General features: G+C 35.4%; 3 protein-coding genes and 2 long non-coding RNA genes across 5 annotated transcripts; 4 read left to right on the top strand and 1 right to left on the bottom strand.

Annotated features, from left to right (window-relative positions):
• The first annotated feature begins 18,456 nt into the window (after positions 1-18,456).
• On the top strand, positions 18,457-19,299 carry LOC113735720 (uncharacterized). The gene has a single exon (XM_027262715.1). It carries the CDS (start codon positions 18,457-18,459, stop codon positions 19,297-19,299), a length of 843 nt encoding a protein of 280 aa, XP_027118516.1.
• Positions 19,300-28,887: 9,588 nt separating this feature from the next.
• On the top strand, positions 28,888-32,148 carry LOC113734836 (calcium-transporting ATPase 12, plasma membrane-type-like). Its single transcript, XM_027261578.2, has one exon. It carries the CDS (start codon positions 29,034-29,036, stop codon positions 32,034-32,036), a length of 3,003 nt encoding a protein of 1,000 aa, XP_027117379.1. The 5' UTR covers positions 28,888-29,033; the 3' UTR covers positions 32,037-32,148.
• Positions 32,149-39,173: 7,025 nt separating this feature from the next.
• Positions 39,174-39,874, bottom strand: LOC113734837 (uncharacterized). Its single transcript, XR_011841890.1, has 3 exons — positions 39,794-39,874; positions 39,361-39,480; positions 39,174-39,275 (listed from the first exon to the last, which is right to left on the bottom strand). It is a non-coding gene; the product is annotated as an uncharacterized lncRNA (long non-coding RNA).
• A 6,851-nt stretch (positions 39,875-46,725) lies between these two features.
• LOC113735719 (uncharacterized) lies at positions 46,726-48,390 on the top strand. Its single transcript, XM_027262714.1, has 3 exons — positions 46,726-47,349; positions 47,444-47,678; positions 48,053-48,390. Exons 1-3 carry the CDS (start codon positions 46,726-46,728, stop codon positions 48,388-48,390), a joined length of 1,197 nt encoding a protein of 398 aa, XP_027118515.1.
• Positions 48,391-48,633: 243 nt separating this feature from the next.
• LOC140038078 (uncharacterized) lies at positions 48,634-49,289 on the top strand. The gene is made up of 4 exons (XR_011841889.1): positions 48,634-48,756; positions 48,843-48,899; positions 48,980-49,060; positions 49,155-49,289. It is a non-coding gene; the product is annotated as an uncharacterized lncRNA (long non-coding RNA).
• The last annotated feature ends 11,659 nt before the right edge of the window (positions 49,290-60,948 follow it).

Raw genomic sequence — 60,948 nt, 5'->3', positions numbered from 1 at the left:
AAGGATTTCGCAAAAAACGTGAGAGGCCTAAAGAAATCTGGGCAGACATATGAAGCAACCACTAAAACTACTATTCGCAATAACAAGACCAAAAAGGCCAATATCTATAGAGCAACAACAGCGAAACCCGCGTAAAGGGTAAAATTGGAATAAGGCCACCAAAATTCAGAACTTATGGTTGACAAACATGAAATAGAGATGACCCCACAATGAGTTCCATCACACCTAAAAAGACAAATGAGGACAAAATCAACAATCAAATTACAATGAAGCCAGCAAAACCACTATTCCCAGCTCACATTGTAGTAGCATTTTGGACGTCTGTGCTACCGTCAATTTTTGTTAGACACTAGGTCATACAAATGTTTTGACTTCACGACGGCCAGGTGTACTTTGGGCTTTTAAAATTGGGCCGTCTCTCTGAGGTTGCACGACGTCGCTTTGGGCTTTTAAAAAAAAATTCCAGTGACCCGTCGTGGCAGGACGGACATAAATTAAGCAAATCACTCCAACCATCAATTACTTGACGGATTTTTTTTAATAAATGGCTATATTCTAAGGAATTGCCCTCGAAATGGAAGCTTCACCTTGCAAATTCTTTAACATCTGAGCTATTCTCTGAGAAGTGAGTGAGGGCATCCTAATTAGGAACAGCTATATGTAATATGGGAAATCATGCGCTCAAATTTAAATTTAAACATTTTCTTAAATTATAATTATAAAAATTATAAAATTAAAATATTATATATATATATATATATATATATATATATATATATATATATATATATAGGGCAGCCAAATGACCCAGTGGTCCCCACCCAGAGAAGCCTTCTCCAGAAGTAGATTAATATTCGAGCGTTTTGATTTCTCGGTGAAGTTGGGGTGTGAGCATGTGAAATTCAGCTCAGGCTTCCACTTCCCTTGTCTATTGGTCCTGTTTGGCAAATAAGTTTTAATCAAATTAGTCTGCTACATTTTTTTTTTAGCAATTTTAACTATAATAATCTCAAAAGTTATCCAAAATTTTAAATTATACCCTAAGCGTTGGGCACCACGCAACACGCAACATGCAAAACAGCTCAATAGTAATGCTACCGAATTTATGAGAACAGCTATGCATCCCAAGACTTAGCAACAAAAAGATATCGAGATACTGCTAAAATGGCAGCACGTACAATGGTTCGAACAATCACTTACATTTTAATGCTTAAAAAAAGGTGTTGTCTTCATCATCAATCATCAGTAAGGTGAACGAAGATGAAGTGCTATATACGTGTCCATAGCCATGGCATCAAAATAGTTTAGTTGGGCACTCTATTTACATGGAACAAGGTATATAACCCGTCCAATCCAATGTTTTAAAACTCGGACCGGTCAATGAACCGGAGAGGTGGTCGGTTCGTGGTCCGATTGGCAGGTTCACAGGTTCACTATTTTTTTTTTTTTTTTAGTGTTAAGTACTAAGCAGGTTTCATTCTATACTTGAACTTTACCAACATAACTTAATTTAAGTTATGATAATAATAAATTTCCTAAAAGTTATACATAAAACATGGAATGATAAATATAATTAAAATATTATAATTCACCACAAGTTTTCATAAATTCATTATAAACATCAATAGATACAATCCAAATGTTCACCAATTATCACAAATTAAAACACAAAAAATAAATAAATTAAATATTGAAATTCTTTTACAACCCTTAAAAAAATCCATAAAAGAGTTCAAGTTAAGACAAACCATTTGAATAACAAACTTTTATTAGTGGCATGATAAGCAACCACACCACCTTCACAATTTCATCAACTTAAGCTGAAAAAGTTAAAATTTTATTATAAAAATATAAATCTAATTGCTCAAACTAAAAAAAAACTAAAAATTTTTGAAAAACAAATATACAGTTAAACACATAAAAAATTAATTGCTACTAAACATTACTAATTAACATGTTATATTAAATTCAATGATCCTAAATCATTAATTATTTTAAATTCAATTATCAATAGCTTCGATTATGTGCCAACTACCATATTTTTGACCAGCCCAATGTTATTATTTGTAATTCCTACATGGATGTGCACTACTTTTGCAAAAATTTCATCCTTAATTAATCAAATAAAATAAAACAAAAATGAGGGAAACATATGAAAATTGAGGGGAAAAAGAAGAAAATGCAAAAAAATCAACTAAAGGTAATAATATAGAAAAAAAACCTTGAAAAGAAAAAAATTAAACTTACCAAGATGTTGGAAAACAAGAAAAGTTGAAATTTTCAACCTGTTTACAATCTGCTAAAGATAATAACCTGATAATAATGGTGAAGACTTGAGAAAATATTGTTGTGGATATTTGGGTTAAAAATGGTTAAGAAGAAAAAATTGAAAAAAAAATAAGAGAAGAACTTGATGTTTTAATATATTTTTCAGTCAAGTACAATTCTCAACAAACTTAACTACAGTCTAGCGGTAAGATTGTCATATGCAAACTTGGAGATCCAGGTTCGAATAATAGCTACACCATTCTTGATATTTTGTTGAAAAATTTAAAAAACTGCCGGTTCACGGTTCTTAATGGTTCGTTCGGGTTTCAACGGTTCTCCATGAACTTCCGACTTTAGCATTAGACCGGACCGGTGACATGGCCGGTTCGCAGTCCAATCGGTCGAACCGGCCGGTCCGGTCCGGTTCTGAAAACATTGGTCCAATCATTTAGGCAGTACTGCTACCACTACTATTGTGAATTATCAATTTCGCAGCACTGTTTTGTTATCTGCTACTAGTGTAGAAGACAGCCTGTTTTTAAGATTTGCAACTTGAAATCATGTGAGATCTGGGCCACGGCAATTGTACAGAATTCAGAAAAATTGACTTTCAGTTCATACACCAGGTTTCTTTTCTCCAACTAAAGTCTGGGTGTGAATTTCTTTCAAAACTTTATGATAATGGGCAGCTATATTAACATGAACAATATAAATCTATTTGATATTGTCGCATCTCATACTTAAGCAAGCCAAACAATGTGCGACATTTCTTACCTTAATTTGGACCCCAAAAAAAACAGATAACTAGATAAGGCATTTCGTGGACCAATTTTGTCGTCCTTTCCAGTCTAATCATAACAGACAGTAGTGTTTGTCACGCCCCAGTTTTTTGAAAAATAAAATTATGGGTTTATAAAATGAATTTTGATTAATTTTGATTGAAAAATGAGTTTTTGATTTGTTAGAGAATAAGGGCCTAAAATGGGACTCAAAAAGTGCGACAATTTTGGTCCAAAATAATAGTTTAAAAAGGGTTTTTAATAATAAATAAAAGTCGCCACTTGGTATCGAGTTAAGGTATACCAAGTCACCTAAAATGAATTTTAAATAAAAAGTAGAGAAAACCCTTTTTAAACAACTTCAAGTCTTCAAAAATGAGAGAAAATTGTTCGCAAGTCACGTTTGAAGAAAGGAAAGGCAATGATAAAATCCAAAACACCCTTTCAACCTAACCAGAGTTAGTTGCATGATTTAGTCGGAAAATTTTCTTAGTTTAGCCTATAAAACTTATCACATTTGGATGTTACTATATGAATGCAAACTTAGACCTAATGGCTATCGAAAGGGTCAATATGTCTATTCAAATTTTAATTGGTGCAAATCGCATAATTGCAATGCCCAAAAGTGATTCTTTGAAGAGGTTACGAATGTGCAACATGAGACTTAAAAAAATAGAAAAATTATAATGTTCAAATATATGTGAGCTAAAAGAGAGGGATGCAACATAACGGGTACGGGGACTAAGATTCGTAACTCAATTTTTTCTTTTATAGAGGGAATATGAGCGTGCTAAGGTTAGAAAGTCATACTCGTCCATATCCCATATTCAAGGGGTATTTTCCTAATTTAATCAAGCAAATGCACTAATTTACTCCTAATTTCCTTAAATGGAATGAAAGTTTAAAATGTCATATTTTGCACATAGGGATAGGGGATATACATATAGAGAAAATATCATGCAAAAATGATAAGGATCCTAAAAAGTAGAAAAAATGTAGTGATTTGTCACACAAGTATGATCTAGTGCGTGGGCGGTTCCTAAGGGTCTAGTATTGGACTAACCCATGTCTATCATTTCTCACTAGCATTGGACTAGCGAGAAATCGAGGAAATTGACCACAACTAGCGTTGGACTAGTGTGGTGACATCATGCATTCATTATAATCAAATAAATCATATAAAACATAATAAAAGCAAGTAAACACATAAATCACATAGAGCACATAGCACATAAGCATGGTATCTGGATGCAAAGACCCTAAGAAAGCGAGTAAACATGTAAATACACAAGCATGCAAGCACACAAAATAAAAGCGAATAGAGATTTAACTATTACATTCGGGGATCCTAACTACAATTTAAAGGGGTAAAGAATGAAATGAAATAAAATGAAATAAAATAATAATCTAACTATTACAATTTAGCATTTAATTGCCTCTCAAATAATAAAAAATTAAATTAAAATAAATATACAAAATTAAAATAAATAAAGTGAATAAATAAATAAATGAAATAAAATAAAAAAAAATATTCAAAAAACATGCAATTACACACATAAAATCACATAGGAGCACATAGGATTTTTAACCAATAAAAGAAAATACCTCCTCTTGAAGTAGTAGCTAATTGGGTTTAGATTTACCCTATTTAAAGCTCCAAAAATCAACAAAGTAGTCAATGTACCATTTTAATTAACAAATATGAGCAATAATATGTAAAGAAGTGGAAATGGTCATGAAATTGAACAATTAAAGCATTTAAATGAAAGTAAACAACCTATATTTAAGAAATTAAAACAAGCAAGGACCTAATTGAAATAATTATAAAAGTTTTAAGCATCAAATTAGTATTATTGCTAAGATTAGAAGTCAAAAATAAAGCTTTAAAAATTAATGGAGTTCTACTAATTATCTCCTAAAACCAGAAAATAAACTTACTTAAAACATGGTTAAATCATGAGAAGATGATTGAATTTCAAAAACGGTAAAATTGATTAATTTTCCATATTTTTGGGCTATAGTAGAATTAAGCAACAACCCGGGGGTCAAAACACAATATTTTATGATTTTCCCATGCAAGTATCGAAGAGGAGTTTCTGCAACTCCTGATGCTTTGGAACTTCAGCAACCTTATGCGGCAAAAAAATTTTAACAACAACAAGGATCCAACCCTCAAGTTCTCATTAAGTTCCATAAGCTCATCATCAAGATACCATGTTATGCATACAAGAGAAAGGAAAATCTAGAATGAGGAAAAGCTTGCAAATTACAGGTTTATTCAAAAAACTTTCCACCAGTTTCTGGTTTCATGTCAAACAGAGGAAACCAACATCCAAGCAAGCATCAAACTTTCAAGCCAAGACAACACATTGCACAAACTCGAATCCTATACTTTACATTCCTAAGAGTTCTCAGACGCAGATTACACACATAAACATGGACCAAAAGTACAACCTTTAGTTCATTAACTATACAGATTACATATACACAAGAGGTGAGATGATTACGTATACGGATTACTAAACACAAGAGGTGTTCATGGCTTCTAAATTGCATTCATAGTTTTAGATACACGTTAAATGAACAAAGGGACCAGCTTCAAGCTCATCAACAGCACAACAACGGCACCAAGTCTAACCACAGTCATCAACCATTGGCAACGACAAAACTTAGAAAAGAAAAAAAAAATCATGCACAAGGGGCTCAAATCTCTTTTAAATTTGTCTTAAATCTACATTGAGAAGAATCCATGATTACCTGAGAGCACTAGAACCGCTAAACGAACTTGAGATGCTTCAAGAAACCGAGCTGTTATGGAAAACGAAACCCAAGAACTTATGTTACAGAAGGTTTCAGTGATGATGAAGTCGCTATTTTGAGCCTCGATCTGACCAACTTATAGCTGTTTGTTCCAAGAGATTTGTAATGAAACTTCTTATGTTGTCTCCCAAGAAAGCTTAGAAGCCAAAAGATCGATCAAAAATCCACAATCGAAGAAGAAATTTGGCTCCAAATCAGGCTAGTTCGTCAGCCTGATGACGAAAACTTCTGCTGCAACTTTTTTCGTTTCTTCTCACTCGATCTCCCCTCTCCCCCAGATTCTTCCTTCCTCTCTTTCTTTTCCTCTTTTTCTTTTCTCTTCTTTTTTTCTCTCTTTTCCCAAAACCCTCTTCCTCTCTTTTTCTGGGTTTTCCTTTTTCTAGTTTCTCTCTCGTTCTGGTTTTTTGCTCTCCACAGTCTCTCTCTCTCTCCCTCTCTTCCTCTTCTCCCCTAGATCCTCCTCTTGCCCGAAGTCTCTTTTTCCTTCGTTTCTTTCTTGCTTTTGTTTCTTGCCTGCAACTCTCCCTTTTTCCTTGCTTGTTCTAGATTTTTCCTCATCTTCCTACACCTGTCTTGTCACGTAGCCTCTTGCATGTGTTGTGCAAAATGCCAAAACCACACGGCTAATGCTCACCTATCCCACTTAGTTACTATGCATGCCTTCCATCTCTCTTGTTTTTCCTTTTTATTTTTTGTTTTTCAAAACAAATTTAGGGTAAATAAAGTGTTAATTCCTTATTGAGATTGCCTTTCAAAAATTTCATTTTATTTGGAAGAAATTGAGTTTGAAAAGATTAAAAATAAATTTTTTGTTGAGAATTTTCTTTTTCAGAAATTTAATGCAAAAATAATTTTTAAAAAAGAAAAATGATGAATCTAATTTACTAAAATAAATAAAAATAAACACTAATTATCATTTTGCAAACTTAGTCAACTAAAATAAAATAAAATAAAAACAAGAATAAATAATAAAAAAAATAAAAGATAAAATTAAATTAAATAAAATTGAAATTTTGATGTCTACAACTTGCTCCTCTTTGTCTGTATTTCGAAAAAACTTGAGACAAAAACGTAGATACCAAATATTTATCTGTAGTTATTTTGCCATGAACTGAAACAAGCAAACATGTAAAGATCAGTGGGATAAATCTCAAACCTGTCGTAACAATTGGTCAGTGGGATAAAACTCGAACCTGCCATAAAATTAGTTAGTGGGATAAAATTCGAGCCTCTCGAAAATTGGTCAGTGGATAAAACCCAAATCTGCCATAAAATTGATCAGTGGGATAAAACATGAACCTACTGTAGAAATTGGTCAGTGGGATAAAATCCGAACCTACCATAAAACTAGTCAGTAGGATAAAACCCGAGCCCGTCGAAAAATTGGTTAGTGGGATAAAATCTGAACCTGTCATAAAATTGTTATAGAATCCCTTTTGTAGAACTTCGAAAATTTTGATGGAGACAGATGACTTCTTCTATAAAGATTTGTCCCAATGTGATACTATTGGACCTTTGGACCTGCAAAGGAGGAATAATGATAATAACAAAATAATGCCACTACCATCTGATTAACCTCACTTTCGAGAAATGTGTAAACATGAGTATTTGAACGTTATTCTCCGCTGTAGCAAAAACTCAACTTTGCTCTGCGAACTACATCAAATTTTCTTAACTTCCAATGTTAATCAAGTATGTCATTTGGTATCCAGATACTTTCAATAAATCACAGGGATTGCCATTTGATAAACCCAAAGAAATAAATGAGACCATGAAACACAAGAAAATGTGAGGACTCGAATTTTTCTTACTTTTAATTCTATTTTACTGGTTTATTTAATTATTTATTCACCCATTTCTCTGAATAATTTATTTCAATCATTTTGAATCTGTTTGCATGGAACAATGTCTTATATTTTTAAAACATCCCGTTAGTAATTAATTTTCTGCGACTCGTTTGGTAAGGAATAGCGAACACACATTTTTCGAGATAATATTCGATTTGAGAGTGCAATAATCTTGGAAAATTAAGAATGATTAATAGTATACTAAGAAAGGTTAATTAAGGGATTAGATGTGAGTGAATTAAAATTAAGCTTTTATAGCGTTCGCGTCAAAAGTTTCTTGTAAGTCATGCCGGACCGATTTATTGGTGAATTGAGAAATTTGTATTAGACTCGTAAGTATGAGTAATTACAGTATTAAAGGAATTATATTGGAGAATTAGTGCATGAGTGTATCAAAACCGAGAGAAAGTAGTGGTATGAAACACTAGCGCGATACTATTGAGAGTTGACTTTGGTGCACTCTTTATGGCTACCCTTTTCATTCTTCCCTTCCAAGCTCATTGTTTCAGCCTACCAAGAAGAAAAGAAAAGGGAAGAAAGAAACTTCATCTCCTAACTTCAATTTCACTTGCAAATCTTCATCCAACTGCATAGATTCTTGGGTTTTCATTCCATCTAGAAGAAAGGAGCAATCTTGTGGATTTTCTTGGAGAAACTTTAGTGAAAAAATCTGGTCTTCATCAAGGGTTTAAAGGGTAATCACTTCATCTCTTTAATCGTTCCAATTATCCAAAGTTTAACGGTTAATCTTCATGGGTTTGAAACCCTAATCGTGTTTATATGCTAGCGGACTTGAGGAACCATTTATTTCGCTTTAAATTATAGGCTAGCTGTCTTGATAAGACCTCTAGGCAGCTGACTTGAGGCTTGATTGTTTGGTTATGGTTGTTTATGTGATAAATGAGATGATTATGGTTAGAAAGTGGAGAGAAATCGAAGGAAAGTTGCGAAAGGAAGCTGGCTGAAATTCTGGTCATGTTGTTCTGCTTTAGTTTCGAAATTTTGATGCTTGGTTGATTGTTAAATTGATGGATATATGTTGTATATATGTATAGAAAGTGCCTTTCAAATATCGTGTCGAATGGTTGCACAAAACTTGAGTTTTGGGAAAAGTTTCAAATCTGGAAATTGCTAGCAAGGTAATTGGACAGTGGTCCTTTGCTTGAACATAACTTTTTGTGCAAAATTCAAAATTGAGTGCCGTCATGGGCATTCAAAACTAGACATTCAGACTTTCCAACGGTATAAAAATCCCCAAATATTTCATTTTGAGTGATCCGTAGCGAATCAGCTGTTCTGTTTTGACTGTCTATTCGAATAAAACTGGAAAGCTGCACCTCGTGGCTCGATTTTGTCCCACTTGTGAAAAGATTTTCAAACAATGTCTTCTGATAAATTGTAGCATTTTGAACCTAGTTTCCAACGCCATAAACCATTCTCAATTTGGACTTGTATAGAGTTAGATATGGTTTGATTTCGAAACTGCGACAAAGCTGGAAACTAAAAAATTTTCTCTTCCTTGTTGACCAAATGGCCAAGTCTGTTTTGGGATGTTATATTTCAAAACTTTTAGTGTTATTTAACCATCAATTTCTAATTAAATGTTTCTAAAATCATGGTTTCAAAAATGGAACGAATTGGGGCTGATTTCGTTGGACAAAATTTTGAAAAAAGAAAGAGAAATAGGATGGCAGATTTGCTTTGAAAGATTTCACAAATTTTGATCGTTTTGTTAGCTGCCTTCCCGTGCGAGTTTTTATCTAAATTTTGATAGAGAGGTAGTCCATATATGGAAGTTTAAGTGCACCAAATTTGGTGTAATTGCAATACCATTTCGAGGCCTAAATAATGCCCCAAACATTGCTCCTCAAATCTGGAAATCCTTTAGTCAGGTTGTGAAAATCCACCGACTTCAAACTGCTATATCTTGTTTCTCAAAACTCCGAATTTAGTTCCTCTAACTGTGTTTGAAACTTTATTTGGAACTCTTATTGTTTAATAAATTTCAAAGGCTGATTCACTTTCTGTGAATTTTGCCGAATTTCCAAACATCGCTGAAAACCAAAGCTGGTTCTGTCTTATCTTCTTGAATCTGCAACTTTGAGTTGAAATTTGAATGCTTTCGAGTTGGAATCTTGGAAAATTGTTTTTTGGGAACTTTTAGTAATTTTAATTTAATTTTCAACAGTGTAAAGTTTCCCATTTTTTGACATACCAAACACAAGATCTAATTTTTCAAGTTTTGTCGCGTAAAGCGGAAAATTTTCGATTTCGTAGGAAATGAGCTTTTAAGAACTTTTCATTTCCTTTCGATATTAATAGACCATTTTAAACTTGATTTCATGGATGATTCAAGTTTCACTTCAGATTTTAAATTCTCATTTTTGAATCTCAATTTTTAAGAGACTAAAGTTCTCTTTTTAAGACATTATCCTATGTCTAAACAAATACATTTTCTTTCTCGAATGATAAGTAGTTGTGAGTATATGTGAGTGATGGTTGGTCACTATTTCTTCCGGTGCTCAAAAGGATATTGAAGGAAACCTCGGAGCAAATCACTAAAGACTTTATTTGCTCACTTATATTTGAATTGGTGAGTGTCAAGTGCATGAATTGTTGCTATATACTGAATTGTTCCTTATTAATTGAGTATTTTGAAATTGTCGAAACGAGCGTGTACTTTATCGCACTCGTTCTCTTTTAAGTGAATTTATGATTGAATTGTGTGAAATGAAAATTATATTTGTGTTGAATCGATATCGATTGGAGTGAATCTCATCGACTTATACTTATAATAGTGGGGGACGCCCAAACTCATAGGTTAACCTTGTAACTCGAGCCGACATGGGATTGATCGAAAAGGTTGGTGAACCATGGGATAGATTTTAATGCCATTTTCCTGTCTACAATCGAAGCGGAATATGTTGCTGCTGGTGCTTGTTGTGCTCAATTATTGTGGATGAAAAACACATTGAATGATTTTGGATTGATGTATGATTGTGTGCCTATGTATTGTGATAACACTAGTGCAATAAATTTGATAAAAAATCCCATCCAACATTTTGGGACAAAGCACATAGACATAAAGTATCATTTCATTCGCGATCTTATCCATAAGGGTGAAATTTGTGTTCAATATATCTGTTCAAAAGATTAAATTGCTGATATTCTCACAAAAGCCTTACCACTGGATCAATTTGTGTCTTTGAGAACAAAATTGGGCGTTTCAGAAAAAATACTTTGGTCACTCTTTATCGGACGTCAAATATGTTAGAACGGACGTCCGACAGTGTTTTTGATCATTTTTTCAAAAAGTTCTGGTCGGACGGTCATGTCGGATGCTTTATTTCTTTAGGCTGTCCGACACTCAAAAATTACGTCTTATAAGGAAGTCCTCTGCGTCATTCAGTTCATTCTCACCCCTCGTCTCGGACGCAACCCTTCATATTCTCTCAATTTCAAAATTCAAATTCATTTCACTTCGGAACAAGTTCGAAGTAATCACTCTGACCGTCACCATTACATTCCTATTCTGAACTTATTGCTCATCATAACTTCTCCTAACTTCCAACTGCACTATAAATCCCAATTCTAACCGTAAACCCTAATCACCCAAATTTACTCTCGGTGGACGAATTTTAACATCCATTGTAGTTCATACTGCACTTTCAAATTCTTTGACACTTATTTGCATTACACACCACATTAAAAACACACTGCATTGCAATCATGGTGAGGATTAGAGGAGGGTCTGTGAGTGCTGGACACACCTTTAGGCTTAGAGATGAAGAGGATGAAGATGTTCAAATTGTCGAACCTTTCATCAAGTCACCTAAAAAGAAAACTGAAAATCGTGATGGAAAAACGAAACAGTCTGCAAAGAAAAAATAGACTGTTCAAACCAGAGAACCATCTGTTGAATCAATTGATGAACAGATGGAGGAGCAACAATCTAAAGAGCATCCAGCCAGTGGCAATGAAAAGGAACTGGAGCAGCCCACCAATGAAGATGTAACCGTCACTAAATCACCCAAGAAGGGAAAAAGGACCACCAAAAGGAAGAGCATTGCTCAACCCAAGGAAAGGGAAACTGCTGATCCTTCAGGGAAACAGAAGGATACAGAAAAACTTGCTGAGGAACAGCAAACTACTGAACCATCTACCAGGAAGTCACCAAGGACGAGGTCTGGTGTCCAGAGTACTGTGCCAACTACTCATCGTACTGGAAAGAGAATGCGTTCTACAAATGAGCAACCTGAGACTCAAACTGCAGAGGAACCCACTCCCTTGCCCAAGTTCATTGATGATGATGCCAGGGATAGGTTCGAATGGATCTTGCAGAAAGGTTTCATCACTCAGAGGACCATCATCCCTTACGAATTTCATAAGTTTGATCTTGAATCTGTTCTCAACCTTTTTGAATTTCAAAAATGGACCCATTTCCTGACTATTCCAAATACATACTATTCTGACATGCTTTATCAATTCTTTGCAACCTTAAGAAGGGCAGATCACATACTGATCTTATATCACGTGTCAATTCTGTTAACATAGAGTTGAATCCTGACATTGTCAACGCTGTTTTGGAAACCAAAATTGAAGATGGTTTTAAATGAAAAATTGCAAACTTCTTTTCATAAGAACAATTTCCTTCTGCATATCATCATTTTCATGTTGCCAAATTGATGACTTATTTTCAAACCCATTTTAATTCTTCTGCCGAGACAAAATTAGAAGATCTCAGTTCTAAATATTTGATCATCTTTTTCATAATTTTCAATCTTTTGATCCCTACAGATGGTCATAGGACCGATGCCAATAAAATGAAACTTTACCTATTCTACTGTTTTCTTGAAAAAATTTGAATTGATTTCAGCTTTGTTATGTGTAAATTCCTGCTTAAAATCGGCATTGATAATCGTACGAAATTTTCCTATGAAAAATTTCTGACTCCTATCTTTGCTCACTTTCAAATTCACTTTATTGGAAAATCTCCAAAACAGGGTGCATCAATAGTTTTTTCCAAAACTTATTTTGAAAGGAAAAATCTGAAATTTTTTGAGGTGCACTAGTGTTACAAGGAAACTGTTTCAGAGTCTAGGAGAAAGAACCTTCATGAAACTCCTGTTACCCCTACCCTTCGTGATCAGTCCATGTATGTGTCACCCTTCACTATCCATTCTAGAAAGTCAGCCACTAAGTCTTTTTCATCCAACATTGAAGTCATCTCTCTGCTTGAGAACCTCAAACAACACGTCCTACTCCTTGAAAATGGTCTGATGATGACCATGACATCCGAACAACAAGCCACCTTTATTGCTAAAAGGAATCCGCTTGTGCCTCCAATTCCTCAAGAAAATAAAAATACACACCAAAAGGAGCCCAAAATTGAGCCAACTACTAAAATTACCCCAAAGTACCGTGCCTCCAGTTCTCAGCCATAGAATAAAGGAAAAGCTCAAACAACTGAAGAAGAGACTGAAGAGAATAATGATGATGATGATGACGAGGACACTGAAGAGGAAGAAGATCTTGCTCAGTTTCGCTTAGCATGGAGAAGGTCTGGATCCTCCAAAATCGCCTTTTAGGCACCTCTAGGCAAATGCACTTCATATAGGCATTTCTAAGCTTTTGGCATATTTTACATTATAAACAGTCTGTGTTCTGTACTAAGGATTTTATTTTGGCATCGTTTGTGTTTTGAATTGATATTGTCCTTATGGATTATTTCTCTGTTTTGGATGAATGTTGTTTAACTCTGTTTAGCCTTAAAATTCTGATAATGACTGCAATTGATAATTGCTGACTGTTGCCAATATTGCTACTATTGATAGCGTTGCTGATAGTATTGACTGGATGAGTGATTACTAATTTCTGTTGTTAACAATTGCAAAAAAATTGCTGATGCTGTGTTTTTTGCTTGCTAGTTGTGAATGCTAATATTGAATACTAGCCTCTAATATTGATGATCAGATTTTGGTTGATTTAATGATGACAAAAAGAGGGAGAAATAGATGTATAAGTAAGGGGGAGTCATTCTAAGGGGGAGTTTGTGTGGAGTCATTCTAAGAGGGAGTGTGTGCCCAAATTATTCTAAAAGGATTTGTGTCTATTAATCTATATGGGAGAGGACTGCATCAAGTAAGGGGAAGTTGTGTCCCGATTATTTTTCTCGATCCATTGTTTTGTCATCATAAAAAAGGGAGAGATTGTTTATCTCAATCCGTAGTTTTTGAGGATTACAATACAAATGGATGATTACTAATGTTCTCTTATAGACTCTTTCAGAAATGGAGCAAAACAGGTTCAAAGATTAAAGCACAAAGGATGCTGAAACTGTTATCGGACGCGTAAAAAGACTGGATCGGATGTCCGAAAACCTTTGCATAATTTCAGACGAATGAAGAACTTCACTCTTGGACGTTCGAAGATATTTAGTCATTCTCTCTAAACTCACTGATATCGATCGGACGCAAATCCTCAAAGCACCAAACGTCCGACATGAGTTGCGACATTTCGGATGCAAAGCTCTGGAGGGACCGGACGTCCGAAAAGAATTGACGAAGAACTCCCAGTTTCACCTCTTACCTTCGGATGCATACATTGAAGGTACCGGACGTCCGATATAATTCAAGAGAATTTCTTGAACTCATTGCCTACGTTCGGACCCAGAAGTTGATCTACCGGACGTCCGACACTGCCAACGGTTAGTTAACTCTTTAGCTGCCTTCTATCCGTTGGAAGTATTAATTGAGGAACTTTTTTTGTTCCATATAAATAAAACACAGTCAACAACTTCAAAAGTACTTTGCACATTGAGACTACATCAGATTTAGAATGATTCAAGGGCAAGAATACTCTTAAAAGAATATTTGTACTCTTAGTTGTGTAATTTTCGTTTAGTTCTTCAAGTGTGTTTCAATTACTTCAATAGTATAGTTTTGCGAAGGTTATCTGAGTGATAGTAAAATTTCCTCACTTGACCAAGTGTGACTTGGGGAAAGGAGGAAGTGATCCTTTCCTTGTACACAAGAGATTGGTTGTAAGTTGATCAACTTGAAGAAACTTGCACTATAAAGTGACATTCAAACTCAAGAGGAGTTTGGTATTTGGTTTGATACTCTATCTCTTTTACTTTCTGTTTTGATATATAAATTGCTCATCTCTTCTACTCATAAACACTTGTGCTTTCTGATTCATTTCTCCATTGTATGGTTTTTTAGAAAAAGAGAGCAAGTACTCAAAAAATGACTTATAACTTGGCCATTTTTTAATCTACTTAATTCACCCCCTCTTAGGTTATTTTCGATCCTTACAAATTGATTCACTACAAAAGTAGGTTTCATATGCATGAGAAAATTACTCCATAACTAACCTAAATAGTAGTATTCAATGATCCAAATATAGCGCTTGCATGAGTAGTTAGGGATACCACAATTTAAGGAGTTTTCATTTGTTATTTTCTTGCATAAATTCAGTAAGTTTTACTTGTTATAATTCATTGATAGTTTAAATAATAGAAAAGCTTTAGTAGTACCGGTAATTGCAATCTTCCTTGTGAGATCGACTCTTAATACCCTTTACTCGCTCACGATTCGTATACTGCGATAAATCGCGTGTGGGGTATTTAGGAGTTTATAAACGTAAAACTTGATTGGGATAAGATTAATGTTATATGTATACCCTACGTCCATCAAGTTTTTAACGCCGTTACCGAGGAAGATTTGACAATATCGGTGTGAAGAGCAACTTTATTAGTTATAGTGTGAATTTTATTTTCTGTTATTTTCGTGTTTATTGTGTGTATGTGTTTTATAACCTATTCTTCTTACTAATTTTGCTCTTAAGTTATTTAAAAGTAATTTTAGGTAATGATGAGGGTAGGTCAATTTAGAGGACAATGCTTGAGAAATGGAAGTTTGACAATGGATGGTTACCAAGTGCAAAACTCTTTCAACAGAGGTAACCAAAAATTTATTGAATGTATGTCTTTTGAAAATGGTTTAAGGTGCTTAAAAACTAAATTTGATGTTATGATGTTACAAGTTCAAAAGGACATAATTATGCATGAAATTGAGCAAGGGAGGAATGTCACTTATGCCTCTGATCATAGTATGTTAAGTTTAAACACTTATGCCTCTGATCATAGTATGTTAAGTTTAAACACTTGTACAGGAGTGGGAAAAAAGAAGAGGAGATTTTATTTTGATAAAAGATGGCTTCAAAGGGAAGAGGTGTACAAGGTAGTGGAAAGAGCTTGGCAAAAAGAGAAAGTTGGATCCCGTATGTTTAAAGTTACTAAAAAGATTAGAAACTGTAGGATTGAACTTTTGAAATGGAGAAATACTTTCAAAGCCAATTCCAAAAGCAGGATTGAGGAGATAAAAGAGGAGCTGGAAAGGGTGAAAAACTCTGATTGTGAGAACAGAAAAGGGGAAGTTGCTGAGCTTAAGAACTAGCTCAAAGAAGCCTACACGGAGGAAGAAAATTTCTGGAGTCAAAAAGCCAGAATCAACTGGCTAAGAGAAGGCGACAAGAACACTAAATATTTCCATGCTCATGTTAAGGGGAGGAGAACTAATAATAGAATCAGAAAGCTGCAGAAGGAAAATGGCTCATGAACTGAGAATGAGGAAGAGGTAGTTGCAGAAATTTCAGAATACTTTAAAGATCTTTTCACTAGTGGAGGCAGGAGGGATATGTCAGAGGTTCTGGAGGGTATTTCCCATTTCATAACTCAAGAGATGAATGATAAGCTAACTAAACCAATAGAAGAGAAAGAAATCAGAAAAGCACTTTCCTCTATGCAGCCTGAGAAAGCTCCTGGACAGGATGGCATGTCTCCCCTGTTCTTTCAAAGATTCTGGAACATTATAAAGGGAGATGTTATCCCTGCTATCCTTTCCTTCTTTAATACTGGCCACATGCTCAGATCGATTAACCACACTATCATATCTCTTATTCCTAAAATGCTGAATCCTACTTGCCTGAAAAACTTTAGGCCTATTAGCCTGTGCAGTGTGATTTACAAAATTATCTCCAAAATTCTGGCTAATAGGCTTAAGCCTATTCTAGACATTTGCATTAGTAATACACAATCAACTTTCATTCCTGATAGGCAAATTCTAGACAATGTGATCATAGCTCATGAGTATATGCACTACCTCAAAAATAAAAGGCAAGGATTAGTTGGATACATGGCAATCAAGTTGGACATGGCTAAAGCCTACGATAGGGTTGAGTGGCATTTTTTGCAGGCCGCCATGCAGAAGATGGGATTCTGTTCACAATTGATCAACTGGATTACTAGATGCATGCAAACTGTTACTTACTCTTTCAACTGCAATGGAGAAATCAAAGGATTCATCACACCAGGGAGAGGAATAAGGCAGGGAGATCCTCTGTCTCCCTACCTTTTCTTAATTTGTTTAGAAGGCTTTTCAAGCTTATTGAGGAGAGTAGAAGGAAGAAACGAGCTACAGGGGCTGAAAATCAGTAGACAAGGGCCTATCATTACACATCTCTTTTTTGCAGATGACTCACTAATTTTCTGTAAAGCCAACACTCAACATGCCAATAAAATTATGAAGATCCTCAAAACGTATGAAGAGGCATCAGGTCAACTGGTTAATCTAGATAAATTAGCTATTTTCTTCAGTAAAAATATCTCTCTGGAGCAAAGGAAGGATGTATGCAGTGCTTTACGTGGAATGAAGGAAATGACACAAGGGAAGTATCTAGGCCTTCCAATGGTGATAACAAGAACAAAATACCAAGTGTTTGGCTTCATTAGAGAAAACATAAGTAGGAAGCTTCAGTGTTGGAAAAACAAGCTGCTAAGTTGTGCAGGCAAGGAGGTAATGTTGAAGGCTGTCTCCATGGCAATGCCTACTTATGCCATGTCTTGTTTTAAACTGCCAAGGAAACTGTGCAAAGACATCACTGCTTTAATGGCCAACTACTGGTGGGGAGAATCGGATGGGAAAAGCAAGCTACACTGGCTGTCTTGGAAAAAACTGGCTCTCGATAGACCTGAAGGAGGCTTGGGATTCAAAGATATAGAGGCCTTCAACAAGGCTTTGTTGGGAAAGCAGTTTTGGAGGTTATTAACCAAGCCAAACCTTCTTATCAGCAAAGTTCTTAGAGCTAAGTATTTCCCTAAGGTCTCAATATTCAGGTGTAAAGCTCAAAAAAATGCCTCTTGGATTTGGCAAGGGCTGCTAGGAGCCAGAAGTTTCATAGAAGAAGGCGTAATCAGGAAGATTGGGAATGGAAGAAGCACAAACATCTGGGAGCATAAATGGATCCCAGGAACAACCTCTGGTAAGCCTACTACCCCAAGACCTTGTAACAATTCAATGAAAATGGTGCAGGAGCTTATCAGGCATAAGTGTTGGGATAGAAATAACATTTTCAGAACTTTTAACCAGAACGATGCAGAGAGGATCTTGAGCATTCCTATAAGTCTAATAGGCAAGGAAGATAGTTATTTCTGGCAACATAATGGGGGAGGTTGTTATTCTGTCAAATCTGGATACAACTTTCTCATGAAGGGAAAGGGCAGCTCTAAGGAAGCAAAATCAAAAGAAGCAGGCCCAAGTATAGGGGAAGGAAGCTAGCAAATGAGGCAGATGTGGAATACTCTTTGGAAGCTAAACATAAAACATAAGGTTAAACTGTTTATTTGGAAGTGCATTACAAGGGCATTGCCAGTTAGGGAAGCAATTTTTAGAAGGACAGGGATGGGTGATCCATTTTGTAGAGCCTGTGGGGAGCACCAGGAAACAGTGGAACATCTCCTATTAAGCTGTCCAAGTACCTTAGACATATGGAAGGTGGCCCCAATTCAATGGGATGGAGTTAGAGACCAGCAAGAAGATTTTAAACGATGGTGGTGCAAGATATCAAAGGCAAAGGCAAGACTAGAAGGAACACAACATATTGGATTGACTGCAAACATTTTGTGGCAAGTGTGGAAAGAAAGAAACAAACAGCTTTTCGAAGGCCAAAGCAGAAGTCATCCAGTGAGGACGGTGAGCAAGGCTCAGAAGGAGTGGCTAGAGCAAGAGGAACTAAGGACAACTAAAGACAGAATGAGCACAGGAGAAACAGTTTCTACTCAGACAGTGCATCATCAGGAGAATGAAGATGAGGAGTCCATAGCACTACAAGTGATCTCAACTAGTTGGCAAAGGCAATTGTCAACTGGAATTGGAGTCATAGCTGAGACATCTTCGCACACAAGGATTGCAAAATGGGCACTAAAGGAGAGATCACTTGGAACCAAGCTTCTTGATGATGCAGCAGCGGTCAAACTGGTCTTGTGTAAAACTTTGGAACAGCATTGGGACAAAATCAAAATTTTGCTCCAGAACAAAGAGTTACTAAGACAGTTAAAGAATCCAAGCTCCCTAGACAGTTGTTTAACAACTCTGACTGATGACATTATGGAATTACAGAAAATATTTCGTATGTGCTCTTTTGAGCTAGCCAGGGGAAGTATTATGACAACATGTAAAAGTTTAAGTTCTTATGCCTTAGGCATTGTTGTGGATGAGGAATGGTATTTTCCTCAGTGCAATTGAGCACTAATTGTAAAGTCTCTCGAGCCGTTGCTCACATATGTACATTGCCTTTAGTCAATGAAAAATCTTATCGTTTCGTCAAAAAAAAAGAGGAATGTCAATACTTTTAATTCTTATCATGTGATTTGTGACTTATGTGAAAGTTATCATGTTACTCATACATGTATGCAAGCATAAAATATGGATTATTATGATGAATTGGGGCATTACAATCCTTGTTTTGATCAATATGGTCCTTATTGGGGCAATTCTTATGCATATGATTGGGATAATCAATGTACTTATAGTGATTCTCTATATTTTTGTGATTATCCATCCAAATGTGTCCTATATGAAGCAAAACCATCTTGGGAGTTGGCAATAAAAAGGTTAGTTAATGCATCTTTACCTTTGGAACTAGAGAGTGAACCATTAACTAATGATTCTAATGCATCTTGGGAGCTAGCCATAGAAAAATGTTCTAATCAATTTGATTTGGCCATAGAAAAGCTAGCTAATGCGACCTCAGATCGTTTTGCTAGGATCGAGAAAAAGTTGGATGAATTGGCTTCTCACTTTGGTAAAGTACAAGACCAACCATATGCATTGTGTGAAGTTATTTCCTCTAATGATATGTAAATTGACCCTAGCATGAATGGTGAGCATGTTGCAAGTAAAAATGGATTGCATTTTGATGAAAATAATGAATCTCAATTGTGTTTCAATGAGCAAATATCCATTTTACATGATAATACCTTTAGAACTAACTTTGAATTTCAAGAGGTGAGTTTTAATGACTCATTTTTCACCCCTCTTGAGGAGTGCATTGAAGGTATAAGTTCTAAGGGTATTGCTGCCCAAGATACTCTCATGGACGTTCCTTTGGTAAGTTCTCAAGTGATACATATTCAAGGTAATTTCTATGAATCACTTGAGATAGGTAAGCCACTTCCATCTCTCTTATCATTAGAACATGTGGCTTTTGTTATAAAATCACATTTTAATGATCCACCACGGCCTAAAATGGTGGATTATTCGTTAACTAAACCTCCTTCAAAAAATGAGGTGAATAGTCAAGCTAATGACTATAAAAAAGCGTTAGTTGGGAGGCAACCCAATGATTTCTTATTTTTAGTAAGTTTTAGTTGTTTGATTAGTATTTTTGGATGTGTTGTAGGTAGCAATGCCAAGAAATCATGCTAATTATTTCAAGTGCAAAAGAGCTTATAAAGAGTGGAGACTGACGTGAAAAAGGAAAGTTTAACCATCATTTTTGAATTTACAATACTTAATTTCATGTTATGAGGTTAAGTTAGTCATTTGCATGAAGTTGAAGTGAATTCAAGTGTTTAAATGTATTCATGACCTATTTGCACTCTTTTGACAATTTGAGCACTACCATGTGCATTGGAAATGTCCAGGGAACTATTTGATTCAAGAACCTCAACCCTCAATTTGCATTCTACAAGTTTTTGATTTATTTTGAGATGTTGAGATTCATGTTTAAGTCACTTTCCATGTGCATGAAGTGTTGAATTGTTGAAAATTTCAATGTAGAGTATGAATTGGAGAGTGTGTTTCAAATTGGGGTCAAACTAAAAATTGCAGAAACTTGTGCAATAAGTGCAGATTCAATGGATTCGAAGCCTCGGATCCACTTCTGCAATCAGAATTTTTTTTGCAGCACAATTCGGCCAGAAATCTGGCCAAATTTTGGCCGGATTCACAGCCGGATTAACAGGGGAGGACGAAAAATTTTTTCTGGCTCACTGGCCAGAATTCCTCCACGAATCCCTCCAATTTCAGGCGGGATTATGAACAGTAACCAGCATAAGATGAATCCGTTTCATCTCAATTTCACGGATTCATCTAACGGATTCATCTCAATTTTTCTCACACACTAACACCTCAAATACATACCACTCACTAAAACACCACTTTTTACCATTTCATTTTCAAATAACCTTCACCAAATCACTTTCTCCCATCCTCTAGAGTGAATTTCATAGTTCATATTCTTGCAACATTGATAGTACCTCCCAGTATACCTATTGTTGGTGCACAATGCATTTCCCTAGAAGAGGAAGCAGAACGACTGTGAAGATTAAAGGAAGTAGACTCATGAGATGACATGTATTGTAATACTTCAGCAACAACACTGACGTTATCGTGGCCATTCTTAAAACCCCCACTTTCTATCATTTGGCTATGCATAAAAGGTTGCTTTCCACTATCGCACGGGACAGTGCGAGTTTCTGGAAAAGAAACACCTGTTTCCACTTGTTTCCACATAACCAAGTGGAACCTTATGAATACGCGAGAGAAAGCGCTTTCTTTTTTCTTGTCAACCCTATCTTCTCTTCGATAGCGCAGAAGCTCATTTTTTTTCCTAAGCATGGCATTTCTGCATACCTTTTGTGGCGAGTAGAACATCTACCCATTCACTTTAATTGTTCAAAGTGTACAACATCAAAGGACTATATAAAAAAGGTAAAATTTTATCAATTAACAAAAAAAAGGAACAGGTTTGTAAAATATCAATAAAATTAATAAGCAAGTAATGAGCCAGAAGGTAAGAAATTTAATAGTTAACAAAGAAGTAGTAAACAAATGAAATAGATGTATAAAATAAATAACAAAAGCTAGTTCAGCGTGCAATGCACGGCTGCCTCTAATTTTTTTCCTTCAGGTGTAATAGCACAGGAATAGGAGCAAAATAACACCTTGTACATGCAGCAAACAAGAAATGGCAAGAAGCAAACTAGGTTTGACAATTCAAAAGTCAATGAAGCAAGACTGAAACAACATGCAACCAACAAGGTAGCAGAAAATACATGTAAAAGAGATGGAATCTAAATGGTAAAATATAAAAGAAAGGGGGAAGAGAGGAGAACCAGAAACATCAACCTGTTTGCCTGCAGAAAATCCACACAGTAGAATCGAAGAAGAGCAGGAGGTACCACAATAAAAAGGATCATGCAAAAGCTAACAGGGAAAAGAAAAGGAAAAAGGAAAAAATAAACTTCTGTTAATAGTTTAAAAAGCAGTGAAAAAATTAAAGGGACTAAACTGCATGAGAAAAGAAAGAAACTGATAAAGAAGAGAAATAACAAGGTAATAAGCTAATTATTTTTTTTTTTTAAAAAGATCAACACATGCAGAGAGACTAAGTAAAATGAGCTTGAAGCAGAACACTCACCAGCAACACAGTAGCAATAGCAACTCTACAAGTTGAAACCAATGCAAAAAATTAGCAATGAGGAAAGTCTAAAAGAAGCAAGAGCATGTGAAAAAGCAAGCTCATAAAGTACTTTTTTTCTTTCTAGTGAAAAAGTAAGAGCAACAGATTAGAAGAAACAATGCAGTAGATGCACACTTACCACTGATCATGATGATAAGTAGCCGAATTTCTGCTAGGAGAAACCAGGCAATATCAGTGTCCATTGTACAAAGGAAAAACGCAGGATTATCCCCGAACAGAGTAAGGCTAAAAAGTGACGTCTGGCAGGATTGCATAGTGACGGTTACGACATTTTTACAAACATGACCATGATAAAGAAACCAAAAAAGAGAAACCACATTAAGAGAAAGAGCAAATTAAAAGACAAAGGCTAGGTAATATAGTAAAATGGGTTTGTTTGGATTGAGCATTATTTCCCCAATTTTATTTGCTTATATCATTATTACAATTTCCAATACACCTTTTTATCTTCCCAATTACCTTTTTATCTCACATACATCACGTCACAAAAAGTGCTACAGTAAAAATATCCTAAATAACTTACAATCCAAACAAACCCCATCTTTCACATCAAATACAACAACTCCCCACCAAATGAAAGTAATCAAAAGAGGTGTCTGAGGATGCATTTGATTAAAATGCATAGAAAGTACATTTAAAATCAAGCAAAGTAATGGGTAAGCGCAATTTGCCAGTCAAAGATACGAAAGTAGATAATTTTCTTAGCATAGATGATATTAATAGAGCTGCATTTTTTTTTTATGTTTAAAAACGTAGGCCAACAAATTAATGTTAACAAATAAAGATGAAGAGAAAAAACCAACAACTAAACATAATTTGTTGGACAATAGTAAACAATGGAACGAGCAATTAATTAATTGCGAAAAATTGATAGGTAAACATAAGTCTTAGGACAAAAAAAAAGGAGCCTTCTTTTGTTAACCCAACATATTGGTACTAATTAGCCAATAATTAATTGTTAACAATCAATTGTAAAAATTTGATAGGCAAACATATGTTGCAGGGGAAAAATGTAAAAGGAGAAATGTTTTTTGGTTAATTTAAGCTGCTGGTATTAGTTAGACATTAATAAGAATTAACCGCAAAAAATCGCCCGTTTGGCAAGTGAGTTTTTTGGATGTTTTTCTAAAATTTTACTGTAACTTACTATAGAAGCTTTTAAAAAAAATTTTAAAGTGTGTAAATTTTTTAATATTTTGAAGTATATAGTTTAAAAATTTTGAGAAATTTTTTGAGTTTATTGTAACTAAAGTTTTTAAAAAACTTGTAGCTGACAAACTTGGCAAAAACCTCAAGTGCCAAACAGGGTAGCGCTTTCTTGGACAGTAAAGAAAAAGGCCAAAATTGGTTGCCACTAATTAGTTTTTACCAACTAATTGCAAGGGATTGGCAATCAGATGCGATTCGTTGGGAAAAAGAAAGAAGCTCAATTTTTTGTCAATGCTATCCGTTGGGCCAAAAAAAAAAAAAGAAGGCCAAATTTTAGCACAATCCTACGTGCATTTAGACGAGGAATTGTTAGCCAATCAAAAAGTGAAATTATTAATTAACTAATGAAGCATTAATGGCAAAACAGGGCATTCTTTCAATAACATCTGTAAAAAAAATTGATAATTAAATGTGTTTTTTTTTGCAACAAAAAAAAGTCTTTTTTTTTTTGCTAACAATTGCAAGGAATGGCTAATTAAATGCGTTCCGTTGGATAACAAAAAAAAAGGGCATTATGAAGTAGCTATTAACAACTAATTGCGAAGTATTGGTAATTAGATGCAATTTGGTGGAAGAGGAAAAAAGGCCATTTTTTTGTTAATGTGATCCGTTGGGGGAAAAAAGGGGTGGTCAAATTTTAGCCTGTTCGGCCAAAAAAAAAAGGCCAAATTTTAGCACAATCCTACACGCATTTAGAGGGGGGACTTGTTAGGCAATCAGAAGGTGAAATTATTAATTAACTAATGAAGTATTAATCGCAAAAGAGGACATTTTTCGATAGCATCTGTAAAAAAAGGATAATTAAATGCGATTTTTTTTTGCAACAAAAAAAAGTCATTTTTTTGTTAACAATTGCAAATAACTGCTAACCAAATGCGATCCGTTGGATGACAATTTAAAAAAAGGCATTATTAAGTTGCTACTAACAACTAATTGCAAAGGATTGGTAATTCGATGCGATTTGGTGGGAAAAAAAAGCCCAATTTTTTGTTAATGTGATCCATTGGGGAAAAAGGAGAGGGGCAAATTTTAGCACAATACATGCATTCATAGGATGATTTGTTGGGCAATAAAAGGGCGAAATTATTAGCTAACTAACGAACCATTAACCGCAAAAGAGGGCATTTTTTCGATAACAATCGCAAAAAAAAGTGATAATTAAATGTGGCATTGCATTCACATCTGACCAATCAAAACAATTCAATTGACCAAAGTAAAAAAAAAAAAAAAAAACAATCCGTTGGGGGAAAAAATAGAAGGTCAAATTTCTTCACAATTGACCAATCATTAATGGCAAGGAATCGCTAATTAAACCCGATCAGTTGAATGACAAAAAAAAGGCATTATTAAGTAGGTATTAACAACTAATTGCAAAGTATTGGTAATTGGATGCAATTTGGTGGAAGAGGAAAAAAGGCCATTTTTTTTGTTAAGGTGATCCGTTGGGGGAAAACAGGGGTGGTCAAATTTTAGCGACATGTTCGGCCAAAAAAAAAGGCCAAATTTTAGCACAATCCTACACGCATTTAGAGGAGGACTTGTTAGGCAATCAGAAGGTGAAATTATTAATTAACTAATGAAGTATTAATCGCAAAAGAGGGCATTTTTCGATAGCATCCGTTAAAAAAGGATAATTAAATGCGATTTTTTTTTGCAATAACAAAAATGTCATTTTTTTTAACAATTGCAAATAACTGCTAACCAAATGCGATCCGTTGGATGACAATTTTAAAAAAGGCATTATTAAGTTGCTACTAACAACTAATTGCAAAGGATTGGTAATTCGATGCGATTTGGCGGGAAAAATAAACAAGCCCAATTTTTTGTTAATGTGATCCGTTGGGGGAAAAAGGAGATGGGCCAGATGCAACAAAGGATGAGTCCTTTTTACTCCTAAGAACAACGGTTGTGGGTTCTTCGATGGGTGTGATTCAAGAAATTTTAGTACAATGCATGCATTCAGAGGATGATTTGTTGGGCAATAAAAGGGTGAAATTATTAGCTAACTAACGAACCATTAACCGCAAAAGAGGGCATTTTTTCGATAACAACCGTAAAAAAAAAAAGTGATAATTAAATGTGACATTGCATTCACATCTGACCAATCAAAACAATTCAATATACCTGGCAATTGGACGGGTTGGGCGGGTTTTGAGCGGGTTGATGTTGGATTTTCATTTAAATAGATTACACCCAATCCGCCCAATATTAGGTTGAGTTAATTTTGGATTGGGTCATATTGAGTTATCTAAAACCCATGACCCAATATATTAAATAATAGATTTTGATACATAAACTCTCTCAAATATATTTTCATATACAAAAAAAAAAAATTCACACACATAAATACATTTTCACATAGATAGATATATTTTCACACACTAAAACACTCACAGATACAAACACACACTCACTTTTTAAGTTCTTTTGAAATATATTATTTTTACACATACAAACATACTAAAATACACACTAATATACTTTCACAAATACACACACATACTAACTGTTTAAACTACTTGGATTCAATCACACTTTAAAGAAAGTTATAAACTGAAATTTTGACCCAAAAAATAAACACAAAAGAATCATGCATGATAACACATCTGAGCCGTTGTAAAATGGAGAAATTAGAAATTAGAAATAAACACAAAATGAATCATGTTGCATCCTAAAAGATAAACTTCCGAATTTGCATCTGAAATTTATTTTGAATATATAATGAGTAGAATTTGGCATTTGATCCTCCGTTCAACATTTTTGTGTTATACTCCATATTACGCCATATATCCTTCACGATTAGTTGGCCATTCCTATTATCCCCTTATTATGGGTGTCACCTAATTCATAGTGTAACATGAAATATAATTCTAGTAAAAGTTTAACGAAGAATGCCAACACTTAAATTATTCTTCTCTTATTCAAGAAAAACTTTAATCCGCTCGAGAGTCAAATTTGATGCTAACCAGAAATCTGGATAGTAATATTTATAATTTGCACAAACTAGAGAAGACAATAGTAAGAACAAGTTTTACATCTCTGTCAAATGAAAGTGGAAGTTGGGTAATGGGTACCCAACACAAATACCCAATCCGCCCAAAATATTTTTGGGTTTTTATTACTCAACCCAAAATTGACCCAACACCCAAATTACCCAACCCAACCTCTGAAATTTGTGGGTGGATTGGGTGGGTTGTTGGGTTTTGGGCATAATTGCCAGGTATACAATTCAATTGACCAAAGTAAAAAAAAAAAATCTGTTGGGGGAAAAAATAGAAGGCCAAATTTCTTCACAATTGACCAATCATTAATGGCAAGGAATCGCTAATTAAACCCGATCAGCTGGATGACAAAAAAAAAGGCATTATTAAGTAGCTATTAACAACTAATTGCAAAGTATTGGTAGTTAGATGCAATTTGGTGGAGAAGGAAAAAAGGCCATTTTTTTGTTAATGAGATCTGTTGGGGTAAAAAAACAAGGTGGTCAAATTTTAGCGATCCGTTCGACAAAAAAAAAAAAGAAGGCCAAATTTTAGTACAATTCTACACGCATTTAGAGGAGGACTTGTTAGGCAATCAGAAGGTGAAATTATTAATTAACTAATGAAGCATTAATCGCAAAAGAGGACATTTTTCGATTGCATCTGTAAAAAAGGATAATTAAATGTGGTTTTTTTTTGCAATAACAAAAAAAGTCTTTTTATTTTTTTGAACAATTGCAAATAACTGCTAACCAAATGTGATCCGTTGGATGACAATAAAAAAAAGGCATTATTAAGTTGCTAGTAACAACTAATTGCAAAGGATTGGTAATTCGATGGGATTTGGCGGGAAAAATAAACAAGCCCAATTTTTTGTTAATGTGATCCGTTGGGGGAAAAAAGGAGATGGGCAAATTTTAGTACAATGCATGCATTCAGAGGATGATTTGTTGGGCAATAAAAGGGCGAAATTATTAGCTAACTAACGAACCATTAACCGCAAAAGAGGGCATTTTTTCGATAACAACCGTAAAAAAAAAAAAGTGATAATTAAATGTGACATTGCATTCACATCTGACCAATCAAAACAATTCAATTGACCAAAGTTAAAAAAAAAAATCCGTTGGGCAAAAAAAAAAAAAAAAAAAAAAAACTCTCCACAATTGACATTTTCATGTGCAATTGAGAGGACAACCACCAATTGACGAATCAAGAGACTACAACTCATTAAATTGGAATCAATTGGAGTACTACTACCAATCGGCTAATGGGAGAGCGCCACATCAGCAAACAATTCAATTGGAGGCAATTGCATTCACACATAAACTATATATGTTAATAAATAGGTGTTCAAAAAAGAATTTAAGATGGATTTGCCAAGAAATTTCATTGTACATATTGGTTAATAAATATTGCAAGAGAAATTTCATTGCACATAGGCTATATATGTTAATAAATACGTGTTCAAAAAAGAACTTAAGATGTATTTGCCAAGAAATTTCGTTGTACATATTGGTTTAAAAGAAGTTACTCTCATCTTTCAACGAAAATTTGTGAGTCAATGAAACGAACAAATCTCACAAAAGAGTCTTTTAAGTCAATAAGTATTAATTTTAACAAAATTGCAAGTTTTATATGTGGGTAATTCACGCGCATATTATCAATTCCAATAAACTCAATTTCACTTTTACAGTTAAACGCTTGTGAATGAATTTCATGTTCATGTACATGCAAAGGATATGTGTTTAGACTTACTTTCCATGAAACTTCATTGTATGTACATGCAAAGGATATGGGTTTGGACTTACTTTCCATGAAACTTCATTGTATGTATGAAAGAAGTTACTTTCAAGTTTCATGATATATTCATAGCCAACAAAAAAAAAAAAAAAGACAACAAATCTTTTAAAGTCAAAAGTGTAGTCAACTCACGTTACAAGCTACCATACTTCTCGAAAATCTCACTCAACATCTGAGTAAGAATGGGTTGGAACTTGAGAGGAAATGAAAAAAGAAATTTCATCGATTTCTCGAGCCATTTTCAAGTCGGTAACTTAAAGAAAAGAAGAAGTAAACTTCCAAAAAAAAATTACCACAGTTAAGAATACAGGAAATTGCATAGAACTTTCTTCAGGAGGACGGTTATAAAAACACGATTAACATCCTGCGCCTAACAGAGCCTCTTTTTGTCGTCTTCTTTTGGCCCTTGAAATCACAACAGTAGAGCTTTACTCGTTCCTTTTTTTCCCCACCAAATCACAAAGTTTGTTTCTTTTTCTTATTCTTGAAGCCTTCCTTACACCATGGTCATTATTGGCAAAGATTATTGCAACAAAAATGCCCAGAAGAGATTGCAGTTGGTTTTTAGAGCCACATACTTTGTAGTTTCTTTATCCAAGAAAGCAGCTTCTACGAGTGCCCTAGTTTTTCGCCCTATCTCGCAACGTACTCAATCCTATGTTGCGATCGATATTGATCCCAGTAATAGTCATCATCTTGATCATGAACCCTTTCTCGATGTTGACAAAAGCGTACTTGCTGACTTGGTTAAAGACAAAAACTTTGATGATCTGAGCAACTATGGAGGAACCAAGAAACTTGCAGCAATCCTTGAAACTGATGAAAAGAATGGTATTTCTGGAGACCAGGGCAGCATTCAGAAAAGGGTTGACGAGTTTGGTTCCAATACTTACAAGAAGGCACCTGTTAAAGGCTTTATGAGTTTCCTTGTAGAAGCCTTTAAAGATTCCACAATTATCATACTTCTGTTGTGTGCGGCTCTATCTCTTAGCTTTGGAATCAAGCAGCATGGCCTAAAGGAAGGGTGGTACGATGGAGGAAGTATAGTTGTTGCTGTTGTGCTGGTTCTTGCAGTCTCTGCCATCAGCAACTTCAAACAGAGCAGGCAATTCTTGCAGCTTTCTAACCAGAGTAGTAACATTGAGGTGGAAGCTGTGAGAGATGGGCGGAGACAACACATATCAATCTTCCATGTTGTCGTGGGGGATATTGTGTTCTTGAAGACTGGAGACCATATTCCTGCTGATGGTTTATTCTTGGATGGCCATTCAATGAAGGTTGATGAATCTAGCATGACTGGAGAAAGCAACCAGGTTGAGATCGATGAGACCGAGAACCCTTTTTTGCTGTCAGGTACAAAGGTCATGGATGGCTATGGGCACATGCTTGTTACATCTGTAGGCATGAAAACTACATGGGGTCAGATGATGAGTTCGATAACTCAGAACGTGAATGAACAGACACCGTTACAGGCCCGGCTAAACAAGCTGACATCTTATATTGGAAAAGTAGGATTATTCGTGGCTTTCCTCGTTCTAATGGTTCTGATGATACGTTACTTTACAGGACATACTTTTGATGAAAGTGGGAAAAAAGAGTTTATTAAAGGCCAGACCAATGCCAATCACATCATGAATGCTACTGTTCGTATCATTGCCTTAGCAGTTACAATTGTTGTAGTTGCAATTCCAGAGGGTTTGCCACTGGCTGTGACACTAACCCTCGCTTACTCAATGAAAAGAATGATGGCTGATCATTCCCTGGTCCGGAGGTTATCTGCTTGTGAAACAATGGGTTCTGCCACAACCATCTGCACCGACAAGACTGGCACTCTCACACTGAACCAGATGCAGGTCACTGAATTTTGGTTAGGCAAGGAGTCATGGAAGGAAAAAGAATCACTAGAAATCAGCCCAGATGTTACTGAATTGATAAAACAAGGTGTTGGCTTAAATACTACAGGAGAAGTACATGTATCACCCACTTCTGTTTATCCAGAAATTTCTGGTAGCCCAACTGAGTCAGCTCTCCTTTCCTGGGCCATCTCCGACATGCAAATGAACATCCAGCAAGTGAAGCATGCAAACGAAATTGTCCATGTAGAACCTTTCAATTCTGCGAAAAAAAGGAGCGGGATGTTGGTGAGGAGCAATAGTAGTACAAGGACAACTCATGTGCACTGGAAGGGAGCAGCAGAGATGATTTTGGCTATGTGTTCAAATTATTATGTCAGAAGTGGTATGCTCATAGATATTGATGGCGAAGAGAAAAAGCAACTTGAAACAATAATCCAGGGCATGGCAGGCAGAAGCCTACGTTGCATTGCTTTTGCATGCAAAAGGCTTACAGAAGAAAGTCAACTAAACTGTCAACATCTTCCAGATACTGGACTGACATTGTTAGGGTTTGTGGGTTTGAAGGACCCTTGTCGACCAGAAGTCAAAGCTGCTGTAGAATCTTGCAGAAAAGCTGGAGTTAGCATCAAAATGATTACTGGAGACAACATTTTCACAGCCCGGTCAATAGCATTGGATTGTGGAATTCTCAAATCCGACGAAGATCTGAACAATGCAATAGTTGAAGGTGCAACATTCAGAAATTACTCACCAGAAGAAAGAATGGAAAAAATTGATGGCATTTTGGTAATGGCAAGATCAACCCCCTTTGACAAGCTTCTGATGGTACAATGTTTGAAGCAGAAAGGCCAGGTGGTAGCAGTCACAGGTGACGGAACCAACGATGCCCCTGCACTGAAAGAAGCAGATATTGGACTGTCTATGGGAATACAAGGCACCGAGGTGGCAAAGGAAAGCTCGGATATTGTGATCTTGGATGACAATTTCAATTCCGTAGTAACAGTACTGAAGTGGGGCAGATGTGTATATTACAATATCCAAAAGTTTATCCAGTTTCAACTCACAGTGAATGTTGCAGCCCTGGTTATCAACTTCGTAGCTGCAATATCATCAGGTGAAGTCCCACTCACAGCTATCCAGCTTCTTTGGGTGAATCTCATAATGGATACACTAGGGGCATTGGCTTTGGCAACTGAACAACCCACTGATGACCTCATGGATAAAAAACCTGTAGGTCGAAGTGAACCCCTTGTAACCAATATCATGTGGAGAAATCTCATGGCTCAGGCTCTTTATCAGGTAACTGTCTTATTGGTGCTACAGTTTAGAGGAAGCTCAATCTTTGGTGTGAACAAGAAGGTTAAGGACACCATCATTTTCAATAGCTTTGTTCTCTGCCAACTTTTCAATGAATTCAATGCAAGAAAGCTGGAGAGGAAGAACATATTTGAAGGAATACAGAAGAACAAACTATTCATTGGCATAGTAGGAATTACAGTGGTTCTTCAAGTGATTATGGTGGAGTTCTTGCAGAGGTTTGCGAACACTAAGAGACTGAACTGGGAACAATGGCTTGCATGCATTACGATTGCTGCATTATCATGGCCAATTGGCTGGCTAGTGAAATGCATCCCTGTTAGCAGAGAATAGCTTTCTTCTCGCTTTAATTTGGGGTAGACCTGTTGATTGAAACAGACATTCTGACTCAAAACGACACTTCAACCCTGAATCTATTAGAATTTGCAAGCATATTGGCAGCTTACTTTCCTAGTTTATTCTATTCCCTATACTTTATTCTGTCCAGAACTCTTTGTCAAAATTTTTTCTTTATTGGTTACTTTTCTAAAGTCATGCAAATTTACTCTTTAATTACTTTAATGACTCTTCAGTCTAAATTGCACCAGAAAATGCCATCCAACAGAACATATGATTGTCGATAACAATTCACCACGTTGCATTATGGTTTTGAGAATATGTTCTCCATGGTTTCCCAGCACTTCATCTTTTTTAACTAGTTAACAAATTAAAGAATTAATTCCATAAAATACTTGCGTGCAGAATCTTAAAATACTAAAATGGAAAAAAAAGAGGAAATGGGAAGTGAATATGAATCCTAAAACTTAGCAGATAGAGGCGTTATGTAGAACAAAAGCAAAAAGAAGACAGGAAAAGAACTTCCTCCTATCTGCTAGAGTATGCGTAGAATTGGAGCTTTCTAAGTTTTTCTCCGACACTGAGGGGTAGTACTTTAACTCAATAACAAAGGAGAAAAGGGGTCAAATAATGGGTAAAGTCTAAAAAGTTGCAGCAACTTGATCTTTCTTCTTCACAAGTCCCCCCACAAATATTTTCAATTGACAATACTCAGAAGTACAGAAAGGAAGAGAGAGAGAATTTTAACATAATCATGAGCCAGAATTAGGCTAGAATCCAACAATTGTTGGCCATTAGGTATTTCAGAATAATTTGGATTAGTCATGTGCTTCACATCAAGTATTCATTACTGCTACAAGCAATGTCTGAATCATGATAACATACAGAGTCTAATTGAAACCACTCTCTAGCATGTCAAACATGTCATATGATTTGATCTCTAAAAATGATTAGGTATTGGATGGACATAAATGACTTCAAAGGAAAGAAAAGAGAACTGATAAAAGCATCAACCATTGATGAGAGATAGCACAACAACAAGGCAAGACGGCATGCCATAACATCAAAATGAAGTAAGAATTTAACAATTGACTTTCTCTCATTTGTAGTTAACGTATACGAAGTATATTATTAGTAGACAATTATCAGATAAATTCATGAAATTGCATCACCAATTGAACATATGTTGTCACCAACCATCTTAAAATACAAAAATCTTAAAACACATTGACTGGATGTGATAGAGGAGGGAAGGGGATAATAATACATAAGCCTAGTGCTTCGCGAAGAAATAAGTAAAAATCTATTTCTTACTTATAGCAGCATGACCCTATGAATCCCAATTCACAAGCATTGACATGAACAATATTATTTCCGAGGAACTTTTGTTAGTTTACCACCAAGATCAAAGACATATACTCAAGGTCAAAGCTCATCAATGAGTTTTATAGTCCCACAATATTCCGGTAGCTTCAGCAGAATTGACCACTAGTATGCAATCATAGCCAGGAGCAATTAAATTTACAAAATATCTTTTTCAATAACATATACAACATCTGATGGTGACTTATCCCATCTCACCTCGTCATTCCTTTGTTGTAGGCAAGTAACTTCCCGCACATTAAGTCATCCAGATATCCAGAGAGTTAACTGAAGTATCCCATGCAAGTTAGTCTCTTATTGACCAATTTGCATTTAATTAGTCATGTGGAACAACATAGTATTTGGAATTATACAGCTAGGATTTACTATAAATAGGTAAAGAGATGGATTACTATAGATAAAATGAACAATCATATTAACCTTACAGCCAAAAATTAAGTTCAGTTTTCTTCTTTAGTAATTTAGCAAGAACCTCTAATGAAAAAAGAATCTCATAATAAAAACTGAACAAACCATTTAGCTTCAAAATGAGAAGATAGAGAGACATCAACACATGAAAGAGAAAATCAACTCCAAGTCATTAAAGAAGTTGATAGAAATTCTAGAAATTTGATGAAACAAGATTATAGGGTGAAAGATGAGTAACATTGCAGTTGTCTAACTTTATCATATAATCTCAACATCGCAAAATGAAACTAAGATATCAGTTTTGAGTAATGTGATCAAATTTCATCATCAAACTCCCACAAGCAACTTCCTTTTCCTCATTGCTCAATGTGGGAGCAGAATATACTTGACCAGCATAATCATGTTGCTTTTCCTTCACAAGGTAATAGTGTTAATTTGTGCTACTAATCAGAGAAACAATGTAGAATGAATACACAAAAATCTCCCAGAGTAGAAGTTTTAGAGAGGACACTTGAATTCATTTATTCCTTCCATTTCTTCTACATTTAATTTTATTGAAAAAAGCACATTCTTGGAGGAATACAAGACACAGAACTGAGTCTTAATACATTTACGAATGATCATTGGCATTAAATATCTGAAATGCAAGTTGCATCTAATAGCGAATGCTGTTAAAAGGGATGGAGAGGCGGGGGGGAGGGGGTTCTAAAAAGAGCTTGAAGGAAATGTAGAGTGAAAAACTATGAAAGTCATTATACTTTCAACCATTATAAATGAGGAATATTTGCCAAGTGCTAAAGTAGCATGTCAGGCTTCCGAGTTCAATCTTATGTTACAACTTACAAACAGCAATTATGTGACCAATTAATAGCTAGAGATATGATTCCAGATTGACGACTTGAATCTGCAATGTGGATGTGATGTTAGTGTAAAAATAATTCTACAAAAGGTTCGCCTTGTATCAATCTGTCAATACTTGTGCATCACATTTGTAATCATAAAAAATGACCAAACTCTCTAACAGCAAACAGCCACCTTCCTATGTAAACAAAAATTATGCAAATTTCATACACTTTGCCAATAATGAAAGTGAGCCCTGGAACCACCAAAATCCAGAGTCAAGTGTCCCCTGTCCAAATCGCAAACATAAGGATTATTCAGTCTCACGTACCAGTAGAAGTTAATATCTGTATCTGGGTACTTTAGCATCTTTTTCATTTTTTTCTTTTTCTGTTTAATAGTTCTGGACTCATCTCCTCCACAATCTAGCACCATTGTCTTCCTTTTTCTGAGGCAAAATCACAAAATACTATACAGGAACAACCACCGCAAAAGATTCTTAAAAAATACATTTTTTTCACATTCCCTCTGTAAATAACAGAATCTAGATATCAGAGCAATAAAAGAGCAAACAAGTTGTACTTGTGGTACTATAAACGCATGATAACACATATATCGAGACACGGAAGATAGAACTGAAGTATGTGGTGTTTACTGTTTAGGATGAGATAAAACAAGGGAAGCGGGCCTAGTTGTCTGCATCCTAACATTTTGATTAAACAACAAACCGTCCCCACTATTAATACTGAGAGCTTCATTTTTTCAGAAGCTCCGTCCCAAGTAATCGACACTTCCTCTGCTCCTCACCCCACCACTTGAGGCTTGTGGGGACAATTCCGATGACTTGAAGTAGTCCTAGTAGAAAGAACCCAAAATAAAAAAAAAATCAATCAATCAATCAGAGAATCATTCTTTACCCGGGGGTTTTGAGCGCCAGGAGGAGTACAAATATAAATAAGCAAGCAGCCAAGGACCACGCCATTGTTGGACACTAAAAGGAGCTGAGGATCGGCTGAGGGTATGGGTACTGATTATACCAAGAATAAGGGTGTCAATGTATCCGGCAAATTTTACGGGTTTGGGTTGAAAAATAATTCCGGATTCAGATCAGATTACTCTAATAAAAAAGGGTCGGATACGGAATATAAGATTCCGATCCGGATCCGAATAATATATTAATAATTATAAAATATAAATATTTTTAAATATATTCTTTTAACAAATTAACAATTTAGTAATGATTTTGTAGATTGATTTGTAATTAATTTTGAATTGACTATTGCGAGTTATTTGTGATTTAATTTTATAATTTGATTTGTTCAAGTTTGGAAATTGGATTTATGATTGGTTTTGAATTTAATTTTGAAATATTTCAATTTGAACCTTTTAAATTTGAATCCAACTTGAACCCGATCAGGACCCGTCATATCCAAATTCAGGACTTTAAGATCAAGATCCATTGAGTATACAGATCGAGTCCGGATCTATTACATAAAAACGTGTCCGAATTCAAAATTCTCAATCTGATCCGTTGACACCCCTAATCAAGAAACAATCCTGTCCTCACCAAAGATGGTGAAATAGCGTACAGTAAAAAAAAAAAAAAACGAAAATGGCTGCTTTTTTTTTTTCGTTCTTTGGTTTAACTCAAAATTCCTTCTTTTATTTGGACACGGCAGGCAAATGCAAGGCTGGGCGGGGGCCTCTCGCGCAATTAAGGTCGTTACCCCAATAGGAAAAGTGCAGGAATCAGTTGATACTTTACATATGGTTGTTGATATTACTCACTAGTACTTCCATTTTGAGAGAAACGTGCAGCACCGAGTACCATCATCAAAGTTGTCTTCTTTTATTACATAAAAAATGTTTATGAATTAATCTTCATGAAACAAGTCTATGAATACACGGTCAATCAAATATGAACAACAATTAATTTGAATTTAAATTTTATATTTGTATATATATCATGCATTCAATTGTTATTGTATATATGCATTCTGTCAATGTATGTAAAATTATCTTAAAATTACTTAAAAAAAGATTAACTCAATAAAATTTTCTTTTTGAAAAATTAATTCAAAATTTATTGGTTCAAGGGAAGGAACAACATGAAATTTCATTGGCTACTTATTCAAGTGGTGGGGCTTGTCCAAACCTAATAATGGGGTCTCATGCTTAGGGCTGCAAACGAATCGAGCCGCTCGCGAGCGGCTCGAGTCAAGCTCGAGTCGAGCTCGATGTTAATCGAACTCGAGTCGAGCTCGAGCCAGCTCGAGTCAAACTCGAGCTCGAGCTCGAGCTCAGAATATTAAGCTCGTTAGCTCGCGAGCCGGCTCGCGAGCTTGGGTATATATATATATATATATATATATTTTTTTATTTTTATTTTTATTTTTATTTAATAATAAAATTACGTATATTATATATATATTTTTTATTTTCATAGTAAATTTACGTATATGTCCTTAATATTTTATTATTTATTAAGAAAAAAATATTATTTTATTTATTTTTTTTTATAAAATATTTATTTTTTATTTTTTTTCGAGCTCGAGCTCGAGCTCGAAATTTGCCGGCTCGTCGAGCTCGAGCTCGAGTTCGAGCTCGGTAAAATTTAGTCGAGCCTCGGCTCGATTAGCTCAAAACTCGACTCGGCTCGGCTCGTTTGCAGCCCTCATGCTAACCCCCTAAATACAATTATTCAGAGATATCATGCTTTGGGCTTTGCCACCGGTGCTCGGGGGGGTGGAGGTTATTTGTTTTCACAACAGAAGTTGTTTGTGGCTGGAGAGACAGATGTCGCTTGATAAAGGCCGTTGAAGGGCCCATTCATCTACAAGCTCCTTTGAGCAAATCCCTGGTATGGCCTTCACTGCGCTTGTTTTACGTAACTGGGTTTGGACAGATTTGGTGGCCCAAAAGACTGATCCCCAAGGACAAATTTCTCCAATCAATCATATAGCCTAATTTTGCCCAGGAAAGCATGGAAATGAATCTATGAACAGCCTTGGAACCATCAGGCAACAAAATCCGTTGGCAGCTGTCAACTTTGAATGGACGGACTAAGGTGGCGTTTGGTTCGCACATCGGAATCGGAATCGGAATCGGATATGCTGGGTTTGGAATGAGGTCATTCATTCAAATATATTTGTTTGGTTCAAGTACCTGGAATGTGTATCATTATTATAGTTGATGTTTGGTTCGTCGATTCTTTCGGAATGGAATATAATAAATATATTATAAACCACATCGTGAATGATAATTATTGGCTCTTTGTAAATGAAATATAAAAAATTTTCACTAATTAAATATATTAGTATAAATGGATTAGTAAATATATTAGTATAAATGTATTAGTAAATTTAGATAATAATATTATCATTATAAGTTTGTAACTAATTAAATTAAATATTATATATATAATTAAATATAAATATATAATTATATAATATATACAAATATTAATTATACAAATATTTTATATAAATATAATATATATTACGTATTAAATATAGTTATTATTATATTTAAAATAATAATTATTATAATTATATAACTTATTAATATTACATACATGTATATATTATAATTATATGCACATATAATATACATTTATAAATATACATATATATTATAAATATAATATTATATAATATTAATAAATTTATAATATATATTATATAAGTATAATTATATTTAACTAAATAATTATAATATATAATTATATAATACAATAACATCATTATTATAAGTTTGTAACTAATTAAATTAAATATTATATATATAATTAATTATAATTATACAAACGCTATAAATAAATACATAATTATAATTATATAATATATAAATATTAATTTTACTCATATTTTATATAAGTATAATGCATATTAATATTAGATATAGTAATTATTATATATTATTGCATTTAAAATAATAAATATAATTATAATTATAATTATATAATTTATTAATACTATATACATGTGTATATTATAATCATATGCACATATAATATGCATTTATAAATATACATATATATTATAAATATATTATTACATAATATTAATAAATTTATAATATATATTATATAAATATAATTATATTTAACTAAATAATTATAATATATATTTATATAATGTACTAATATTATAATTATAATATATTATATATATGTATATATTATAATATATAATAAATATAATATATATAAATATTAATTATATCATTGTATAATTATAATATGTAATTGGATTTGTTTCTTGGAATCAAACTTGGGAATCGGACAAAACCCACCAAAATACTTGGGAATGGAGAAACACCAAATTTTTAGAAATCATTCCAAGATTTCAATTCCCATTCCAGTGAACCAAACACCATTTATAGGGTTCATTCCATTCCCCGAATCCGATACCCTCTTACCAAACGCCCAGTAAGACTTTCCTATGTTACTGTTGTGTAGGTCTTCAACTGGCAAGGGTCTCAACTAGCAGCTCCATAGCTATTGTCAGCACCTTCATCAAATTCAGCTGACCTACTAACTCGGAAATCCAGCTGCTTCTGATGTTTCAAGCGGCGGCGATTATCAAAATCATCCCATCCTTCAAACTGTAAGAAACAAAATGGATTCATACATAAATTTGAATACAATGAGGGGATCCGAATCACATATGATTTGGAGAAGAAAAGGAACCTGGCGAAGAACATCCATTGTTACTTCTGTCCCATGCAGATCCAGAATCGAAAGTTGGCTACACATTTTAAATAGGATACTGGGGAGGGATCTCAGTCCATTATTACTTGCATACAAAGCCTGCAATACAGAAAAAGATGGGAGCAAATATAGAGTGTCACTATCGCGGCAATTTAAGAAACATTGCACAGCTTTTATTAGTAAGGCAATCTACTGATACATCTGGAAGTTCTAAAGGCACCTACAAGCTTCAATGAGCAAGGGCAAATCCCAAATTCATATACTTGAAAAAGATAAATTGCATTACTTGCCCTCTTTTTGGTGTAGCAAGGCTTGATGTTAGTATTCCGTATCTTACTTTTACTTCCAATTTGAAATAAAGAGGGATACGAGAATAAAGAAATTCCAAGATAACAAAGGATAGTAGATAGACCTTCAAATCTTTTAAATTCCCAAATGTCTCTGGTAATTCTACCAGGAGATTTGATGAGCGATCAACCTGCAGAACAACAAATGACGATTCTGAGATAGGGAACTGTGAACAGCAAACATAGGAAACATGAAAAGCTTACTTCTTTGTTATTCGGGTTTGGGCCGTTTGGCAAATGGCTTTACAGAATGTATATAGAAAATAAAAAATAAAGAGAGGAAAAATGAGAGAAAAACTTTTAGACACGAAGGAGACTTTTACGTCAACAAGAGAAATGCATTCCCATGCTTGCAGGAATATCGTTTATCCTGCATTTAGCATTAAATATGTTCTTTAGAATTTCATAGTACTGAGTGATATATTTACGCTTTCTTTTGGAACTAATCCTGTTACTTTCTTTTTTTTTTTTCTTCCAAGTGGTAGAAACCCACACACACACACTTACACTCAATGGCGCAGGAAGCATCGAGAAACCGGCCAACAAGAGCAATCTAAGGGGGACTCACAGAGAAACCCTATCCAGTCAATTGGTGATAGGAAGGGCTCCCCATGAACCTTAAACCCAGAGTAAAAACTCCACAATCTTTCGACGTGCCAATCTTGTTACTTTCTTTCCATATGGAAAAAAAGCAAATGGAGCGTCAGAGTCAACCGTCTAAGCTCAGGATATGAAGTTCATAATCATCTAAAGAAAACATGAGACAACATAACCAAAAACTACGGAAGGAAAGAAAAAACAATTATCTCCATAAACTTCTTTGCGAGTTATATTGCTTGAGTAAAAGAATAAAATTCAGATATTTCACAAGCAAATTATTTCACACATTACCTATTGTTCGCTGCTTTCAAGATTTGAAGATTTGTTAGAAGGCCTATTTGACACAATGCTTTAGTAACGATAGTTATGGTAACGAAACCGTTTTTACCTAACATAACAAGTTGTTGCATTTTTAGCGACCATTTGATTATTTGTTAGACCTATCCACGTAAATAGGATAACACCTAAAAATATGGAAGTAAGTTTCCCATCTAAAATAGTAAGTTAACCTTAATAAATTAGTAATTTTTATACCTCAAAAGGTAAATTGGAATAAAGATTAAACTTACTTTTTATATAAATAAATTATTACTTTATATCCCAAACTTACTTTTTAGAGAGTAAGTTTAGTTCAAGTAACACTAAGTTTTTATACATAAATAGTAATTCTTACTAATAACATGGTAAATTTGATTAATGATCAAAACTTACTGATTTTTGGAATACATGTACAATTTTACATTAAAAAATTATCTCAATCTAGTATTAGAAAGTTTATTTGAAATAATGAGAAGATGTTTTATTAATGATTAAAACTTAATACCTTAGTTAGTAAGTACTCGTAATATACCTATATAATAAATGATTATAGGTATAATTTAAATTTTTTTTGTATTTATATATTTTAAAATACTATGAAAAGTAGTTTCACTTTTCAGATAACCTTGTAAAATATGTAATAAAATTTAGTCATATTATAAGTTTTTAATCATTTTGAATTTTTGAAAAGTTTGAAAGTTTGAATAACAATAACAACAAATCTTCCTAGTTATATATAGAATATCACTTGTTTATATATCACAATTTTTATAATTTAACACCTATGGATATATAAATTTACATCTGGAACACAACAATTAATAAGAGTTAAAGCCCAAACAAAATGAGAAATAGTATAACAATAAAAATGACAAAATTAGTATAACAGTTAATATAAGAAAATCAGTATGATTTGGACTTTTTTCCTTGGGAGATTGTTTATAAAAATAAGATCCAACAATTAAATGAAAATCACTTGCACATATAATCTATTGTATAATTTAAATTAAATTCAGTTAATGTATAAAACGGTCCAAAAATAATTAGCGCACTATGATAAAAAGTTATTTTAACAACAAATTTTTTTTTTACTGAAAGTCTCAAATATCCATGACATACATATGAGGGATATTTTACCATATTTGTATCTAACTATAAGCACAAATTTTGTTGCTGAAAATAAAAGATATGAAAACTTGCACAAATATCAAATTTATTAAATCAAATAATAAGAGAGTTACAATCTCTAAAAATTCTTTTTTCTTTTGATAATTACAATCTCTAAAAATTCTTGAATCAAAGAATATAATCCCCTAATACTTCTCTTCAAAAGAACTCCTAATTAAAGTATAACAAATCAAGTTTTTTTAAAACATTTTTAATATAGTAGTTATGTTTACTAAAAAATTAGTAAACCATTCCTACAATGCATTGCTTCTCCTAAATGTATTAATATTTTGTAAATAAATTGAAATAATTTTGTAAAAGATTTTATGCATTTTCACTAATATAAACAATAGAATTTTGCACCTTTAAAATATAAATAGAAAGAAAGGAAAATGGTATGAGTATAAAGGTGACCAAATGCAATATATATCACATCATGTGTTTAGATATGATTTGTTAAGTAATCAGTAATTTAGTCCTGGCCAATATATGATGCATATTGATTTCTTATAATTTTTTTTTTGCTAACCCCGCACACGGGGACGAGCACCACCCCGCATTTTATTAACTAGACCTGAAATTACAAAAATCGAACAAATCTTTACCCTAAAGTCTAACCAATCCTTAGCTTCCTAACTAAAGGCATCCCTAACCGATCTAGCCGAATTGCACCACGAGCCAACTGTGGCAACAAGCGTGCATGGTCATAGACCCTAACCTGCTGCTCGGGGTAGGAAACCCCTACATTAGATAAAATATCAGCAACTGTGTTCGCCTCCCTGTAGCAATGATTTAGCCGAGAAGAATCACCTAGCAACTGCCAAATCTGCCACACTTCCCTTCGGATGTGCCAAGGATACTGAGACTGCTTTTGAAGAATCCCCACCAGGACCAAGGAATCTAACTGGACCCACACATTGCCAAAACCTCTCTGAGCACACTCGCGAAGTCCAATCAAAAGGGCTAGAGTCTCTGCATGTAAACTGGAGGTTTCCTCAAGGAAAATCGAAAATGCAAATAGAGGGCTCCCTGATGAATCGCACAGGACACCACCACCATCGCCCAGTCCTGGGTTGCCCTTAGAGCACCCATCCGTATATAGCATCAGCACCCCAACCTCCGGCACTGACCAGCGTACCAGTTTAAAACCAAAAGCGCGCGCTGGTCGAGAGGACCAATCATACAGTTGCTGAAACTAATGTACCCCGACTATGCCCTTAAAATGAATCTCCACCATCATTTTCACCTCCCTGAATATGGCTTGAGAGATCGGCTGCCGAGTGCATAAGTTTACCTTCAAAAACGGCTTTATTTCGAGCCTTCCAAATATGCCAACAAATGAGACTAAGGAGAATTGCAAACATAAAACGCTTCCTCTCCAAAATAAGGACCCTGCACAGGTTACTCCACGCATACTCCCGAAATAACCCCAAACCTCCATGGCCACTTGCCCTATAGAAAACACATGTTCAATAGATTCACAGGATGGATTCTGACAACAAGGACACTTCGAAGGCATTTGGAACCCAAGCTGACCTAGCACATCCGCCAACGGCAGCTGTCCCATCATTAATCATAGCATGAAAAAGACATCTTGAATGGAATTTGAGGATGCCAGACATGTGATAGAACAGCAGAAGAATTGCGGGCTTGACGAACCTCACCGAAAGCCGTAGCTAAAGTAAATTTCCCAGATGTTGCCGGCGTCTAGATAACCTCATCTGTGCAACCAACTTCAAGTAGCGGGTGTTGTAAGATTGAGGGGATAATCCCTTAGGGTAAGGCTCGAGATAACAGCTAGACATCCCAATCCCCATTTGTAATAAAGTCCCTAAAGGTGAGCTCTGGGATAACAGTCGCTCTGAGAAACAAAGCACCGCTACCTAGCCAATTGTCATACCAAAAGTGACAAGATCCCTTATTAACTTGCCATAGCATTGACAACTCCACTTGCCGACTAATATTCCACAGTCATCTCCAAAGAGCCATAGCAGAAAAATTCAGTGGCACTTGACACGGATGTGTTTCCCTATAATATTTGGCTTCAGATAGGTTGCCCACAGCGAAGACTCGGTCCGAAACCTCCACCATAACTTACACGAGAAGGCTCTGTAAACATCCCCAAGTCTCCGGAATCCTGCTCCCCCTTCTTCCACCGGGTAGCACAACTGAGACCAGTGTATCCAATGGAACTTTGATCTCTCAGCAATTGATTCCCACAAGAAGTCTACACAAACCTTTTCTATCAATGTGAAAATCGAATTCGGCAACACTGCAGCTAACAGCAAATGTATGGGAATAGAAGCTAGGACATGTTTGATAAAGATTAATTTCCCGCCTAGGGAGAGAAGCCTTGATTTCCACGACAACACCTGTCCCAACACAGCTTGACTGACTTCCCCAAAAAATGGCGACCCACACCTGCCTAAGTACAAGGGGAATCCCAAGTATCGAGTTGGAAAGGATCGCCTGGTAAACTTCGTGATCCGCTTAATCACCCTTCATCGAGATGGAGGCATGGACGGATGTATCAGGTAACCACTTTGTTGAGCATTAACTAATTGATCCGATGACTGCTAATACAACTCCAACACCTGCATGACGCGCTGCAGGGAACTGGATGAGCCATTCGCAAAAACAAGCACATCATCAGCAAAAGCTAAGTTGGTGATAGAAAGGCACCCATGTGGAACCCTAAACCCAACGAATCTAAGTTGTATCTCAGTTCCAATGACAAATAGTGCTGGTGACAACAGGTCTCCCCGACGGAGCCCCCTGACCGACTTAAAGAAACCATGCGAGGCACCATTAATAATGATTGAGAACCACACATTAGAAAGCAAGCGCTAGACCCTATCCATGAACTGCTCTCCAAATCCAAACCTCCGCAACACACTCACAATATGAAACCAGGACACCCGATCATATGTCTTAGACATATCCAACTTTAACGTGACATTGCTCCCTCTAGAGGGCTTGCCAATACCGGACATCACTTCTTGGGGAGCAAATAATTTTCGGTTATATTCCGCCCCTTAACAAAACCTAACTGTTGAGGGGAGATAATTTTTGGCAAAATGGTGGAGAGCCGATCGGCTAAGATTCTAGATAGCAGTTTATTAAAAAAAGGGTTAAATGCAGAAAACCACCTGAACTCTCATATGAGTTGCACAATACACCCCTAAATATGTTTATAGGCAGAACGCACCCAAGATCCACTGAAAAGTAACGGATATTTACACACCGTTTATTTTAGGACTCAAATGACAACTTTATCCTCAAATAATAACTGAATAGACAAAATCACCATTCTTCTCCTCCAAACCCATTATGTCGGGCAGAAAGTACAAGGCAAAGCTGATCTTGAGTTTGCCAAAATTTTTTGCCTTTTTCTTGCGATCGAGGAAGAACCAAAGCCGAATGACTGCAGAGGGTAACTAGAAATGGCCAAAAGTAAAAGATGGTCTGAAGAATCAAAAAACAAGTAGAATATTTTGAGTATCTCAGCAAATCAGGTAATATGCAAAGCCCTAATTTTTTCTTTATTTAATCGACCTTTTACCCCTTTTTTGTGTGGATTTGGATACCTAAAGCAGTGGGCTTTAGTTTTAGAATGGGTATTTGTATGGTTGTGATGGAATATATATATTGCATGTGGTCGTTATGTTGGTTCCATGTTGGGCTGATTGCGACCAAATTTTCTTATCTGTCCTTTTCATGCAATAATTGTGTTGTTTATAGGTTTCTTTACAAGATTCTAGTCTGTTGAGCATGGGTCGGTGTTGGTAGTGTCTTTTAAGTTTATTATTGCTAATTACAGTATGTTAATTAAGTTCAATAAATGTGGTTTTGTGGTCCCTCACTTAGATTTATTATTTTTTTGTCGCGTACCAGTGTGGTCATCACCGTTGGAAAGTATGTTCTCATTTGAAGTCCATTATGGGGGCCATTTTGTAAAAAATCCAGGACTAACATATGTGGGTGGGGATATAAAACATTTCAATGATATTGACCCAGATTATATGTCAAGATTTGAGATCTGGGGGCTGCTAAAAGGACTGAACTTGCCCATAAACACTCAAATTTACTTTAAAATGCCGGATGATGAATTTGTCTTACTTAATAGTGAAGCAGCAGTCATGCATATGTTTGGGATGTTTAGAGATGAACCATACATTCATATCTATGTTGGAGAGGTAAATGATAATGGGGATATAAAAAATAATAATGGGAATCAGCAAGATGGTGTTGAAGCTATAGGTAATAGCAATATAAATGCTAATCAGGGAGTTGGGACTGGTAATGATGGTTTAGGGTTAGTGGGGTGAATGATAATGTTGAACCAGAGGTTGATCATGATGTGAGTGAATCAGAAACAGAATCTGATGACTCATACACACCTGAAAGTGAGCAATCTTTTGAATATGACTCAGATTTTGATTATTTCTTAGATGGGGACACATTAAGTGATGGCTGTGATATTGGTGATAATACTACTAAGGTAACTAGTGGGCTGGATAGCAATATTAACTTAGGACAGTACCAACAATATGCTGAATTAATTAGTGGTGATTATAGAGCCTTTGTTGAGGCTAGGAAAGAGGGTAAGTTTGTTGAGCATGAAAATATTGTTGATGCTGAAGTACTTGAAACTGCCATTCAGTCCTTTGATGATGAAAATAGAGAACAATTTCCTGAATTTAATGAGGAAAGAGACATGGCTGATCCTAAAATTGTGGTAGGCCTCATTTTCCTAACCACACATGTGTTTAGAAAGGCAATTTGAATGTATTCCATCCTTAAAGGTTTTGAGTTGAAGTTCCAAAAGAATGATAGTAACAAAATCATTGCAATATGCAATAGAGAATGTGGTTGGAAAATATATGCGAGTTATTATAGGAAAACTAAAGCAATGCAGGTGCAGAGCTTGAAAGGCACCCCTCATAGATGTCCTTGGTCTTATAAGAATGTTAGTGCAAATTCAAGATGGTTGGCTGAACACTTCAAAAAGGAATTGGCTGATGATCTTGACTGGAAACTTAAGGAATTTCGAAAGACAATTAAAAGAAAATTCAAATTAAGAGTTTCTAGATGGAAGGTGTATAGGGCCAAGAAACATGCACATTCTGAAATGTTTGGGGATCATAAGAAACAATATGCCAGACTAAGAGATTATTGTGCAACTATTATGCTGAAAAATCCTGGTTCTGCAGCCTTTGTTATGACAGAAGTTGTTCCACCATCTGTCAATCCTATATTTCAGAGAATGTTTGTTATGTTTAGGGCACAAAAGGATGGATTTATAAGTGGCTGCAGACCAGTTATAGGTTTAGATGCTTGCCATCTCAAAGGAAGATTTGGGGGACATCTAATGCATGCTGTTGGGAGGGATGGAAATAATCAGATGTATCCTATAGCAATAGCATGCGTGGAATCTGAATGTAAGGAAAGCTGGCATTGGTTTCTAGAACTTCTGACTACTCATATTGGATCACCAGCTGACATGAATTGGGTGTTCATTTCTGACAGACAAAAGGTAAACTTGCCATTAAATTTTTCCAACATTCATATATGAGTTTATTATTGCTATAATTAAACCAAATCTGATTGATGATGTTGCTATTTTGTAGGGTCTAGTTGAGACATTTGATGTGCTGTTTCTTGGGGTGGAACATAGGTTCTGTGTTAGGCATATGTATGCCAATTTCAAACTGAGGTTTAAAGACAAGGCACTTAGGGATATCATGTGGGTTGTTGCACGAGCATATGAGATAGATGGATGGTCACAAAAGATGAGAGAACTCCAAGTTGCTAATAGGGAAGCTTATGACTGGTTGAGTGCTATTCTAGCTAACTTTGGTCAAGGTGCATGTTCAATCCAAGATCAAAGTGTGATCTTTTGAGTAACAACGTTAGTGAATCCTTCAACCAGTATATTAAAGAGGCAAGGGAGGAGCCAATTTTATCTATGTTTGAAGCAATTTGAAGGCTGATTATGTGTAGATACCAAGAAAAGAGAGAGTTCATATCTAAGGTTAAAGGAAAAATTTGTCCAAGAATCCATGATAAAGTGGAGGGAATTACGGCACGAGCAATGGAATATGAAGCTGTTCAAGCTGGTCAAGGCATATGGGAGATCACAAGCTATGCAGGGCACAAAGTTGTTAACCTGAATGCAAGAACTTGTACTTGTTGAGAATGGGATATAACTGGTGCTCCTTGTGTACATGCATGTGCAGCAATTATAGAATCTGATCAAGAACCAACAGACCTTATCCATCCATATTATAGTATAGAGTACTATTGTAGAGCTTATAAGGGTATGGTAGTTCCTATTCCAGAAGAGGGTCTATGGGTTCAAACAAGTGGCTTGCCTATTCAACCACCAAAACTAAGGAGAAGACCTGGTAGACCAAGAAAGCTACGAAGAAAAAGTGCAGATGAGCTTGTGAATAATGATGTGGTAACTAGAAAGGGTACTATAACCCACTGTAGCAACTGTAATATGCCTGGTCATAATAAGAAGACACGCAAGCAACTAAGACAGGTTGTGTATGATGCCTTAAATTGTGTTTAATAATTTCCTTTTTTAGTTTATTTACTAATTTAGTTACTTTTGTAGGATGAAAGTGCCACTCAAACAAGAAGGGGAAGAGGTACAACCCCTCCAAAAAATGTTGGTGGAAGACCGAGAACGGTTAATGTGGACACACAGAATGTTAATATCAATATGACTGGTGGTAATGGAAGGGGTAATAGAAGGGGCAGAAGTAATGGTAGGGGAAGAGGTAATGGTAAGGGAGTGGAATCCTCAACTAGAGGTGGGGCAAGAGGGAAAAGAGGGAGAGGTGAATTTTCAGGATGTCCTCCACCGCTTTCTGGATTTGGAAATTGGAATGGTATTGGCATGTCTGATGGCAGAAATTTCATCCCATCTGATATGGTGATCCAATATTATTTTAGGCATTATGTATATTTCCAAACTGGTTCATTTTTAACTTGTATTAATGTCTTTCTCATTAATGATAGGTGGCAAGGATGGCCATGCAATCTCATAACACTTCTGAAACCCGGACAGTTCAAATGGTAAGTATTTCAGCTGTATTTTTACACACTTTTGCTTAATTTCAGCTGCATTTGAACTAACTAATGTCATGTGTAACTAGTGGACAAATGACCCCCTGACCGGAGGCTCACAATTGAGCACTAATACCAATGCTAATGAGGGTAGTATACCCACTACTCAGGTATATATTGTTCTGCAATTCATATACAATTCATAGGCAAGATAAAGTAAATATACATCACCAATAACTTGTTTTATTTGTACCAGATCCAAAGGCATTCAACAAGATTTGGTGATGTATTGTTCTCCAGTCAATCTTCCAGCACTAGGACACGTGTGCATCAAGACTCTCGGATACCACCTAATGAAAGTTCATCTAACTGTTAGGATGATAATATAGCCCGTAAAGGATATGTTCCTCTTTTGTAATGGAAACATGCTTTTGAATGGTTCAGAAAACAGATATGGTCTTTTTTTGTTTGGTTGAACACTAGGATATGCTATTTTCATACTTTGTATTAGTAAAGTGGAAGATGATCTTCCTGGTAGTTTATGCAATGAACTATGGATTGGTTTATGAAGTTACTACCTTTGCTGTTTCCATTGTTCTGCTGATTATGTTTTCCACATTGCTTTTTTTTCTCTCTCTCATATAACCAGCTTATATGACAAACCATAATTTTATACTAACTTGAATGATTTATGTTACATGGTGTTCATGGCAGAAATACATTTGTTCCTTTTTCTTTTCTTTCATTACAACAATTACTACTACAACAAGCACCACTACAATTACATATATCAGCTTCCTCCCTTTGGACTCAGTTCTCATCCTTTCTTTAAGAGCCCCTTTATACCTGACCATTTTTTCTTGCAATGACCGGATTATAGTTTTGAATTCTTCACATTTGATCACTAGCTGGTCATTTTGAAGCATAGTAGCAACTCTTGCATCATTCACTCTTTCAGATGCTCTTTGTAATTGCTCATTCTGTTGCTGCAGATGGTTAATCCTTGCTTCCATTTATTCCATTCGGCCATGAAAATATTCCCCAATTTCCATTCCTTTTTTGCATGTTTCAAGTTCCACCCATTTAAAATACTCGCATGCATTACTATTCTGTCTAAAACAAAATTCCAAAATAAGTGGCCGTTATTGCCTTTGGTTCACTGAAATTGTATGTGAGATTTGGACTTACCGAATAATTGGAACATCCTACGAATTTTCTTCCTGGATTTTGAATGGTCCATGAAGTGCGTACGGGTGCTTTTTTTCCACATCTGCATCTTGAGTTGAAGTTTGTTGCATGGTGTGCATTGCTTGAGTTGCAACTATTTGGATAGTGTTCCATATGAGTAGAAATTGTGTATCTGTGAAGAAGATGAAATACAAGGGGGGAAATGAGAAGTGATGGTAGGTTGTTCTCATTTATATTCACTGGAAAGAGGACAATTTTGTCAGCAAATTCAACGGACAGAAAGTGGCTTCCACGCGTTTTGTTTCACCGTGAAATGTGTGAACGATCGTTTTTTCAGGGTGCAAAATGCCTAAAAACATATTTCTAAGTGTTTTGTGCAACTTCCATGAAAGTTCGTGGGTGTTTTCTGCATTTAACCCTTAAAAAATTGTAGAGACTAATCGGCTGAAACAACAAGAAATCCTGGAGATTTGATACTTTAGGGATAAGCACAATGGATGTAGAGGTGACAAACTTAGGCAATTCGGCCCCACAGAAAAAACTCAACACCGTATTATAGATATTTCGAGCAATGATATCCCAAGAAAAAGTGAAAAACTTACCCGTGAATCCATCCGGTCCCGCAACACTCTCCTCATCCATTGCAAACACCACCCGTCGAACCTTCTCCATGGATAGGATAGCCTCCAAGATCTCATTGTCCTCCTCCATGATCAAAAGGGGAATTAAATAAAGCATATCTGGTGCAGGGGCAGAATGTTCAGAGAACAGGTCCGAGAAAAACTAAATCGCCTCACTTGCTATGTCCTCATCCTTCTCCACCCAAGAGCATTGCGAATTTTTAATCCTATGAATGGCGCTCTGAACCCTTCTCTGCTTCACCACTGCATGGAAAAACTTTGAATTCCGATCGCCACTGTGAAGCTAGCTCACTTGGGCCTTCTGCCTCCAGAAGTGTTCCTTAAGTAATAGTGCCTGATTGAGGTCTGCTTGGGCCTTATGAAGGCCTTCCTGCAACTCCTCAGAGTCATTGCCGTCCCATTCCATTTCAGCCCATTGAACCGCAACCTCTGCCTCCCTAACCGCATCAAAGACATTTCCAAAGGCTTGCTTGTTCCAAACCTGGATAGCATACGGCGCGCAATGGAGCTCCATTCATTGGTCTATCCCAAGCACCTCTAACTATCTCCAAAAGAGCTGCCTTCGACGTCCAGACATTCAAGAATCGAAACAGCCTTGGCTTGTTGTCTAAGCAAGTAGAAAAAGAGATCCGTAGAGGTGCATGGTCTGACGGATGTTTTGCTAAATGCTTAACAGAAATGATGGGAGAGACCTCCGCACATTCCCCATTAATTGGGAGTCTATCCAAACGTTTCCAAATTTTAGCTCTGCCCCTCCTATTGTTGCACCATGTAAAATTAGCTCCCGAAAAGACCACGTCAAAAACGCCAGCCGCCTCCATGAAAGACATAAGTTCTACCCCCTCATGAACACCAAATGGCTGACCCCCGCGCTTTTCATGAGTAGCTAGAATGACATTGAAATCCCCCCCGATACACCATGGAAGAGAGCTAGGCCTGTCAGCTAGAAGATTCTGCCATAGTTCCCTTTGCTCCTCTACAGAACATTTTGCATGCACAAATGAAAAAATAATGGGGCTAGGTAGCAATGGATGTTGAATAGATAAGGATATATGTTGGGTTGAGTTCCCGACAACTGAACAACTGAAAGGATTGCAAGAAAAAATCCAGAGATCGTCCGACAAGTTTGTAATCACCGAATCAAACGCCAGACGCATGCGAATGGATTCAGTTTTAGAGACATCAGTTTTGGGCTCACAAATGACAGCAAACTTAACACCATGCATTTGAATTAATTTTACCAATCTTCTAAGATTCGGGGGTTTAGAAACCCCTTTAATATTCCAAAAATTGCATTAATCATAAGGCAAAACCTGGAAGGAGTTATAAGTTGATGTTGTCGATCGCAGTTGCCTATCTGAAGGGAAACGCACACGGACACCTTTCCCTCTTACTTGCTGGATATTTTGCACGTCATTATTGGCGTGGACGATGCTTAATGCCTGGACCGAAGATTCTACTATTCTTTCATGGCGCACCAACATCCTCAGAGACAAATTGCCCGCCACAATAGGTAACTCAACAGCACCCTCCACAATCTCCCCCCTCCTCACCACCGTCTTCCCCATCAAATAATGGGCCATGAGCGCTAACCAAGGCTAGTGTAGTGTCCGGTATTTGAGCAGGCTACCCCTCACCAACCTCTCGCTGATCAGGCTGCGAGAGCAGCTGTTCATGTGCCAGCCCTGGATCCTTTTCATGCACAAGCTCCGGACTCCCCGCCCCAACACGCTCCACCCAATCCCCGCACACCTGTTCCTCTTGCCCGGCACCTGCAATCGCAGCGCTACCCACATCAACCAACCGCCCAGCACCCTGTCTCGCACCAGTTGTTTGACCTGCACCATCAGCCACTCCAGTCCGCTGCAAGTCCCCATTGAAGCGCTCCCCCTCGAACACAGCTCCTTGACCTGACCCTGCATTCCTCGTCCCAGGCACCCGACTCCCTTCCTGTGAAGTTGTAGCTGCATGGGTTCCCTTAACAGGGACATCCACCCGCGTGTTCTCTTCTGCAACAGCCTGGGCAGCATGTATCTGCCTCGTATGGTGATTTGTTTTCCGCCGAGCTGCAAAGTCCTCAACATTCCTCTTACAGTCGCCAACTGAGTGGCCCAACCTCCAGCACTTAGAACAATACGAAGGCAGTTCCTCTATAACAATATGTTGCCAAAAACCTGATTCACCCTCCACTGCCACCCACACTCTAGAACAGATTGGTTTCACCAAGTCTACTTCCATACAAACCCTGGCAACACTAGGGCGTGTGCCTGCCGCCGTTGCTGCATCCAAGAACAACGGCTTCCCTACTGAAGAAAGGATGGAGAACAGTGAATGTTTATCGAAGTTTAGCAATTATGCACTAACAGAATTCATAGTTTGAATGCAATCAATTGAGCACCTATTTCCTTTTTTTAAGTAGCTATTATTTATTTTATTACTTAGGTTGTATATTTACATGTAAAATAACAATAATAGCATGCCAATCCTCGGACCAACAGAACTTCAATTATTGTTAACTAAATTAATTTTACATTGATAAAAATTAGTCTAGAAAATGAAATGTTAATTGCAACAAATGGTAAAAAAAAATTCTTTTAATTTTGGGAAAATAAAAAATAAGTTTCCAAAATATTTCACTTTTTTTTTTTAAAAAAAAAAATCTCAACTTGTTAATTAAATTGAAAATGATTTTATTATAAAAAATATTCTTCCTCAAATTAACATCAATGATTAGACATGAGATATAAATATGGGAAAAAAAGGGGTAAAAATATGGTAAAATATCTCTCATACATATATCATGGATATTGGAGACTTTTGGCAAAAAAAATTTTTGTTGTTAAGATAATATGGTATTGTAGTGTGCTAATTATTTTATGATCATTTTGTACATGAACTAAATTTAATTTAAATTATACAATAGATTATATATGCATGTGATTTTTGTTTAGTGGTTGGATCTTATATTCGTGAACAATCTCCAGAGAAAAAAATTCCAAATTATACTAATTCTGTTATTTTTATTGTTGTATTAATTGTTACACTATTTCTCTCATTTTGTTAGGTCTATATTAATGCTAGTTTGGGTTATAAACTAAACTTACTATCTCAAAAGTATGTTTGGGTTATAAAATAGTAATTTATCTCTTTAAAAAGTAAGTTTCATATTTCTTCTAATTTACCTTTTGAGATACAAAAGTTACTAATTTATTACGGTTAACTTACTATTTTAGCTGAGAAACTTACTTCCTTATTTTTAGGCATTATCTTATTTAGGTGGATAGGTTCAACAAGTAATCAAATGGTCGTTACAATTATAATAACCTGTTATATCAGGTAAAAATTGTTTAGTTACCATAACGATAGTTACTACAACATTTTCCGTCAACTTGCTATTTTCAACAAGAAGTTGCCTCAAAGACGTCAAAGCCCCAATGGCAGAAGGCAGCACTACTAAAATGATCATATTACATCGGAAACAAAAGAAAATAAGTGAATCTAATGAGCTGGATTGATGAAACTACATAATCGAGGCTCATAGTTGCCGTACAACTGCATCGAAAATAAACCAAAGCCTGTAATGTTATAATGCTGCACTCAGTGTCACATAATATTATCAATGCCCAACTAGAGCACACATGCATGTCTAACCAAGAGGAAAACAGAATGGAAAGAAAAAGAAAAAAGTAACACAAGCACAACTGCAATGACATACGTAAGTACTGTAGCAATGATAAATGAAACTTACGCAATACTTGGAGGACATTAATAGACCAAAAATAGATTTCTTTCATATTGGATTTTACAGAAAACAAACACTCTGCACTACAAGTCAATTTCTGTATGGCTAGTGAAATTATCATCATAAAAGATATCACCAGTGCATGAGGGACAGCTTCCAACACAGTAGTAAATTTGTCTTATCTAGCATTTACTGGATACTAAATCAGTACTAGATAGCATGTAAACAACAGATTGCAAAGACCAAAATAGAAACCGGGGAAAGCATTGTCCCTTTGCCTTTTTCCCCCCCTTTTTTTGAAGAAGGGGGAGTGCATTTGGTCAGGCTTCAGGAGAAGCAAGCACTCTGAGATCTGACACTACCAGCTTAAAAGCCTTGCAGCAGCCAAATTTTACAAGTAGATAGTGTAACAGTGCACTAGAAGATCCAAAGAATGTTCACCACCAATGCAAGTTACTTGTCACATACTATTAGAGTATACGTAAACCAGCATATAATGTGAATAAAATCCACCCGATTTCTCGCAACAAAAGTCAGTTGCAGTGCCTGTTTTGATTCAACGACAAAATGGTAAGAGACTTCAGTCAGGTTAACCCTTCACAACTAATCAATTTATCTGATAAATCATTGGCATTAAGGAGCAGTTTCTATGGAATTAGATGAAGATAAAAGCAAAATCAGAACCATATTGAGGAGAAGTTCCTCATATAGCTTGTAAAGAAGAACCACTGAAAGAGTTTTGTCTAACTTGCATGGAGCTCAAACAGGCAATTTTATCTGGAAGTTGTAGTAGCGAGTTGTGGCTGAGATCAAGGAGTCTAGCGGAAGGTCCACACATCCAGACTTCCTCAGGTATGGCCTTTCAGAAACCAAAAATATATTAAGCATGATCTCAACCAAACAAACTAAAGATTCAGAGACGCGGAGCTCACAGAACTATATAGCAGATTATTAAAAAAAAACATAAGATATTCCATGAACTATAAGTGTGAGAATGCTAACTCGGAACATATCACTATGCATCCACCATAATAAGCAGCATGCTGGAATAGCTACATTAGATATCTCTGAAAACTAAGCAAACAGTGAAGAGGGTACGATTTAATTTACTCAACACTTATCGTGTTTTTCCTATTCACTTTTAGGACAAGGTCGACTGATTTAGCTCGGTACTTATAGAGGAAAAAACAACAAACTCGTGCACTCTTACTGAATACAATCAAGAAGAAAATTGGACAGAACCGACATAATTCCCAAAAGATTTGGAAGGACCACTAATTACTTACTGTTCTTGAAAATAGGTCACAAACATCAAGGAACATGAATCATTTTAAGTACACAATCATCAAGAAAAGCAAGAGTAGCAGTAGCAGTAGTGCTAGCTCAATTCAACAACAAGAAAAACTGTTCCTCAACACCTTCAGATTGCACTCAGGCAATGCAATAACCCCAGTAGCTTTCCACCTTTCGAGCTGGCTTTTTGGAACAGAAACTTCTTTGTTTGCCTTCAACGGTTCAGTTGTCCTCCTCCTCAAATTCTTCCCTATAGCCAGAGCTTCCTGCTTAATGGGGGCCATCCTATACATTTACATCATAATCATTATAATCAGCTCTTTCAAAATTAGCAGAGACAATAGACAAAACATAGCTAAAATGGAATAATAAAGCATAGTGATCAACAGCAGATACCCCTTGGTGTAGACCTTGAGTAGCCATGAGCATGATTTTAGAACCATTGATAATTTCCAATGACCTCATTGTCATTTCATCCACCAAAACTTTCCTTGCAAATCATAATACATGGCCAAAAAAAAAGGTTCAAGAATTGACTCGATTACACTTCTTCAAGAATTAAAGACATCGGATTACTTGTTTAAAATGTCCAATAACAAATTTACGATGTGAGGGGCCTTTGAAGATGAACTTTTGGCCACGAGGGAGGACATTAGTGAGGGGTTGAAGGATGGACTTGAGGTCTCATACGGAATTTCACGTTAACTTTGATCATCCTGCTCTCTTCCTCGGAATCGGTACCAACTGCTTTACCTGCTTCCATCTTTCTCTAATTTTTTCCTTCCCCGCAAATGCCCGATTGCCTCCTCCTTCTTTTTCTTCTTCTTCTTCTTCTTTTTCATTTTTCATTTTTTTTTGTTTAAATATATACGTATATTGAACGGACTAACATCTTAGCGCTTGTCATTTTGATTGGCCCAACGCCTAGCCCAATTATCTTAGTGAAGAACAGAAGAAAGATATGAGCTCCCCATTATTCATTTGGGCCATTAGCATTTGCATTGGTGCTTAAACCAATTAAAGCAGTCATAGATTTAATTTATATCTCTTTTCATTAAATTAATGGACCCTTTTACCCCATTGTAGGATTTCATCAAATAGCTTGTACTTTTTTGGGGCCTAAATATCTGTCAGACCCAACATTCATGTTTCTTAATTGGTTTTATTCTTTTTAAGCATCTTAATTGCTTTTATTAAACAATTTACTTCAACTCCATTAGGATGGTATATGCCTAGGTGGTGGCCGCTGAATGCCAACTCTGTACATTGCAATGTTTTGAAAATTGAACTGGATCGGTCGGTTTGACCGGTTGAACAACGAATCGGCTATGCCTCCAATCCCAATTCAATTAAAAATCCAAAAAATTAATTGAAACGGTTAAAATCGGTCAAGAATCGATTGAATCAATAAAAATCAGGAGGTTCAACCGATTTTTATTAAGTATTTTTTTAAAAAATAAATATTTTAGTTTTATTTAAAATTCTTAATACTAAAATAAATAAAAAATTATTAAACCTTTGAACCGGAATCGAACCGGTTGAACCGATCAAACTGTAAACTGGAAGGTTTTTCGATTCATTCTCTGGTCTGGGTTTAAAAATATTGGAACATGGTACTTAATACTAGGCATTGGTCCTTGCGGCATCGCGGAGTGCCCATATTGTATGTTTTTTGTGTGTGTTTTTGGGGTATGATAGTTTTCTTTATTATTATTATTATTATTATTATTATTATTATTATTATTATTATTTTATAAGTGGGAGGTTTTGGGTTCAAAATCTCCCACTTACCATTCCTTTTATTTGATCATCCAAGCCAACCATCCTCCATTTGTTTGTTAATTATATGTACGTGTATTTTATATTGGAACATGTGTAAAGATTTGTAATATAATAGTTATCATGTAGTATGAATTTACCATATTTTGTGTTATTTTGAATGATTATGATTTTGGTATGTTTTTCTATCGGTAGAGTGGTTAATTGTTTTGCATTTTTTTTATTTTTTTGGTACTTTTATTGTTTACAGTATATTTATGATTTGTCTAATTATGATTTGATTATTGGTTCTAATTAAGTTTATGCTCGTGAAATATGATTTGTCTAATTGTGATTTGATTATTGGTTCTAATTAATTTTATGCTAGTGAAAGTTGTGAGAGTGGATAAATTGAAGAATTTCTTAGTGTGTATGATGGTATAATTTGAGGTGTATTATCCTAGGTTGTGTTGAATTTTGTAATATATAGTATTGACTAGTAATGTGAATTGTATAAATTTTTTAAATGTTTGTCGTTGGTACTATTTAACTTATAAGAATAATTTGGCAGCTAAAGTTGCTGATTTGTTTGCATATCATATTTTTTTGCTATACATGGATACATATAGTGGTATTTTTCTTCTGTCTGAAACCCAAGCATAGTGGACCAACATAAGGTGGCAGACCCAAAAGGATTTCGCGAAAAACGTGTAAGGCCTAAAGAAATCTGGGCGGACATATGAAGCAGGCAGCGGGCCAACCAATAAAACTACTATTCGCAATAACAAGACCCAAAAGGCCAAAATCTGTAGAGCACAACAGCGAAACCCGAGTAAAAGGGTAAAATTGGAATAAGGCCACCAAAATTCAGAACTTGTGTCGACAAACATGAAATAGAGATGACCCCACAATGAGTTCCATCACACCTAAAAAGACAAATGAGGACAAAATCAACACTCAAATTACAATGAAACCAGCGAAAACCACTATTCCCGGCCCACATTGTAGTTGCATTTTGGACGTCTGTGCTACCGTCAATTTTTGTTAGACACTAGGTCATACAAATGTTTTGACTTCACGACGGCCAGGTGTACTTTGGGCTTTTAAAATTGGGCCGTCTCTCTGAGGTTGCACGACGTCGCTTTGGGCTTTTAAAAATTAATCTGTTACAAGTTTTTTTTTTTAATAATTTTAACTACAGTAATCTTAAAAAATTTATCTAAATTTTTAAATTATACACTAAGCGTTGGGCACCACGCAACACGCAACATGCAAACAGCTCAATAGTAATGCTACCGGATTTATGAGAACAGTTACGCTAAGCATCCCAAGACTTAACAACAAAAAGATATCGAGATACTGCTAAAATGGCAGCACGTACAATGGTTCGAACAATCACTTACATTTTAATGCTTAAAAAAAAAGTGTTGTCTTCATCATCAATCATCAGTAAGGTGAACAAAGATGAAGTGCTATATACGTGTCCATAGCCATGGCATCAAAATAGTTTAGTTGGGCACTCTATTTACATGGAACAATGTATATAACCCTCCGCAGTCCAATCATTTAGGCAGTAGTGCTACCACTACTATTGTGAATTATCAATTTCGCAGCACTGTTTTGTTATCTGCTACTAGTGTAGAAGACAGCCTGTTTTTAAGATTTGCAACTTGAAATCATGTGAGATCTGGGCCACGGCAATTGTACAGAATTCAGAAAAATTGACTTTCAGTTCATACACCAGGTTTCTTTTCTCCAACTAAAGTCTGGGTGTGAATTTCTTTCAAAACTTTATGATAATGGGCAGCTATATTAACATGAACAATATAAATCTATTTGATATTGTCGCATCTCATACTTAAGCAAGCCAAACAATGTGCGACATTTCTTACGTTAATTTGGACCAAAAAAAAAAAGATAACTAGATAAGGCATTTCGTGGACCAATTTTGTCGTCCTTTCCAGTCTAATCATAACAGACAGTAGTGTTTGTCGCGCCCCATTTTTTTGAAAAATAAAATTATGGGTTTATAAAATGAATTTTGTGTTATGAAACAATTAAAAGTATGGATGTCCCTTTGTATTCTCAAGAGGATTAATTTTTCATTTTATGGCTACATTATGTATAGAAGTTACAATCCATAAATCTATTCATGTAGTGGAGAAACCGTTTCATAAGTTTCTTCATATTATTGTAGTAGTGGGTGTTTAATAGGATTTATGTACCTTTGATCTTGTAGTACCTATATATAGAGGTACATTGACACCCTTTGGAAGGACTTTTGTATTTTGTTGGAATACAAGAATATCATTCTCCATTACTCTACTTTTCCTCTAATATTTCCATTCATAGTATAGTAGTTTTATTAGTTTTACAACACGTTATCAGCACGAGTCTCTACTTTTGAGCAAAAGGTGAAAACGGAGGTTCTACCTTGAACAAAAGTGAAAAACGAGATTTTGCCAAAATTCTGCCTGCATTTCTTCATGTAACTCCTGAGGTAAATCTCAGACCCACAAACTTATTTCAATTTCTTATGGCTAATATTTGAATTATCGCAAAATACAAGTACCTACTGTTGAGCAACCACTAAACAAAAACATATATTGTTTGACATCTTTGAGGTAATATTTCTCCTTTTAATTCTACTTATTTATTTTTATAATTATTTGTTATAAATACTTATATTCTGATGCAACGAATTTTGGAGATGCTATTATAGAAAATCAATTATATTTGAAAATTTACTTGTCCTTTGAAATATTTAAAGGAAAAGATTCGATCACTTGAAGATGGTCGTTCTTTAACAAAAAGATTTGGCCACCAGAAGATGGTCATTATTTTAAAAGTCTGGTATGATAAATTTACCTATGGCTACAAGAACATAATTCTGCAATTTTCAGAATTACTTCTCAGTTGAAATTGTGTCGGAAAAATTTTGCTCGTAAGATATACTGAAAATAATATTCTCTACAATTGATTTCTCGAATATGCTTCTGTAGTAGCAATATTGAGAGAAAATTTGAGAAGTATTCTGTACTTATTGTATGCTAGTTCTAGTCCATTCCCAGAAGTGAATGCGACTAAATTTCAATTTATTAGTTTTGGTTGTTGCCATGACTATGATTTTGGTAAATATATATTTTACCATGATAAGAGAAAAAATTATCACTTGAAGTGGGATAATAATGATAAGGGCAAGAAAATAAAGGTCCTAAAGATAAATGTCCCAAAGTACATTTGACGAATCAAAATTATAATATCATCTTCACATGACCAATTTCTTTAAACATCCTGAAGGTGTATGATAATTGATTTAATTAACTTTTCTTCTTGAAGAAGAAATGGATGTTAAACATTTGGGATCAAAGGATTATGATGATGATATTTGTCCCATAAGAATTATGGTGACAATGGTATATGTCTCATTAATAAA

This window comes from Coffea arabica, chromosome 3c, assembly GCF_036785885.1.
Source record: "Coffea arabica cultivar ET-39 chromosome 3c, Coffea Arabica ET-39 HiFi, whole genome shotgun sequence".
In the NCBI taxonomy this organism is placed as follows: domain Eukaryota; kingdom Viridiplantae; phylum Streptophyta; class Magnoliopsida; order Gentianales; family Rubiaceae; genus Coffea; species Coffea arabica.
This window is presented reverse-complemented; position numbering and strand designations above follow the sequence as displayed.

Excerpts from the sequence above, each read along its gene's own strand:
- LOC113735720 (XM_027262715.1), top strand. The coding sequence starts at position 18,457 with ATGGGTGATCCATTTTGTAGAGCCTGTGGGGAGCACCAGGAAACAGTG.
- LOC113734836 (XM_027261578.2), top strand. The coding sequence starts at position 29,034 with ATGGTCATTATTGGCAAAGATTATTGCAACAAAAATGCCCAGAAGAGA.
- LOC113735719 (XM_027262714.1), top strand. The coding sequence starts at position 46,726 with ATGCAGGTGCAGAGCTTGAAAGGCACCCCTCATAGATGTCCTTGGTCT. Across the intron at positions 47,350-47,443 it reads TCATTTCTGACAGACAAAAG|GGTCTAGTTGAGACATTTGA; the intron begins GTAAACTTGCCA and ends GCTATTTTGTAG. Across the intron at positions 47,679-48,052 it reads TCTAGCTAACTTTGGTCAAG|CAATTATAGAATCTGATCAA; the intron begins GTGCATGTTCAA and ends ATGCATGTGCAG.